Below are 72,089 nucleotides of genomic sequence, written 5' to 3'. Positions count from 1 at the left end.
TGTGTAAATGCCAGAGACATTTAGAAGACTGACCAGTAATCCTCATCTGTTAATTAGCTTATTGTCATTCAGATCAATCCTATTTGAACAAAGATAACCTGTGGTTGGGGGTGTTTAGTGGCAGAAATCACAGTATTGTATCAAACGGATTATAGCTGAACTTTTAGCACACATGTGAACACGTTGAATAAGAATGAGAAGAGAGGGCCTGGGCGGGGGGAGGGGAGCCTGTGGTTAGTGAGTCCTCAAGGACACAGTGTGCTGTGGAAGCCTGGCTGAGGTGTTGTAGTGAGACAGCGTGGATAAGAGGAGGAGGGGGGGTGATTGCTGACGCATGTAGGAGCTGGTGGAGGGGTGAGGAGGGGGGGCAGGGGGGTTGCTGACGTCTGGACAGCCATGCAAATCTAGGAAACCAAGGAGATGGCCATGGTCCAAATTGTGCCCGGTGAACCGTGGCGATTTCTGGCTGAAGATGAAATGAAGCAATAGGGAGGCTCGAACGAAAGTTTGGATTTCTTTCTCTCGCTGTTTGGCAGCGCTGCTCAGTGCTTCTCAGAGAGCGGTCCACTTAAGTGAAGAGCAGCATCTTGACAAGGGGAGGTTTGGACACAGATAACAGTAAACCATGCTTAGCTTTTCTAAAGCACAAAGACGGTAGCACAGTGTGCATTTTGTTTCCAGCACACGAACAAAACAGACAGAACAAGAAGTACCAGACCTAAAAGTACCTGAAGGCGATGCAAAGCTGTTAGCACTACTTCAAAGTCGCACGTGTAGTAACATTTGAGTTAGAAGATAAATGACTGAATACAAATGTAAAGGGTTTATATATTATTAAATTATATATATTGGTGTGCCTCCAGCTGATGGCGCCTTCAATGACCGCCAAGCTTGCTTGTGCCTAAAATGGCCCTGTCTGTCTGTGCATTGGAAAAGCAGAACAGATGCTCGTGTAAGTTCCAAATTAAACATCCTTGCACAGTGGGATGTGCTTCACCATACAAATGGTTATTGGCTTAAAAAGCGTCAGTGATATGTTTCAGATCATGTTAGTTTCACAGTGAACCAGAAGAACATCAGTCCAGTGCACCCAGCAATACAAAAACACCTGTCATGCCTTTCCTTTTGCTCATGAAACTGGGTTTCTAAAGTTGTCTCGAGAGACATTTTTCTCTCCAGAAATATATCAAAGTTGACATACTGTATGATGCTACATTTCCTGTAGTAATAGGCTACAGAGGTCACAGATGTTTGGTGCAGTGGTGGAGGAAGTACTGAATCTCAGTACTTAAGTAAAAGTAACCAGAGACATATTTACTTTAGTAAAAGTAGAAGTACCACAATGACAACCCTACTTAAGTAAAAGTAAAAAGTACCTTGTTTTAAATGTACTTTAAGTATTAAAAGTAAAAGTACTTGCGTAACGATTTATTTTCTTAATGTCTATATATTCTAATTATAAAAAAAAAACGTATGGGCCGTGGCATTGCAATTATGTTAGTTTTAGGTTAATTTAATTGTGCTTACCATCTGTGGTACATTCAGACTCACAATTCTGGTTATCTATCAGGGTGATCTGCATAAAGCTCGACTTTGCATTATTTCCCACGGGACAGTGAATGCTGCACACATTTATGTGGTGAGAACACATGGGCTTGGACAACAAATATGTGGCTTCACACAGCTGAGGAGGCCCGGGAGTGTTTTTAAGATAAATATATGGGTGGTATATTAACCCTATGTGAACGGATGCTTCACATATAACCAAGCAGAGTATCGGGAGCAGCGTTAGTACCGGGAGCGGTACGCACCTGGCCAATAAATGCTATTGAAGGGCGGGTCTAGGCGTGGCGGTGCAGGAGCCGCTGCTGAAGGCTTCCCTACGGACTGCAAACGTGTGACGATCAGAAAGACGTTTTGGCAGGGGGAAAATCTGATAAGAAAATGTAACAAAAATGTAACGGAACGTTGGAGAAATGTAGTGGAGTAGAAAGTATAGATAATTGCTGCAAAATGTAACAAAGTAAAAGTAAGAAAATATGCACTATTGATTCTACTTAAGTAAAGTACAGATACGTGAAAAATGTACTTAAGGACTGTAACGAAGTATTTGTACTTCATTACATTCCACCACTGGTTTGGTGATAATACAAACGTGTTTTACAGGTATAGTTCACATCCATTCTAAGAGACTAGATCACACTAAACATACTGTAAGGGTTAATACAGACAAAATTTACACACGCAGAGAATGTCCTGGAAAGAGTCCATTAATAATGTCTAGATAGTCAAATCACAGTCACGTGAACCTTCCCACCAGGATTCACATACAGCATAATGTGATGGTTGTCTTAAAGAATGTGAGTATATATTATATTTCAGACTTAATATTGATAGAAGATTGGGTGCTGAGTTACCATTGTGGCGTCAGAATATTCAAACCTGAAAGCCCTGCCAGCCTGCAGAAGCCTCACCATGTCAAATATTGACTTGTTTAACTATGCGTGTGAAAATGCTTCCCAAGTTCAAGGCTCATAGAACAAACAGTGCTTCTTCATTGCCTCTGACTGCAACTGGAGGACATAAATTATAGTCTGAATTTCCTATTCTCCATATACATTGCTCAGTGTTTATATCGGTTTTATATCAGTTCCATACTATCCATTATGTAAGGGTTAATGCCCAACGAGGTGTCCATTATTAGGAATTAATGGACGACGGCGAGCCCAGAACTGTCCGACGGCAGCGGTCCTCCGCTAAAGTCCATTACTTACGTCACAAGCAACACCTCGAAGGGCATTTACCCTTACATAATAGATAGTATGGAACTGATATAAACACCATGTAATGTGTATGAAGAACTGGAAATTCAGGCTATTAGTTTGTCTCCTCTAGTTTATTAACCATGGCGACAGACCAAATGACTTTTTAAGACCATTCATTTTTATTTTAATGCGTTTTACAAACAAAATCTAAAGTTTTGTCATTTGACTAATACCTGGAACAATCATTCCCATCTCATATGGTTTTTATGCAATGCAAATGTTGTTCCCTGCTCCAGTAGTCTATACGTACGACGCTCCACTTCCGGGATTGCTCCCGTGTCGGCATAAATTCGCCGAAAGTCCCTCATTTCGGCCGGATGTCCGTCCCCTTCCTCTTTCTTTCTTTTGGCGTTCTAACCTCTGGTGGATTTGTGAGGACTATGGTTAACTGCTCCTCAGATCTCTGCAGGGTAAATCCAGACAGCTAGCTAGACTATCTGTCCAATCTGAGTTTTCTGTTGCACGACTAAAACTACTTTTGAACGTAGTAAGTAAGTAAGTAAGTAAGTAAGTAAGTAAGTAAGTAAGTAGTAAGTAAGTAAGTAAGTAACTTGCTGGTTCTAGTGTTACTTACTTACTTACTTTTGAACGTACACATGTTCCACCAAAACAAGTTCCTTTCAGAGACTATTTTGCAGCAGCACCATTGCTCTGTCCGGCGCTTAGCAACGCCCAAGACAATTGTGATTGGTTTAAAGAAATGCCAATAAACCAATGTTATGTGGACTAGCCAGACCCTCCTCCGCAGTGCTGTGGAGGAAGGTCTGTCAATGCGAGACTACTGCTCCAGTAAATAGGACAGACCTTGTAGATACGACTTGTCAGTTTGACCGGAAGTCATTAGGTGTCAGTAGGTGTCCTATATCTCTCTTTTTTTTTGCGATCAATTTTTTTTTAGCACCTTCAGACATACAAAACAAATTCCACAATGCGTGACAGGCAATGTCAGATGACGCACATAACAGAGAAACACAAATTAAACAAGAACAAAAACCCTCTCCCACCCCCCCACCCTCTGCACTCGCGAGGAAAACAAAACAAACAAACAAACAGAAACCATGCCTTGCCTAATCACTCTCCTCAAGTTCTTGAGGTCATTAAGTCTGATATAGTCTCATATTTTTGCTGCTGTGCTTTCTCATAGGCTGGTAGTTGATAATTTGGCTTTGTTAATCCTTGGTATAGAGAGCTCAAGCATAACTATGTCTAGAAAATACGCCAACCACTGTTTTATACAAAGTGAGTGAGGGGGGAGCCAACGTTGAGCTATCATTTTCTTGGTTGCAGTTGAGCTGGCTAGCCAAATTTTCCTCTGTCTCACAAGCAGGTGTAATTTAGAGTCGTCATTAAGTAACAAAACAATCGGGTCAGTAGGAACTCGACATCCTATCACATCAGATATTATTGATGTTGTTTTATTCCAGAACTCATGAACCTGTTCACACTCCCAGACCATATGTAGGAAAGTTCCAGTTTGTTCAGGTTGACAGAACGTACAATAGGGAGTGGGAATGGCTTTGTAGACGTATCTCTTCTGAGGAGTCCAATATGTCCTATGACATATGTTGAAGTGGATATACTGGTGGTTCTTGGAACAGTGGAAAATGTTGCCCAAACTGTCTCCCAATTAATTGCGTTCCCCTCAGGGCCCTCGATGGTGTTTTAAGCCCCCAACGTCTCCTTCCAGGCAGTGCTGCGACTGCTGCTTCACGGCACCTAACCCTAACCATAACCCTAATATCTGGTCTTCTTTTAAACAGCTTTTATATAACCGAACCCGGCTTTTTAAGGAGGTGTTTAAGTGTTTTATTCACACCACTGGTCCCCACCATAACCATTGCCTTATCCTAGTGCCTTCCAGGCAGCGCTGCCTCGAAGGAGACGTTGCAGGCTTAAAACACCGATAAACCCTTAGGGCTCAGCTCTTGCTCCCATTTCTTCACTATTGGGAATCCTATGGATACTTGCATCAGTTTAGCATAACTCTTGGACACTAATCCTCTCATAGGAAAATCAACAAACCATTTAATGACTGGGTGCGCCTCAAGACTGTTTCCCCATGGCACTCCATAACATTTTAGGGCTGATCTTAAGCGGAGATAAAAGTAAAAAGATGTCAAAACTAGCTCTCAGGTTTTCAAAACTCAACATACCTTTCTCATTGAATAGCTGGTCTAAAGAATAAATACCTCTGTCAGTCCACTGCTTACAAGCAAAGTTTTTTTTTTTACCATACATTAAGTGTGCATTGTGCCATATTGGGGTACTCAAATGCCACTTATTGGTGTAGCGTAGGTGCTCCTCGACCTGTTTAAAGTTGGTCAATGTGTTGGTGATAATAGGGACATAGGTTAGCATACACTTTTTGATACACCCCTTCAAAGACAAGGTCTTGCAGTCTTAAACTTCCAGTAAAACTTTGCTTTATTTCTCTCCATGGGACTGTAGATGAGATGTCCATCCACACTCTGAGGGCCCGTAGCTGAAAGGCTTTGTGATACATTTTAAGGTTGGGGAGAGCCTAGGTTGTTTATTATTCCAAATATTACTGCCGAATTAAAGTATCAAGTTTCTTCCAGAAATGTATTGGTGGGGGTAAGGGGATCATTGAACTTAAGAAATTCACACGAGGAACTATGTTCATTTTAACAACAGCAATCCTGGACCGTAGTGATGTCGGCAGCTTAGACCAATTGGGGAGATCCCCTTTGAACATTACTTAATATAGTGGAAAGACAAAAAAGTCCAGGGTGCTCAGGAATTTTAGTCAGATTTTTGAAGGTGCTCTTTACTTTCATTACTTAATATAGTTTCATAGTTGTCCTGGACAACTCGCTGTAGTGATGCGTGTATGATGATGCCCAAATATGTAATTTTGTTTTGGGTTGGTATTGTAACACTAATGGCTGATGTCACATGTCTGTTGTTCAATAAAAGATTAGATTGGTTTGTTGGTGAAAAGTACCCATCTCTATGGCCAAGGTTAAAGTTTGTAAAATGATAGGTCCTAATATGTCAAAGTACTGTAGAAGAAGTTCTGATGGAATTCCATCCAACCCTAACAGTTTTTAATGCTGATTTAAGTTCCTCTAGTGTTATAGGTTGACCCAGTTCTTCTGCCTCCTCTGGGTCAAGAAGAGGCAGATTTAGCTTTTTTAGGAACTCCTGGCACTGTGTCAGATCTGGATTGAAGGAGGACTCATACAACTTTGAATAAAAGGATTGGAAAGTGGCGCTGATATCTTTAGGATTCGTTTAGATACCTCGGTCTGTCCGAATTGCTGGTTCTATTGCTATCGTGTGGAACATTGCATTAAGCTCACTAGAACACTAAATATAATCAATGCGGGAATGGGTGAGGTGACGTGCGGAAAAATAAGGTGTAATCCTTGCTAGTAGGATTGTGCATCCTCCATATCTCTGTAAAATGGTAGGATTACACAACAGCTCTAAACATGTCTGATGTGTGTTTTTGGGCCTTTGTGTGGTTGCCCCCTGATTTATCCTGATTTAAATCTAGCACTGCATTCATGTCTCCCCTTATAATTAGTGAATATTTATTGAGAGAGAGCAATTCATTGGTTAGATGTGGGAAAAAGCTTACATCAGATGTAGACGGTGCATATAACAAAACAAAGGCTATTTTCCTACTCCTTATTGTGGTGCATATATAATATATCCTGCCTGATATATCTTTACTACTTTTATCTACGGTAAGTGCGCATTTCCGCAGCAGTTACACAATGGAGCCCTTGGTTTTGGTGTCGTCACTAGATGAAGCCTCAATCTTGTAGTATTTATTTTGTAGGTGATTTACATCTCTTTTATGTAAATGTGACTCTTGTATAAGCACTACATCTATATTCATTATTCTTAAGTAGTCCAGGAATTTAGCTCGTTTGATCGGCCAGTTTAGCCTCCTGATGTTAACTGAAAGGATTGAAAGCTCAGCCATCTTCAAAATATACACGCATACATGTCTTGTGTACCCTAACGGAATTCACTGATACATTTGTCGCAAAGGGTGAACATCTAAGCAAAGTGTGGTAAAAACATACAAAATAAAATGACTCCCCTAACCCTCTGAGACCGCAGACCCCATCCCCTGTCTGTAAGATACGTGGCCACATCAAACGCAGCTCGCGCAAAACTCCAGCTCAAAACTGCACCTCCTGTCTAAAGTCACAGGTTAATCAAAACAGGTCTGGTGAACTCTTATATTAGATTTTTTATATTATATTATACATGAACAATGTTACAAAAACCTTAGAACTAGGTCTCAACCAGCTATTAAGTTCTGAAATAGGCTATGCGAAAAACACACCAGCCTAGTAGGAGTAGTAAACATAGATTATAAACTGAATAGTCCACATTCATCACGTTCTTTAAATCTAATTAAATGTTCCTTTAAAGCTTGGTTCCAAAACTTACATGTAGTGCCCTCAAGTCAAACTTGTACAGTAATCCAGATACCGCTAGTCCATATCTGCACCAGACGAGAAGTCCCATGCGCAGGAGTCCCGCCATCCTCTGGCTTCGTCAGCGGCATCGGGTCTAGCCGTGGAGCGGCCCGCGTGGCCCACGTTGTCCTCCATATCCAACTCCCGACAGAAAACGTCTGCATCCTTGGCTGTAGTAAAGGTGATCACTCGCCCTCTGTGTGTCACTCTCAGGGGTGGCCGGATTAATAAGGAAGTTTGAGACGCCTCTAGCATGTAGCTTACGCTGTGCTCCTTTAAATTCTTGACGCCGCTGGACAGTGAATGCGCTGTAGTCAGGCTTTAAGCGTAGTGTTGCTTTGGAATCACGAATCGGGCCTTTCTGCTGTATTTGTCTCGCCCCCTGGAGGTCTTGATATCTTAAACACCTGAAAATCTGAGTGCCGTTGTACCCTTGCAACGCTGCTCTGTCAATTTCGATGATAGCCCTGTTCTGTAAGGAGGGGATCCACACCGGTAACTGATTTTGCAGGAATCCAACTGGGTCATCCTTTTCTCTGCCCTCTTTTAGTCCAATGATGCATACGTCGTTGCGTCGGGATCTGTCTTCCATTTCGGCTAGCTTATACTCAAATTTCTTCTGGTCATCAACACAGGCACTCACAATGTTTCTCATCTGCCTGTTTTCCCCCTGCGTCTTGTCCATTCATTGCATCAGCTCACGTACCGTAGCTCCCTGCCTCTCAAGCTCTGTCCTGATGTGTTGCAGCGAGGTATCAATTTCTGCTAACGTTTTCCATGTTTAGGTCTGCACTAGCATCAGTAGCCCTGTTAGCCGCCGCCATGCTAGCAGATTTCTGTGTCTGGGTAGATGACAACGAGACCTGCTTTTTTGCGCCTGCAGGTATTTCACTGAGTCACTGTGGCAACAAATAAAACGATTGAAGAAGAAAGAATAGACCTGGTTTTTCAATGAAAATACAGAGATGGATGAGGAGCTCTAGCCATGAGCGACCACTGTGATTGTTGCTCATGTGACCTCCCTATATCTCTTTTTAATGTACACCCTGCAGCCAATCAGAATTGAGTATTCGCACAGACCATAGTATAAAAATCTGTAATAAACCACTTATTTCTATCATGTGACATTTTGAATTAATGTTGAACGTATTTACTGCAAAGTATCTGAAGACTTTCTATTAGGTGTTAGAGTGTGTGTGTGTGTGTGTGTGTGTGTGTGTGTGTGTGTGTGTGTGTGTGTGTGTGTGTGTGTGTGTGTGTGTGTGTGTGTGTGTGTGTGTGTGTGTGTGAGAGACTAAAATAAAGCCAGTGGAACAATTATTAGGAACATTTCACAACTGCAGTATACTTTTTCACACATTCCTTTCATCATACAGGGCTGCACTGGGTCACCTCAATAGCTGAGAACTTCCTGCTTCTTCATGGATAATAAATAAGCTTTACATGTTTTATACGTTCAGGTCAGAAATCATGTTATGAAATCAATGTGTGTATGGTATGATAAGAAATATTGTAGATCTAACAAACCATTCCAGATACCATGAGTCTTTGTTTTCTCTTTGTTCCATCAGCACAAACTCAGGGTAACAAGTACTTCAGTGATAACAGGGCCATTTTAATCAGTGTTTAGTTTACTCATCACAGGGAGTACTACACAATCTAGTTTCTGTGGATATAGAGGAAGCTTTCAAAAATCTGAAAAAATAAAAAACTCTGATGAGGTCGTAATGATTTCATCATGGTTGTATCTACTTGGGCAAGACATGGGTGTTTACCAAGCGCCAAGTCTAATGAGTTTCATCTGAGAAAGTAAACAGCTAGTTGTTAAAATCAAATGTAAAAAGCTTCCATTAAGTCATTTTTAGTCAAATACTGTATGCTAGATCAACTGAAAGTAGTAGATGGGCATTTATTTTAATATGAAATCACGTCTATAGTAATAAAGAGTTTGCTGCAGTGTGAGGAAACACTGTGATCTGTGTTGGCATGCAATCACACCACCTAACACAGATCCCATTTCCCCAAGCACCCAAACCATGTCTTGTTTCGACCAGATTAGCCCAGTCCACATTATTATTAGGACAATTGCAGCTTGTTGCTGCAGTCATTGTCTAAGTGACACCATTCTGCATGCAGATCTTTTTAAGCTGAAGAACTAAATATACATTGATGGAAAGACAAAAATTTAAACCATGTGATCAAAATACTATTCTTGTCATGGCACTTACTCATTATGTCCAAGTATCAGTTTCAAGTTTCGAACCGCAATTACATGTATGTGATTTTTTTGATGGCTTTGACAAGTTTGACATTCCAATTATTATGCCTTTCTCTTTCTTTTAATAGGAACAGCTTATTGTGTGACATATCAACCTACTCTTACTCCCAGCTCATCAAAAACAGCAGTGTGGTCAGTGGCCTTCAGCTTCAGATACCAACACAAAGGCACCCTTTAGCGCCTGTATGAGACGCACCGGGCTTTCAACTTCTCGTCCACGGCACTGTGAGATTACGTAGTATAAAGAGCGTGAACGTCCGCTTAGGGAGGAGGTAGAGGTGGATGGATGGGTCAAACAAACACAGGAGTTTCACTTTTCAGGTAGTCTCGCATTGCCAGACCTTCCTCTACAGTGCTGCAGAGGAGGGTCTGGCTAGTCTACACAGCACTCTGGGATGGGAGAAAAATGTGCTCTGGTTTATTAGCATTTCTTTGCACCAATCACAATCATCTTAGGCGGCACTACGCGCCTCTGCAAAATAGCCTCTGGAAGGAACTTGTTTTGGCGGAACATGTGTACGTTCAAAAGTTGTTTTAGTCGTGCAACAGAAAACTCAGATTGGACAGATAGTCTAGCTAGCTGTCTGGATTTACCCTGCAGAGATCTGAGAAGCAGTTAACCATAGTCCTCACAAATCCACCAGAGTTTAAAATGCCATCACAAAGAAATGAGGGGCATCCATCGGAATATCCGGCGGCACCTGAAAACTACACCTGAAAAGTAGTCTGTATCGCCGACGTATAATTTCCATCTAAATCGATGACATGAAAATTATACATCGTCGATATAGACTACTTTTCAGGAGACCGTTGTTCATGTCCTATGTGAAACCAAAAGTCAACGTTGACTTATTTTAATTTAGGTTATGTGCATTGCGTATGTAACTTATCTCACATAGGTTATGTACGTAACTCACTTAACTAAATGCATATACGTAAGTTATGTAACCAACATACTTATTTTAACCTGAACCACGATCTTTTTCCAAAACCAAGTAGTTTTGTTGCCTAAACCTAACCATTCCATGCAAGTTGAAAAATGACGCCAAAGGGTCCTGATCAAGCGTCTGTATGTGACGAGTTGGGAGTGAGAATGTGTTGGACATATACACCGCAGAAAATATGTACACATTGTGTCCCTACAATTCTCTGAAGCAGATGTTCCGAATCTTTGGGTTTTAATTCAATTTCACCTACCGGGACCAGATATTTTAAGTATTATGGAAAACGACTAATTTGGGATAAACAAACTGCAGCCATAGCCTGTCAATGAAGCATAATTTCCCCCAAAAGACCCCTCTTTGAGGCTAAACCTAGTGAAAGAGTAGCTTTACAAGTCACATATATGACACTCATTATAGGAAGTGAAATTAGTGAAACAAGTATTCTAACTTTGACTTTAAGAAGTAAGGGGATTTCCCAATCACTCCAATACAGATGTGTTTTCTTGGAGCCAGCAGCTGGTATTTAAATTCTTATTACAACTTGATTTTGTTTTATATTGCCTTCTTATATTGAGTCATATTCCTTACCCTAGACATTGTACTAAACAAGTTAATTGCTGAGATATTAAAATGCGAACACATAAAGAGGTCAGACAAAAAACACAAGCAGCCATCGATCAGACAGGTTATCCAAATTTATTTAGAAGAAATAAACTTTCGGCTCGTGTCAGATTGTGTTTCTTGCCACTTTGGAATTAGATGTAGCAATGTTGCTGTGATCCCAGATCTCAGCAACTGCTGATTACAATGTTATTATTACCACTAGAGATGATGGCCAGAACGTTAAATAAAGACCCAATTGGTACCCAGGATTATCCTGTTTAAGGTGCTTCCACTTCTTTAGCAATCAGCCATGCCAGGATTTCAATTTCACCATGTCATCAAGGACTTGTTTCTGAGGGACAATAGGCACATATAGAAGCCTTATCTCTAAGTTGTGTCTCTCTATTGGACAAGATACACCGGCCTATCATTGGCCTTCTGTGATCAGCGTGGTGTATTTTTTGCCACATCTTGAATCATATAGGGTGCTCTGTCTTTGGAAACCACCTGGAAATCCAGTTTTTCAGGCACAAAAGAACCCTTTGAGCATGTTTTTGACAGTTCTTTTTGCATGACTTCCATCCTTAATTAAAAAAATAAAGCAAAAACGTAGTGAATCACTATTTAATGGGTGCAGAAGCACAATGTAGGCACAGTATATGAATAAGCAGTGTTCCCCAACTGGAGACACTTATTAATCAGAGAACTGTGATCATGCTAACAAACTCACTGTGCCATTAATGTTGTTTCTTCCTGATTTAATTCTGACAATGGTGCAAGCACCTTCTCAAGTCTGTAATATTCACAACAGCACACATTGAACAGAACAGCAACATGCTGAATATTTGGCATTTCTTAAACTGGCAGAAAATTAAAACAAAATCCAAACTGGCATGTTCACAAACACAGACAATATGTTGGGTTTTGCGACCAAAAAGCAGTGCCACATTTGGCTACAATTGCTACATTGTGTGAAAATGACAGAATTTCCTCCAATGCATCACCACCTACAACTGGTTTAAAGCATTGTGTGATTAACTAAGCGTTGTATGCATGGCCTTGGGCATATACACACTGGGCGTTTTCAGTTTACCTCTTGTTTAGTCACACCATTCTCACCTTATTTTCTCCCTAGGTAAATGGGCTGATTGGATCACCAAGACAAATCAATTTATGGAGAAAATAATCCATCCTCAGCGGGTCCCTCGATGTGCAAAGATCTATTGTGTAATTTTCATTTTATTAGCTTCATTTTTACTTAAAATCTACAAAGCATTACAGTAGATTCACTGATGTGAAGGTATTTGTTTGAGTTCCAGTTTAGGTATAATGATCAGACAATACCTTCAGGTGATACAAATGTGTGCAAAAACCTGCAATTATGTTTGTGTCTGAGTCATGGCTTCACCTGAATGGGCAGGGAGTTATTAAAGAAGAAGAACATAAGATTGTCTGTCCTGCCGTGGACAGACAGATCTTCAGTCACAGCAAGTGACTGTATAAAATCCTTTGGGAACATGACTAATTCAATTTTATTAGGAGTATTTTTTAGAAGAGAAAAGGTTCGGAGTGCTCATAAGTTCAAACAGATAATGGAAGGTAACACATAAGTTCAAAAAAGAAGAAAGGTCCAAGGCAGTCTTCTGGCAAAAAGTTAAAAAAAAACTTTATTTAGATTGTCATTTAATATTGAAATTGTTAGAACATTAATAGAGCTGAGTAACATGAGATACCGATTCTGATACCTGTACTTGTGTATCGGGTGATACCGATAACCAATCCAATATGAGTGTGTTAAAAAATACATATTTTATTATGTTTTAACAGCTGTATACTACTTACCCCGTACATATGTGATAGGATTGCTATCATTGTTGTATGTGCATAAAAATGTTGTTAAATGTGCATAAACTCCAGTACTAATACCGTCATTTTATGCAGTGTAGGAGGCTTTTCCGATACTGGTATTGGTACATCTCTAGTAACAACCCACGCGTGGCAGCACAAACAGCTTTCTTCAGGGTGTAGCCCTCGACACACAGTTTCCCCATTTGTAGATACAAGATGATTGCAAACACCTGAGCAAGCATACATCACAACAACTACAACTGGGTAAGCTGTGGCCTATAGAAGGTGTCTCTCTGCAATCATAATTTTAGTTGCTCACTACCCTGAATGTTCTTTTTGATGGTTTCTAGGCCTTCAACCATACGGCTGTCAGGATAACTATTGTGCACTTTAAAAAAGTACTTAGCCAAAGGGTAATCAAATGTGCTTTTCTAATTGCATGTTTCTACTCAGAGACTCTGTCTTTCAGTCGTCTCTTTGTCCAGCCTATGTAAAAACAACCACAGCTACAAGATAAACGGTACACAACTAACGTGGTGTTAAGAAAGTTTTGCACACCAATGTTTTTCTTATCTTGTTTCTTTCTTTCTTCTACATATTTTGTAGAGCGAGTGCCTTGGACCTTTCTTCTTTTTATTAGGAACATATTGGGGCCCCGTAGAAACGTAGCTCTAGTTGGGCCATCAATGTAAAGTTTGTCCTGGGGGTGATGCTAGAGAAGGCGTTTGTCTTTAAGATGAAAAGGTTTTATCCCTTAAGTGCCTCAGTGAGCTCAAGGGGTACAATTCTCTGGCAGTTTGCCCTCTGAGTTATGGCCTTTCGATATTATGTAATGATTTTTCTAGTCATGGCAGTGTTAGTTGGTCAGTCCGCCACTATGGTCCAGACTGAAATCTCTCAACAAATATTAACTGGAATGCCATGAAATATGGTACAGGTATTCAAGGTCTCCAGAGGATGAATCGTGATGAATTTGGTCATTCCCCTGATGTTTCATCTAGCGCCACCAGCAGGTCAAAGTTGTCTCTCATCCTGTAAAATACAAACTTTGCTACAGCCATTTGTGGTTCCCAGATGATGTATCTTAATGACATGATCCTCTATCTCTTCATTACTATAATCAGGTTGACATATTCACTCTGAAATGTCTCAACAAAAAGTTGATATGGGTATTTGGTCATAACCTAAAATGGCATTAACCTTTAGCTGTACTTTGTGTTTAGTGCTAATTAGCAAAGGTTAGCATGCTAACATGGTAAACCAAGTCAGTAACCATGGGGAAAATGTTATTCATGATGTTAACATTGGTAGCATGTTAGCAGCCAGCAGGAAGTACAACCTCACAGGACTAGTCACAGGACTAGTCCCCCTGTGAGGTTGTACTTCTAGTACAACTAGTCTAAAGAAAAGATCAGGAAATCATCTCTTAGGATTCTTCCTTTAGAAAGGAGAGTAGTTATGACAACTTGGCCCAGAGTAGCAAAATATGAAAGGTCACGGGTCTTTAAAACTATCAAGGATCATAATAATATGACAATTTGGCCAGTGATTGTCGACATATTTTGCTTAGGACCAAAGCCCTATATGAACCAATAGATCACCTAACTGAGAGACTGACTTACCAAACAATGACCATTTGTATTGGGGCAAAAAAGCCTGTAAATGGATCTTAAAAGACAGGGTTTCAAGTCTCCATATAAAACTTGAACACTTTCTAATGTGGTTTGACACTGCACATTAATCTTGTTGCACATACCTTGGATACTTGTGCATCATCACTTTCCTTTTGTCTTTAACCCAGTGCCCTTTTCACTAGAATGCAGAGGTGCGTCATCTGGTGAGCAAGAGTGCAAGGTAATGACGATGAGGCCAACTTTCTCAGATGGCGAGACTCAGCCATAGGACTGGAGTGAAAAACAGACGTGAACAAACAGGAGGGAATCACTGAGTTGGACACTTGTATGCGTCACTCTTGCTTTAGGGCAAGAGAGAAACGAATGATATCTACCTGACTGTCAAAAGTGTTTACAGGGAAATGTGCAGCTGATGATGACATCGGAGCTTGGGAAAGGGCGAGGTTCATTCTCTGGTATTCTTGTCTTGTACTGTCCTTTACAAACAGTGACATCTTGGATTTTATTTTGAACTTGTTCTTTTAGCAGTTTAGTATCACTGGGGAACAAAACGTTTAAAGATGTCACACCAAACTATCATTAATCTGCAGAAAGCTGTGTTTAAGAGCTAATGTCCTCTGCTAAACCCCATATTTAACCGGTGGTTATGAAAGGAGACACTGGGCTAAAGCAAACAGTGTCACATGATTAGGATTAACATATTGTTTGACCTTGTTCCATCAGTGTTTGCACATAAACGTTGCTTCCAGGGGGGGTTCACCAGATGGAACTATTTCTTGGAATACAATCGTTTATCTAACTGCCTATAGCACTCAGCGTCTCTAGTAGGGTTGCCAGTCAGTGATCATTAGAGGCTTGAGTAAAGGTAGAGGCAAGATGGTACCAAACCTGGAAAGCTCACTGTGATGACAAGACTGCAGTCATTTAGCCCCAGGGTTCGCCAAGAAAAAGTTCTCACACTAGCTCTTTATGAAACCACAATTTGTCATCTTTTAATTTTCTGTTTCAATATGGATACAGGCAAGCTACTACAAGTTAATAAGTGAAAACTTTGGATAGAGCCAGGCTAACTGTTTCTCTCTGCCTCCAGTCTTTATGCTAAGCTAGGCTAATCATGTCAATTCAATTCCATTTTATTTATAGTATAAAATCATAACAAGAGTTATCTCAAGACACTTTACAGCTAGAGTAGGTCTAGACCACACTCTTTAATTTAAAATGACCCAACAATTCCAGTAATTCCCCCAGGAGCAAGCATTCAGTGCGACAGTGGCGAGGAAAAACTCCCTTTTAGGGAGAAACCTCGTGTGGTGAGGAAAACTTCCTTTTAGGGAGAAACCTCGGACAGACCCAGGCTCTTGGTAGGCGGTGTCTGACGGTGCTGGTTGGGGGTGTCCTGACTTCAGCTCTGTACCTAACACCCACTATGAGAGTGGTATCTATCTTCTCATCTAAGTCTTGAAAGCCAATAAGTGTATTTCCCGAGACGTTGACATTAAAAATGTAACATAAACATAAATATACTTAAATGTCCATTATTCCTGTGGTGATAGTGTAATTAGAATAAACTTGTACCAGTGGTGCCGTTAGCCTGTATGTAAATTGTTTTCTGTGAGACATGCAAGGCATCTAAAGATAATAATGTGTAAATGTGCACAGGAGCAGCAGCCGACAGCAGCTCGTTTCTGCTCTCTGCTCTGTTCACAGTAATCATTTTCTCATTAATTATACCTTATTTCACCAACAACCCATCCACTATTAATCAGAATGTTCATTTTTATGACTCGATCCGTAGACAAACTGGTTGATATGGACGCCGAGTATCACTAAACCCACGGATGGAGCTAGCATTGTGTGTGAATCATGTGTGTTAACATGGAAATGGACATGGATATTGAGGTTATGAAGCTTATCCCGTTTTTGATCATATTCGGGATATGATGTTTACATGGCACACAGAGAAATCATGTTATTCATATCTCTGTACAGGCTAGCTGACATCTGTCTGAGCGCATCCACCTCTCTCGCTCTCTCTCTCTCTCTCTGTCTCTCTCTCTGTCTCTCTCTCTCTCTCTCTCTCTCTCTCTGTCTCTCTCTCTGTCTCTCTCTCTCTCTCTCTCTCTCTCTCTCTCTCTCTCTCTCTCTCTCTCTCTCTCTTACAAAACGCTTCAGTCAAATATTTTCATGATCTGGTCATTATGATGTGATAAAAGTACGCTAGGAGCACACTCTCATACACATTAAATATTATAAGAACAGCTGATTTCTGCCACAGTAAACCGCTTCAGCGGGCGGGCGGTTGTTGAACTATGAAATAGAATCCTGACTTGTACTATACCTTTTTCAAAACAATAACCATTGCACGACAAAAATAAATCACCCAAGGACCATTGCTAGCTTGTTGCCCCTGAGCTTTTAACTGCACCACGAGTAAGTAGACCTTTCTGTTTTTTGTGAAAACGTCACTACTAGTGGTGGGCAGATCGATCCAAATACCTGACCGCTGCTTTCAAATGCCGCTCCTGTCACAGGAGCAGGTACACTTGGCTCCTCCATCCCCCACTTCTGATTTGATGTCACATGACTCAGCGGCGCCAGGCAAACAAGCAAGCAAGCAGCCAGGCCCTGGCGGCGGCCAGCAGCACACACACACACACACACACACACACACACACACACACACACACACACACACACACACACACACACACACACACACACACACAAGCAGGATGGAGACGGTGCAGAAGAATGGCAGAAAGGAAGAGGAGCGCCGTGTGGCTATATTTTCAGGCTGAAATTGAAACAACGGCAAGCTGTATAATTTGTAAAAAGGCTGTAAGATACAATGGTAACACAACAAATGTATTCAAGCATATGAAAACTATGGCCTGGGTTTAAAGTAAGCAAAAGATTTAGCAATTTGATGATGAATCCACCTTAATTATTAAAAAGTATTGGTATCGTATCAGTATTGGCGATACTGGCCATGTATTTACTTGGTATCGGAATGATTCCAAATATCGCACACCACTAGTTACTACTAAACTACTGTTCCCACAACCTGATCTCACAGAATTCCGTGAAATGAACGCGGCCCCTTAAGTTAAGGAACAGGTCGTGGGTGGGCTTACGTATCCATGACACGCGGGAAAACAACAGAACGGTTGGGTTTAGGAAATGTGCAGAGGTGGGTAGAGTAGCCAAAAATTTTACTCAAGTAAAAGTAAAAAGTAGTCATCCAAATAATTACTTGAGTAAGAGTAAAAAAGTACTTGGTGAAAAAACTACTAAAGTACTGAGTAACTGTTGAGTAACGTCTAAAAATACTAAATAATCATCTTTAGGCAAATTATAGTTCATCCAATCAATAAAATAAATTAAAATTAATTAAATTAAAATAATCCAGGTAAATTCAAGTACTTAAAAAATAAAATTAATAAAATAATAATAAATAAAAAATAAATAAGCACAAGTAACACAAATTTCCAAACCTTTATACTTTTTTATCAGGCTCTGCAGGCAGAACTAGAACAAGGTCATGGAGCTGCTGTTTGACACTTTTACTAATACTGTATATATATATATATATATATATATATATATATATATATATATATAAGGTAAACATGCTTTCAATATGAGGCCAGGGGTGTTCCTCCTCGTCTGTGTCTGCATTGCCGACGGTTTATTCTGACATTTTTGTTTTGCTACGACTGTAAAGCTAACCCGTCCCGCCGCTGAGATTGAGTATGGTCACGTGACGAGACTGCACAACTACGTCTGATTGGTGAAACACAGTCACATGGTAGAGCCTTTAGCGGAAGTCTCTCTCTCTGTCAAAATAAAACACTAAAATGAGGCGTATGTGGGGGGGATAAAAACAATGACGCGTAAAATACCAAAGAGGTAAGAAGAAAAGTAACGAGCTCATTGTAGCCTAATGTAGCGGAGTAAGAGTACAGTTTCTTCTTCACAAATCTACTCAAGTAAAAGTAAAAAGTACAGTGATTTAAAACTACTCCTAGAAGTATAATGCTTTCAAAAACTTACTCAATTAAATGTTACGGAGTAAATGTAACTCGTTACTACCCACCTCTGGAAACGTGACACGTGTGACACCATCCCCGGTCTCCTGGGTGATAGTCCTGTTGATGACCCATCCACCACCCCAAACAAACCTCCCTATGCGGATTTTCGAGTTTTCATACTACTCTCTACCGTAGTCGCTCCTAATGCTACGTCATCTTCTCATTGACTTTCACACATTCGTGCCACCACCACGTAATGCGGTGTGAACAGTTCGTGATCATTTCACGGTATTCTGTGAGACCAGGCTGGGTTCCCATGGTCCACAATAAACATTCACACTCAATATGCCGCCCTTTACTCCGTGTCATCCCCTCTCTCTACTCCCCCCCACCCTTTCCTGTCTATCTATCACTATCTAATAATATAAAAATAAAACCCAAAAAATAATCTTAAAAAAAACGATACTTATAGTAATACTACTTTCAAAAATGTTAAATCCTTTATTAATCCCACAATGGGGAAATTCACATAATACTTCAATTGCATGTTGGTGTATTCTTCCTTAGTACACAAGCAAACAAAACATGGTAATCCTGGACACGCCTGGGCTTGTCGCTGTGTGCTTGTTGCAAAGGCCAGACTGACTGTTGTGTAAATTATCTCTGTGACGTTATCCTTAAATCAGTCTGACTTTTATGACTCACAGAACCTATTCTCACATTTAAAAAAGCATTTATTAAAACAGACTCTGTCGTACCCGGCCATTACATCAGCATCTTGTGTTGTGGGTCTGTCAGCAGTGCTTTAAAGTATTACCATGTCAGAGCAGATGTGGCCTGCAGAGCCACCCTGCTGTCCCACCAGGTGGACTTGGCAGTGCCAGGCCCGCTCTGTGTCCTGGATTAGACTTGGCTGGCAGACATAACAAAGAGATTGGAGCTAAAAGATAGTTGCAAATGCAGAAGCAGTTGACAGTAACGCTGTACTGTTTGAAGTAAACCAGTTTGTTCGGAAGACAGAAAGGGACAGAATGATATTTTACAAAACACAGTCAGGGAACATATGGCACATTCCTGTGTACACTGTCCACAGGAAGGTGTGACTCTTTGGTTTGTGGATTTCTCTTTTACTTCATGGTGAACAGTGTGACCAGTTTAAAGAGAAACAAAGAAACAGAGAAAGAAAGCATTATTGGTCAATCAACCTTTTTTTTTTTTTATTAAGGCAGTTGAAATGTATCTCTTTGCATATTCCTCCTAGATACTACACCACACACATGCAGTTTTTCAGAGGGGTCATCGCGCAGGGTCAGCCGTAGTAGGTTACGGCTCCCCTGGAGTAGTTTGGGGGTTCGGTGCCTTGCTCAAGGGCACCTCAGCAGTGCCCTAGAGGCGAACTGGCACCTAGCTACCAGGCCACACTCCATACTTGGTCCGTACAGGGACTTGAACCAGCCACCCTCCGGTTCCCAAGCCTACTCCCCATGAACTGAGCTACTGAGTTCAACATTTTGGGAAATGATTTAATGATTCATCGACTCAGAAAAATATGAAATATCATAAACACGTCAAAAAACACTGGAGATAGCCTAAGGAGGCACAGAGGAGATTGGCAGCAAGGTATCAGACGAGCTTTGCGAAGAAGGGTTATATGGCTGAAAGCACTTAGGGCCCTATTTTAACGATCTGAGCGCACGGCGTGAAGCGCCTGGCGCAGGTGCGTTTAAGGCGTGTCCAAATCCACTTTTGCTAGTTTGACGGCGGAAAAAATGGGTCTGTGCGGCGGGCGCATGGTTCAAAAGGTATGTACTCAGTGTCTTCATTAATCATAGGTGTGTTTTGGGCGTAACATGCGATAAACCAATCAGAGATCATCTCCCATTCCCTTTAAAAGCCAGGCGCTTTTGGACCTTGATGCATTGCTATTTTGATGGCGGATTAGCACCGTAGTATTTTTATTTGTAATCTTCTGCATGTGTGTGTGCTGCTGTGCGTCCCTGTGTGTATAACAAGCATAGTGTGCACGTGCTGTGCACGAGCCTAGGAGCATTTTACTAATGCTCTGTTAAAATAACAATGAAATGCTGCGTTATTGACTTTAGACCAGGTTTTTGTTGGTCAATGGTGCGATCACTTCCCGCTGCCTCAAGATAGTAATACGCCCAGAATGCACCTGAACACACCTCCCTGTAAGACCAGCATGCCCATGGGCACAAAGATGGGCGCAGGTGCATTTGCTATCGACATGGGCGCTGGACGGGAAATTGACAACTGCGTCGGTCTTAAACTAGCAAAGACATTTGCGTCGGGCTTTGCGCTGTGCAAGATAGGGCCCTGTATTGGAAGTCGCTTTGGAAAAAAAGCATCAGCTAAACAACATGTCATGTAATGTAATGAAGATAAGGAATAAGTGAGCTCATACAGTTCCAGGTTATGCATTTTCAGAAAAACATCTGAAAAGGATTCAGTACATTTCATCCACATGGACTGGGCTTTGAGTCATCGATTTTTGGTTGTACCTAAAATTAATTTAAAAGAAAATATTTCAATTGCTCAGCCTAATTATTGGAGAAAAAAAGTCACCATTGACTGTGCTCTTGATTTCATGGGCTGACCTGAGTAGGCCTTTGAGCTACCATATGAGACCCAGCAGGCTCTCATGTTTGGTATGCTTATAGCCAGAAGAGTGGATATCAACCTCCCTGCCTTGCTTTAGGAAGTGGCCAATGCTACAGTTTCCTGTTTATATTTAAGCTTATCTTGGGCTTGCGCTCAAACTAAAGTTTGTACAGATTTGTGGAGCTCTTACAGACAACAGCAGAAACAAGATGACAGTGGTGTCATCTATCTGGGTGTGTGTGAAACACATTTAACTCTATACAGTTTTCTACAGAAGAAATAACTCATCGTTCCTTGAACAAATGAAATGTTGACTTACTAAGCAGCAAAAAGCACCATTGCTCAATTGAACGCCTACTGGTTTTGCTGATACAGCCTTACTTGGTCTGGTGTGAACCAGAGATTGTGGTCATATCTTTGTAACTGACATTACAGTCAGCTTGTCATACTCAATATACGCTGTTATGGTATCAGCCCCGGGTTTGGCTAATCAGGAGCACCGGGACATGTTGTTTTAGCTTAACCCTTATTACCACATTATTAGGCTTTTAAATCAAAACAGCCATAACAATGTATGTAAAAAATACTTAACAGATGATATATACATAATTTATGGTTCACATTTGCCATTTACCCCTGTGAGATCACATTTATGATCATATGATCATTTTTGTTTTTTGTGAGAAAACAAGGAAATTCAATTATAAAAAAGGTAGAAAAATAGAAACAAGATTTTTGATCATTATTGGTGCTTATTTCTTAGAACTTAATCAGAACAGGTGAAAGTTCTAAGTGTAACAATTTTGTAACTTTGTGTGGGAATAGCAGGTGCAGAAAGACAACATTCAGAAAGACACATAGACATAGACCAGACACACACACACACACACACACACACACACACACACACACACACACACACACACACACAGCAGGCCCAGTTAGGAGGAGGACACAGTTAAGTTTCATAGCACCTACAATCAGTACACAATTATTACCAATTTTTTTTTTATTACTTTCCAACACAAAATGAGCAGCAAGTGAAATTCTCATACCATAAGATGTAAAAATGTCAATTGTCTTTGGTTAATGCTAGTCACCTATCATCCCTCAATATAGCATATGCATATTCTAATGGCTGAATGTGGACTTTATGTTTATGTGAGCAATGAGCCAATCCCCACAAACCTTGCCAGTAGGAAGCAGATTATATAATGTGTCCACTCTTTAATTGTGTTGTTCTGACATGGCGATCAGCAACGCAGGTGGCTTTCTGAGGTAGTTTGCATATTCTCTTTGTGTTTGTGTAGGTTTCCTTTGGGTGCTCCCAATTTCCTCCTCAGAGTTTGAGAGTGACTCGTCAAATGACGACGATGAGACGGGTAAGCTATGCTGTAGAAGTTACGAGCAGTGCAAGATGGATTGTTTTAAATGGACTCTTTTTTTATATCTGTTTTTTTTTGTCTTAACGACTACTCCTATTTTAATATAGTCAGTCATCAAGTAAAGTGGGTCTAAGGCCCACTGAGTCCCACTACGGCCCTGTATGGTATTCTACTATTTTATCATTTGCCATTATTCCAAAATTGTTACTCTTGGCCCCAGTGGCCATTGTTCAGAAAACAATCGGCTAACTACCAAAACCCTTATATTTATCCTAAGCCTATTTCACATATGAACTCCCGTTTCAAACATGTAGCACACAACCGGAGATTGTCTGTGTCAGACACATTCTCATTTACTGGAAATACTCCGTTTGGTGGAGCCTGGGTAGAGCGTGCACCGTGTTTACGGAGCCGGATCGTCATTTTGACGTTTCCGTTGCCATCTTCATGTAAATGACCCTTCTTCTTCACTCTTGAGTGTTTTTCTTCTACCGGTTATGCTTGAGTCGATAGTAACGTCATCAATTGTGAATTCTCACAATTTGGGCTCAATGAGACATTACACAGACTTTGCAGAAGGGAGCTCGGAGGGTAAAGAGTGTTTGATGTTTGCCTTCTCTTATACCGCTCTGTTAGGTAATGTCTAAATAGTTTCAGATTTGAAGTGCATTGGTGAAAGGGGCTCTAGTACGCTGCACCACTGCAAGTTGCACTGAAGTTGCAAGTGGTGATACAGTAAGTGGTGCATTCTACTCACAGCAGGAAACAGGTGTGCGACGCCATAGTAGCACTCACGGAAAATGGCACATAGGAATCACATTTAGATGAATAGCACACTTTTTCATTATTTCTTTACCTCTAACTATTTTCAATTTTTTTTCTCTCACTTTTTTCTCATTACTTATTTTATACATATTTCTTCTTTCTGCATTTCATTTGATTTGATTTCACATGTTCCTCCTTTTACTTGTCATATATTGCTTAAAAAACCAAACATGTATTTGCATTAACGCACACAAGTGGTTACAGGTGTAATGAAGGTGCACAAACTCTCATGTGTGTGATTGAAGTCTGTGTTTACTAGTCTGGGTTTCATTAGTGTGTGACTTTTTGGCCCTTAGGAACACCTGTGTGGGGTTGATTTAGGTCTTGTTTTAATCGTGTAGCCAATATAAAAATGGTTTCTTTTACATGTTTGTTTAAAAAAGGAGGAGGGGGGGGGGGCACACCATTTTGGCTACGGCTTAGCCAAAATACACGCACACACACACACACACACACACACACACACACACACACACACCAACTGTGTTCTGCTGCAGGTTTGCTCTCCTGATTGTCTATGTCACAGACTCGGATACAGACTTTTCGAAAAAATCCATTAAAAACTGCTCAAGGACAAAATGCTGCCTTGACTCATGTCATGTAGAGCAGCATGAGTATTTCAGGTCTCCTTAATGTGACTTTACTGCACAGCTAATTAGAATTTTAATGAGACCGCTTTCATATTTTCCCCAATAAATCCCCACAGAAATGTTCTTCTAACGGTAAAACTAAACTCCTAGCTGGCTGTGGTGGAAGAAGTATTCAGATCCTTTACTCAAGTAAAAGTACTAATACCACACGATAAAAATACTCTGTTACAAGAAAAAGTCCTGCATTGGAAATGTTTAAGTAAAAGTAAGCATCATCAGGAAAATGTACTTCCAAGTATTAAAGGGGTGATAGAATGCAAAACGACATAGAAGCTCAAAATCCCATTGACACCCCTTTACTATGAAAATCTCATATTTTGAAACTGCCGCTGAGAACGGGCGAATCTCAACAAAGCTGGAAGTTAACGTCAACCTCCCAAGACCTGTAACTTTGTCACGCCCATCGGTGTATTAAGAGAACGGTCACGTCCCAACATTTACATAGGCTACACAATTGACCTGAGATCAGGTAGTCTTCTGAATCTAGGTCACGCAGATCTCTGCTATTCCATTACAAAATTCACTCTGAAACTTTTTTATGCGAGAAATCAACTATGTAAATCTCAAATATGGGCCGCTTTACGAAAATGGATGGCTAATTGAGTTATTTAAACAAACGATCAATCTATCTCTATCAATTAGAGCTAGCTAGCCTCCTCTTAGAATTCCTCTGAAATTCACAAACATTCATTAACTTGAAATCGGACACCGTTGTTAGCTGTATAAGACATTTTGTTAGAAGTTGTAATTCAAACTGTAAATATACTCGAATTACGCCGGAAATGAAGATAGCTATCTGTGATTTGTAGCTACACAGGTAGCTAGGATTGAAGGGACAGTTGCAGCTAACGAAAGCCCTAATCTTCACAAATATTCATTAATTTGAAATCGGACACCGTTGTTAGCTTTATAAGACATTTAGCTAGATGTTGTATACGTGGCGTGATGAAATTCAAACTGTAAATATACTCGAATTACGCCGAAATTATACTACATGTAGCTACAAATCACGGGCTACATCCAGCCGCAGGCTCTATCAATGAGACTCGCGGACAAGCGGCGTTTATTTCCCCAATCGTTTGTTTAAATAACTCAACACATTATAATTACACACATTAAAAGATTAACTGGAACTGTGGTAAGAGATTGCTGGTGTAAGAAGCTCGCTGACCGCGCTCTCGCTCACATACACGGGCCATTTAGCTTGCAGGAAGAGGGGAGTTGCAGGCCCTGGAGCTCTGTCAGGGCAGCAGCGTTTGGTTGTCCATTAGCCCAAAAGGCAGTGACATATTCATGAGCATACCATATTTGGAAGAAAAGCTCTTGTTCCAAATAGAGCCATATTCAAAAGGGTAGTTAAGGGCCTAATAAAATATCATTCGGGCAATTTGCAGCCCAACCAATGTTACATACCCTATTAGGAGACCTTAAGGAACAGTGTAAAATACCCTATATAATCATTCTATCACCCCTTTAAAAGTAAAAGGACAAAAATCATCCCATTGTAGAAAGTGTAAAGGATCCAACCAGTTGTGTGTTTAATGGGCTAATCAGCTCAGCTGGACTTGTAGCTGTTATATTGTCGGCTAGTTTACTTTAGAATCAAACATCAGATTTTATAAACTACATGTGTTTTGTGTGCAGGAATCTTAATGTGTAAGGTAACTAGTAACTAAAGCTGTAACAGATGAATGTAATGGAGTAAAAAGTACAATATTTCTCTCTGAAATGTAGCGGAGTAGGAGTAGAAAGTGGCATGAAAATAAAAGACTCAAGTAAAGTACAAGTAAATGTACTTAGTTACATCCCACCACTGCTAGCTGGAGATGCGCAGTGAGCTCTTACATCCAGTAAGATGACGGCACTGTATGGTCTTAGAAGAAAAAAAGACATGTCATTTCAAATGATTGATTACTTTCGTCAGTTAACTGCTTGGAATAGATTTTTGAAAACCAGCGTCCCTAAACAAGACAGTAGGCAGATATTGTACATGTGTTTCATCACAGTAAATACTTAAAAAAAAATGAGAATACAGCCGCTGTTATTGGTAACTAATCAGCACGTGACTTCACTGCTGTCACTTTGTAATGTTTTTCAAAGGTCAAATTTTCTATTTATAATACACACAACGAACTTCAAAACATGTTTGTGGGTCCAGCGTTGTGTTGACAGAGTGCTGACTCACTGACTGTTTAGGATAAGAAGTTTGTACTTTGCTCTTGTGTTTGCTCTTCGCTTCTTTTGGGAGTCGAGAAGTGTCTACAAGCAACGAGAGAATAAAACTCAAATCGGATGAATGGACAGCATGTTGAGGCCTCGGTGGTTCAGACTGCTAACACGAGTAGAAAGCAACATTATAGTATGATCCATGTCTCATGTCCTGAGAGGGAGGACTCGAGGGGCTATTCTCTGGACTCGTGACTCGACTCGGACTCGCGCACTGATGACTTGGACTCGAACTCGAGGAGTTATGAAATCGGACTGGAGCATTGATGTAATAGGACTCGGAAGTTAGATGAAGTTTCTGACTACTTGTATGTGTTTTATGCAGCGATAAAGTACTTGAGTCCTGGACTCGGACTCCAGTTGCTATTCTTTGGACTCGTGACTCGACTCGGGACACAAAAGGTAATGGTGACTCGATTTGGTGTCGACTGACTCTTCTTTGGTGACTCGTCCTTGGACTCGGACTGGAACCCAAAAGGACTCCAGACTTGACTGGGACTCGATAGTCGGCGACTCGACTACAACGCTGCAACGTATCACGTTGTGCTCTTTATGACGGCTAATCACTGTACGTACAAAGAAAGCATTTCTTTAAATAAATATTTTATTTGAAAATAAATACATTTTCTTAAAATAGAATCAATAACATTACAAAAGCTTTGGGGGAAGTGGGAAAGAAGTAGGGGGGGTTGAATAAGGGGGTTTACCCAAATGAATGATGTGTAATTTGGAACAAGAAGTACAATCTCACACGTTTATCTACCATTTTAAGAAAGTTCCCACAATGTGTTGGACTGGACTGTACATTCTCAGCTGCTTTGTGGGAAAGTGGTGGCGTCCCTTCGTGCTTGCTTTAACATGCAGTCTACTTGGTCTTAAAGCTTCAGGCCCCGCACCCAAAAACCACTGGTGTACTCGTACTGTATCTACACACTCGTTTGTAAAAAATAAAATAAAATAAATGCAGGATATAATCTCTTGTCAACACATCAAAATCAGCCACTGATTTACATTTACATCTGACAATGTTTCTCAGAAAAGTACCTTAAATGTGTCTAGATCAACTTCACCTCTAGTCTACAGTACAAAGATACAATACACAAGAAGGCTGCGCTTATTGATATAGCAGTAATGAGAGGCCAGAAGTATGTTTCACTTCAACAGTGAGCTCATGAGTTTGTCCGGCAAGAAGTGAAACGGAGCGTGAGCTCGGTGGCAAAATCTCTGCCTTTTACAGCAGCGTTTTCGATGCCCGTTGTTTGAGTCGAGAGCTCGGGAGGTGGCAGATCTCCAGAGAGACAGTCAGGGACAGCAGCACCGTTGTACTGGAACAGATTAACACGGTGCACTCGCGCAGCCCTGACCCCTCATGACAGCTCCACAAATAGCATTACGAGTGCAGGAAGTTCTCTCTCAACCAGCCCGCAGCGGCAAAACAGCCACCTTGACAAAAACCTAATTACCAACCGCGCAAAACAAAAACAAACGCCACAGAACATGTCCGTTTTTATAATTATTGAGTCACTGGAGAATGTGCAAGCATACCTCAATTAAGACTAGCGTGTGAGAACATGTAATTTAAATCTAATCAGTAGAAAAGCAGCAGAGTAAGCTGATCTATGGCAAAAACAACAACTTTGCACGCTTCATGCTGCTCGCTCCTCCTGCTGAGTGAAATCAATGCCACAGGTAGCAGATTTAAATAATGATTAAACTAAGTGCTGCCGGGGAGTGCTGTGTCCACACATCAGAATCTCCTCCCCCCCCCCGCTCAGCCTCCAATCATGTTCAGCACACAGGGCCACGGTCGGTAGGGAGGAGGAGCCCATTCAATGGGTTTTAAATGCCTCACTGCACTGACCACACACAGACGTACACAAACAACACACAGATGCAAATTCTGCAATCGCGCACTTCTTTTTTATTTAAACCAATCCTGTTTGAGAAAAAACTCCCACCTCAGATTTGTCACCAACACCTTCACCCTCTGATGGCTGTTTTTTTTTTTTTTTGGCTTTTCTTGGATCTTGCAACAGGCCAGAGTCATGGCGTTTCTCATCAATACTATCACGTTTCTCCCTCCCTACGCAATTCTACGAAGCAGCAACCCAAAATGTGCTTGCAATGAGCATCTAGCTCTCTCGGAGCACAGAGACTTCCGAGTCATTTTCTACGGGTAAATGCTTTGTTTAAGCCGATGCTCTAAGCAATGTGCTACTTTGGCAATGATTCAATCACAGTTAACTAGAGGGGGGAACAGATGCGATACATTTAATGATTGCAGATTTAAATCGGAGTCAGGTAAGTGACACTGAAAGCTGAAGAATCAATGTAGCACATTTCCCCCCCGACCAAACCGAGGTAAACCCCATCACGCCACCCAGGAATGCTGCACAACCTCACTCTCCTGCTCTTCAAGGAAATGTGTAAATTTTTTTTGTAGGAACTCAGTTTTGAAGAGCCAGCCTTCAATATGCATGTCGGAAAGACAACAACTTGTTCTTAATACCTTCATCCTCGTATAAACAAATTCAGAGGACTACCTTTTATAAATTTGTAAAACGCCTGCTACTTAAAAAGATTTTGGGATGCCACAGAATCTAGCAGACCCAGATGGATAGTCTTTCCAGGCCTTCCCCCATTGTGTTTGTTAAGTTTACAATTATCCCAAAGCCTTGACAATGCAGGCACATGTGCTGAGGGCCAGATGGGTACAGACAGAGCCCGCTGCATCAGGATGCCTCCATTTGACCAAAGACGACAGATCCGGCTCAAAGAAAGGAAACCTGGTGCTTTTGGTGCGTTTTCTCTCTTCACAATTCTTTATCAACTCACAGGTAGGTCAGTGTGAAGGTGTACTAGCCACTGTCAAATACACAGAAACACCCAAACAGAACAGAGAGATTGTCTCCTCTCGCTGTGCTACTGTGACCGCTCAGTCATTCTTTGGGGGGGGTGATGTCCAGTCCAAACAAAGCCGAAAGCCTTCCGGACGCTTCACTCAACAGCTCACCGTGCTCGGCTGCTGTTTGCACACAAAGTCCGATATGAAGTCAAACTCATTCTGTCCCAGGAAGAGCTCGGGCAGCTCCTGAATGCGATCCAACCCGAGCTCCAGCACTAGTGAAGTCAGAACCTCCTCGTCGATCAGATCCATGTCCATGCCGTTTAGTCCCAAAGGGCCGCCGATGTGCTGCATGCCTGATAGCTGGGCCGGACCTACCCGATACTGAGCACCATTGGGCATATGGTGGCCGTTGGCTGAGACCAGCGGGTGTCCGTGATACTGAGTGTTGAGTTTCTGCAGGTGCATACTGGCCATAAGCTGCTGAGAGGTGAGGTTACCAGGGAGATACTGCTGTGGGTGTCCACCCTGCTGCTGCTGCTGCTGCTGCTGATGATGATGCTGCTGCTGCTGCTGCTGCTGGGGGTGCATGTGGTGGTGCTGGTGCTGCTGCTGCGGACCCTGGCCATTGTACATCATGTTTCCAGACATCATCTGGTGGTGGTGGTTGGCCATGGGAACTCCGTTCACGGGGCCGGCCATCCCGCCGGGTCCCACCATGCCCTGCCTCTGTCTCATGGCAGCCTCCATGCTGTTCTGAGGGTTCCTGCCGTAGTGCATCACCTGGCCGTTGGGCAGAGTGCGCATGCCGGGCTGGCCGTTGTGCTGCGGAGGTCCGTTCATGCCCATCCTGAAGCCGTGGGTCATGGGCATCATCATGTGTTCAGCCATGGCCTCTATCACCCTGAAAAACATATGTGGGAACATATAGCACATCAAATGAGATGCTCTTTTATACGACCCTTTGTCATTACAACCTAAATACACTTCAAATAAATAAAATAACTGTGTATAAGACAGTTAAGCAAGAATAATAAAGACATGCAGCACCTGCAAGGCTGTTATTGTTATACATATAGTACAAGTTGCTTTAACTAAGTAGAGAATCCACTTTAATTAAATTAATTACTTTGCTCCTGTTGTTTGTGTTTGTTGAGAGAGCATGAGCCTGATATTTACAGCTACCCAGCAGCTAGACAAACTGAACTGAGTAGAATCTGCACACTTTTGCAATCTCATAAATGCAGGGTTAGATTCAGATAGCAGAGCCAGCTAGCCACCTACAGCAGTGGTTCACAAACTTTTTGGTCCAGGGTCCCCCCACAGCCCTGTCAGATGAACACCCCTTCATCGATTCCCAATGTACGTTCCAAATGTATTGTATGTACGTAACATTAATTATTATATAAAAGTGGATATTGTTATTTTTTATACAATTGAACCGTCAATATTAACGTTGGTTTGGTTAGCAATTGTACTACTACTAGTCTAGGCTAGGCTACTGCTACTTAGAGTAAAGCTGAATGTTTCAACCATTTATCCATTCACGTTACTTTTAGCTAACTATTTTTTGTAATTATTTTCAAATAATTATTTGAACAGTTTAATCCTTACTTTTAACTATTCTACCATGTATTCATTACTTTTAGCTACCTGTACTTCTGTGCTCGCTTGCTAACTACATTTCACACACTCTTACATAACTGCATCACGTAGTGTTCAGGTGTTACCATTGACTTAATGTTAATACGTGGATATATTCTTTTAATCAAATGATAATTTATCTTTTTTTTTTTTTTTTTTTTTTCCCCCCCCCCCCGGGCCCCGGGCACCCCCCCCTTTTTTTTTTTTTTTTTTGCATTTCGCCTCCCTCCCCCACCCCCCCCCCCCCCCGTTTCCTTTTTAGTGCATGTTTAATGATTCCATTTCCATGATTTAGACTTAAAAAATACAAAATTGAATGAATCTAATTAATTCTATATATCGCCTAGCCCTACCCTGATGGTTTGTCTCGGATTGGGCTTTTTTTTTAATGGGTGTTATTTTATACAAAATCTTCATTACTAACTGGATTTGTGGGATTGACAGATGTGAGCATTTAGGAAGCAGGGACGGTCTAACCAAAGAAATTATCCAGTTGCATTATAGGAAATGTAGGATCCAGTGTTTTGGGGATTTTGACCCATTATTGAGACTAAAAGTCATGATATCTCAGTCTCTGCTTCCATAAAGACTCTTGTGAGTCCACTTCATTTTATAGCAGTGCAATACTAAATTGCTGTAGTAACCCTTTGAAACAATCGCATGAGAACAAGCCCTGTCTCTCTGTTGAAACTCTCCTTCCTCCTCCAGTTTCTCTTTCTTTATTTGAACGCTCCCAGTCACATCGGAAGTGTCCATCTCAAAGCTCCAAAATGACACCATCCGAGACTTCCCTCTGGATATCTCACCGACGAGGGAGGGCAGCAATACCCTTGCAGCCAAAAGGACGCAGAGGAATGCTTCTCCAGACCACACACACCTCTCCCCCCTCAACACACAGCACACTGCCTCTTTCTTCACACAGTCATTACAAAAGACCATCAACTAAAAGATAACCTTCACATGATAAACAGACCCCATCCAAGCTGAAACTGTAATTTGCTGTCAACGTGATTGGCTTGTTAAAATTGATGGCAATGGCATTATTTTATCCGCTAATGGGATTATCATGAAAAGACATCCAGCTAGAGCGAGCAATCGAATAAATGTCTCCTTGTGTCTGTGAAAAACAAAGACAGTTGAGGCTTTTGAATCCCCCAAAATTGAACTCTGGTGGTGCCCCTGGTTGCTCATGGCAATTCAAGCCTTTTTAGTGCTGATAAAACAAGACACTTTACCCAATAGCCTAAATCCTCCTTCAAATCCTTCTCTTGTGTTACCTAATTATACTCAGTAATAATCTGTGGAGCTTCTGTGCAGATCTGGATAACCATTCAGCCAAATGCCACTTTGTAAATAGATAGTCTGAGAGAGGATAATAACTGCTGACATTATTACACAAGCATGAAACCTCTTTTTTTTATCCTGGGGGATTGACATTCGATGCCACAAATATAACAGGCAATAACGCTGCAAGTAAGCAATGTGACAAGGTGAAATCGGATAATGTAATCAGCGTTTTTTTATTTATTTATTACGTAAAGGAATATTAAATAATCAGCAGTACAAAGGGAAAGTGCAGCCTCTCTACCTGTTTAGTGAGTAACAGAAGACGACACCTACCCGATGGATTAATGTCGAGTCCGTCCGTACGGAGAAGTTGGATCAATGCCGGGGTTGTTTCTCCAGCTGATGCTCCGGCTACATGCAGCCCTGCGGCGGATACAAACTCTGCGGCGTCTCGGCAGTCGGAGGAGTTTGTTTTCTGGGTCAATTCAGGGATTATATGCATCTATAAAGCACAGGGAGAGAGGGAGAGAGAGAGAGATAGCGAGAGGAGGAGCTACCGTCCTTTCCGTCTCCTTTGTTGCCATTGGTCCTCCCCCTTAATCACTGTGCAAAGAAACATTCACTAACTACCTCCGCTGATCCACCCGAGCAGCAGAGCCCCGCTCAGCCGAGCCGCGCTCTGTGTGTCCCGGGAAGATTTCACCGCCGGCAGCCTTCATCACCCTTACACTATTATCCGTAATGATCCACACTCTCTTAACTGAAAGCTTCGCTGTTTAAAGTGCAGATGGGAAGGATTTTTCAGGCTGCAGGCAAATCATATATTCACGTCATATTATTTTAACCAGCTGGATGAATCTGTAGGCCCCTAATCGGTTTGTTTTGGTCTTAGTCGACTAAGATTTCTTTAGACACTTAGTCATTTTTATGTATTTTTTTTTCATGCTGAATTAATAAAAAAAACAAAAACTATGAGCCCATCTGTGGTAAAAACACAATTTAATCGATTAGTCGACAAAATCATATGAGTGTTAGTGGACTAAGAATTTCTTTAATTGTAGGATGAAAAAAATGGATGTCCGTCACCTTTCTCTTCCTTTGTGTTGGCGTTCCGGTGGATTTGTGAGGACTATGGTTAACTGCTCCTCAGATCTCTGCAGGGTAAATCCAGACAGCTAGCTAGACTATCTGTCCAATCAGAGTTTTCTGTTGCACGACTAAAACTACTTTTGAACGTCCACATGTTCCACCAAAACAAGTTCCTTCATGAGACTATTTTCCAGCGGCTCTGTGGCTCTGTCCTGCGTTTAGTGACACCCAAGACGATTGTGATTGGTTTAAAGAATTGCCAATAAACCAGAGCATGCTTTTATACCATCCCAGAATGCTGTGTGGACTAGCCAGAACCTCCTTCGCAGCTCTGTGGAGGAAGGTCTGGCAATGCCAGACTAAGAGTTTGGTGATAATTCTCTTTGGGTTTGTCACTATGAACGACTCCTTTCACATTACACGCAGTCATGTGATCCAATGTTATAATATAATATTGATAAGTAGTTAGTTTAAGTAGTACTTTGACGCTTAATATAGTAAACATCTTCATATCTTTGTCCCTGAACACACTGTAAAGAAACGCGGTCTCTATAAAGTATTCATTGCGCCAATAAAATATTATGTGTAAACAAACAAACGTGTCCCAGCCAATAATAACGGCAGCTAGTTGTCAACTGACAGGAACTGACAAGAAGGAGCTCCTTCTTGTCTGTTATTGGCTGGAACACTGTTTGTTATGTTTGGTGGTGCAGGTTGGCACAGTTAGTTTTTGTTGCCGTTTGTGGAGCCTGGGCTGTTTTTTTTTACAGTGTGTTCAGGGGACAGGCAGCTAGCAGATAGTGAGGAGATGTTTGCTGTATGTGACAAAAAATGTTGTAGCCTAAAAAACGTGTCACATCACTTAGAGCACCTTTAACCAAAATGTTTTTGTAGCCTACGACTGGAATTATGGATCTCCAATGATGCTTCTTTGCAGGTCTACGGAAAGAAGGGTGTTATTAGTAAGCGTATGGCTGCAGAGAGAGAGAGGCGTTGGCTTCAATTGAAGTGAATGGGAGATGGATCGAATACTCGTCGGGTGGAAGTGTAATGTACAAAAAAGAATCCATACAGGTATAAAAGAAACAACCTCATGGATTGGAAAAAAACAATTGCCAGTGAACATAATCCATTTAGCAATTACACTCCCCTCAACATGTATAGGCAAAACCACTTGGTGTTGTAGCGTATTATGTTGTTTTTAGAAGCCAGGATTGCACAAGCCTACTAGGAGCCAAAACCAAAAATGTGATGACATCAGTATTCCCAACAAATCAAACCCAAGTGACAGAATGGTATGATATTACCCAAGAGGACATCCTGGATATGTCCTGGGGATTTTTACAGAAATTGCAATTTACAACAGCTCTTGATTACATACTTTAATAATATAAATAACATATTATGGGGTTTTTCTAAATAGTACCAACATGTTTTGTTAGCTTAGATCATTTCCAGGGGTGTAAAGCAATACTATGTTATAGTGCTCCCATTCTGCCTTTCACTCTGCTGCCCACCTACATTGAGAACACTTGATCTTTGTTAGTTTGTTTCGAGATGGAAGAAGCAGAAACACCACCTTCAACACCTTCAACTTTCAAGTGATCGTGGCGGTGAGGGTGAGGAAGGAGACCACCCCTGGCCCTACTTAGAGTCCATGTTTTCATTTGTCGAAGTGAAAGACAATTCATATAGAATGAAGTGCCTACTCTGCCTCCCGAAAGATTGCGAAATAATGGCCTTCAAAAATTCACCGTTGAATTTGAAGAAACATATCAAGGTAAGTTACAAATATAATACACAAATGGCACACCAGCTTGAGCTATCAGTAAGCGCTAGCTAGCTAACTAGCTACCCGCGGTTCATGACAGCTGCTACAGCCAAAGGAATTGTGAGTGTCCTTTAGGCTAAACATTTGAAATAATATAAACAATATGATTTGATCTGACTTTTGACTGCTTTCTTTAATAACTACATAACACAATACTTGTACTTTTACTTTCAGTACTTGAGTAGTACATTTTAAAATAAACTACTTGCAATACTTAAATACAAACATTTTTGAATACTTTAGTACTCTCACTTAAGTGTGGTGCTTAAAGAACACTTCAACTTCTACTCAAGTCACGTTTTTGCGTTAGGGGCCAGTTCTCATTAATATTCAATGAGCTAAGCTGCTTGAATCTGATTGGCTAACAGCTAGCCAATGAGAGCCTGGCTATCAGCATCCTTTACCCAGCCCAACTGGGCGAGCTCATGAATAGTAATGAGCTCAGGCAACATGATGTCAGACTGACCAGCTTTTGTAATTGGCCTGATTTCTCTGCTTATTTCTTTTCAGTGGCTAGAGCTGACAGAGGAGGTAGCCGTTCATTTTCACATTCACAACATAACACAAACCCATATGGACCTAACAGATTTCAAAAAATGCAAGTAAAAATGGTTTTGTGTGGCAGGGCACCTTTAAGGCTACATTAGCTGCTACTAGCATAACACCCACATTCTCTGATCGAACTGCTACTGTGGGTAATGTAAGCACCAGGTTTTTACTAGAAAGAAGAATGCAGAAAAACAAAATGACAATATCTTTGGTTCTGCTGATCAATTTAGTTTTTGCCAGTCACAGATGCTGCTGCAGCAGTCGAAGTTGAACAGAGTGGATACACTCCGATCAGGATCTCCACACCCAGCCTGGTGCTACTGGCCTTTAACACTAGTTTACAACCGAGTAACAAGAGGCCATGCAAGGCTGTAATCCACACAGTAATCTGCAACATCAACAACATATCTTTAGTAACAAGGAGTGCTATTTTACTCTGTTTTTTACTCTATTTGACAGTATTAAAACATCAACAGCTAATCCTTTAAACTGAGATTAGCAGCACAGTTTTGCAGTCATAAACCCATCACACTAAACTAGTTTATCTCTTACTCTCACAAACAAAAAGAAATGCACACAACAATATCTTTTTCTTTACCTAGCTTTGTGTTTTTCTCTCTTAAACTCCAAGAAAATGTATTGTATAGATCCTCAAACAACAAACTAAATACAAGCTAATGTCCATCTTTAGATGTCCATGGTTCTGTTTCATGCTGGCTAACATGCCAGTGACTCTAGTAATTGTAGAAGAAGAAAAGATTCCCAAAAGAAAAAGCATCTCTGCCTTAACACGTCAAGGTGGTGTGCACCAGACTTTTGTTCTCATTCCATTTAGCAGAAGCGTAGCCCTGTACACTGTAGCACAATGGAGCCAACCATACCTAAAAACATCCTGTCAGCGCTAATTCAAATGTCAAATATATTCTGAAATGTATGTAACAGACTCATTTATGTCAAACTAAATCAATTATAAAATCTGTCTACTGACCAAAGGTCAAAGGTCAGGTGCCCCTTCAAGGGGTACCAGACAGACAGCACTGTAGGAACACCAGTACAGGAAAACGGCAGGTGCATAGCCCAAGCCCGCAGCAATATATATATATATACATATGTATATATTTTGTTTTTCTTCTGCCCTGCCGAATACAGTAGTGAGTAAAGCAGTAAAAAAAACGGTGAGATTTAAATTTGTGGTTAACAAAAATGGGAAAGAAAGTATGGAATTAATTTATGGGCTCCTTAATGGGGCACCTTGATGAGTCTGGGCTCTGGGTCCTCTGTCCATATGTGTGATAAAATATAATGTAATACTGTATGCATGTATTCTGTAATTACCAACAGTAACTGCTGTTTAGCAAAAGTGACATAGCTCGTTTTGGGATAACAGGTAGTTACAGTCATTTAGTCAAGATAGAGGTAAAGTTCTCCTCCTGGTTTTACTGTAAAAACATGAGTCCATAATGTCCACACTTTTCAGATGAAAAACAAGACATTTATTTTTAGTATGAATTTCCCAGTCAATGTTTTTTTTTTTTTATTTACTAATGTTTGTATTTATTGATCCTCTTTGACCTTGTTTGCATTGGTCAAAACTACAAGGTACAATTTGACAATCTTTCAATGCAAAAGCTACAGTACACTCCACTGAAGCATGTGTTCTAAACATTATGCCTTGTTCTTTGCAGCACGATGAAATCAAACCACCTCCATCCAGCTCTGGAGCGAGCACAAACCAGCCAGTCCTTTTGTTTTGGCCTCCCTCCCTGTGTGGAGAAAGTCAAACCCCCTCAGCAGGAGCTTGGTATGTATTCCTGTTGACATACACACACACACTCACACACCCTCTGCTGCAGAGGAATGTGTCCTATTTTTGGGCCCCTAAAGTCAGCCAGACTTCCAGGCTCGTTCTAATGCGCGATACACTTGACCATTGTGTTTTTTGGTTGTTCTCTTTTGGGGCAATGCTGTGTGTTTTGATCTGCGGCAACAGCCTCATTCATTTATTTGCAATGAGCAGTTGTTCTCAGCAGTGCTTGGGTCAGGCTCATGTTGTTTGTTCTGCCAAATACAGCTGGACTTTGAATTTGTGGTTTTTCAGTCAGTGATGCGCCCTGCTGTGCCTCTGATTGGCTGACCTGATATTCTTACCCTAACCTTAACCAATCTCACTCCTCATGCCTTAAACCTAACTAGTCTCACATTGCCGGTCCTATCTCCACAGCGCTGTGGAGTAAGGTCTGGCTACAAGACTGATACATTCTAGGATAGGAGAAAAGAAACACTCTGGGTTTATTGGCATTTCTTTGAAGAAATCACAATCGTCTTGGGCGGCGCTAGGTTCCGGACGGAGCGACGGTGGCTCTGCTAAATAGTCTCAGTAAGGAACTTGTTTTGGTGGAACATTAGCACCCCGCAAAAGAAAATGCCACAAAAAAACCCAAATGAAGTTAACTGTTTACACAATACAGTAATGTGAGCAATTTAAATTAGCTGATACATGGTTAAACCTCATTAGCTTTACCAGTGTATCACCGTGTTGTACTTGGTCCACAGCAATCCCACCAATCGGTTCCAAAACGTCCCAGTTAGAGAGGAAATGCCCGAAACATATTCTTTGTAAATCCTTACAATCATTCCCTGAAATAACCAGGGATCGCCTCATTGCACAATACACATTTTCTTCAAAACTTGCCATTTTCAGCATGTAGCTTGCTAGCTCAAAGTTTATTGTTGTTTCCCGTAGCGAAGCGTTATAAGAACGGCGGCGCAGAGAGAGCAAAAGGTGAGGGTCGAAGCCTGACATCTCACTCGCCGGATGTCAGGCTTTAACCTTCCGTTGATCAAGACCAAAACCTAACCAGCTGATCAACCAACCAGAGGCGGGTCATGCCTTCGCCCGTCCCTCCGGACCATCCATTCTAGCATCAACCTTTGGATAGAGTCGTAGCTAGCTGCTTCCACCTGTTTCAAGTCCTTGTGCTAAGCTAAGCTAGCCTGCTGCTCGTGGTAAGAAAGCGAGTAGGCATATTTCTCAAAATGTCGAACTTGTCCTTTAGGTGTAATTTTTAAATGCATGCTTCTACATGTAATATAACATGTCTGTTCCTAGATTCTACAGGACAACACATCAGTCATCTCTGTACTGCTTTGTTGAACGCTGTCCAGTGCTGTCAGACATGGCTGTGTGTAATAATGTGACAACCCTTCAGACTACTCTGCTTATTTGACCTCATTTGCTTGTCTGAGAGTTACTTGCTGGTCCGAGAGAGATAGAAAATGTGTTCTGACAGTTAACCAATGCAACTGTTTCTCTTGGTTATTGATCATTACTCATGACTCGGTGGTCCTACATACTAATCTTTCTCTGCCTTGAGCCAGCACATGCTGTCAAGGGAATATCATCGGGTGTTTTGGACTGCGTGCCACATTATGTAATGACCACAGCTTCTATGCAAAGGTAGGAGGACGGCTTGGATGTCATTTGTTTATGTGCAACTGCTAGAACAAAGACAACAACAGCACTAATTCTCTCTTTCTATGAAGCCTACTCGTTTACTTGTTGTACCTCCGCACACCGTATACATCTAGGTTTCATATTACTCACTGCTTCTTGTTCCCCGTTCTTCCCGCCCCCGCAGTCCACCCCGCTCCATTTACGCTGTCTCTACTTTGAATGCTTATTCCAATAAGGGCTTTATGTATTGTCACAACATGATTAATGCAGTTTTTGCAAAAGGCAATTATTGCCAGTAGAAGGGCAAAGCCACACACGAGGTAATCACAACAGACCAGTGCACGAGCTGCAGCCCCCGCTCTGCCACTTGCCCTCATCCAGACAGAGAGCGCCGCGAAATAGATTTGTAAAAAGGTCATTGGAATAAATTGCCTCTTAGGTACAGTAAAATGTGTTTCTATGTGTCCTCCGGCGACTCAAACTGCCTCTCACAAGTCATTGAGCTGTATGAGTGGCATATTCATTAGACAGTCTGTGTATGATATTTATGATCAATATGAAGATTACAGGTGTTTTCACATTTGTCTCTGCAATGGGAACTTCTTCAGTACATCAGTCGGGATATATTTTATTATTCTATTCTGTAACAACACAACAGTGAAAGTTGCTTGGCGGTAGTTAGCTGGTGTGTCGACTTGGGTTTTATGATATTTACATAGGATATTTGTGGAAAACAGGAGGCTGAAATCCTGCTTAATTTAATGTTATAGGATGCTACTTAAAAAAAGAAATGTTTTTTAATAATTCTGAAAAAAGAAACAACTACAACTCAAAAAATCAATGCCTGATGCCCAAATCCTACGGCATGTTCACATTATATGTTGTCTGGATCAACGGCAGATCATTTACCTGATTATCGGCCTAATATCCGGCGCTGCCTGCCTCTATGACGTGACGTTAAACAGCCAATCAGCTGCATTATTAGATCTCGGTAAAGCATGCTGCTCGCTGACGCTGATGAGATTTACTCCTTAGGGTATTGAAATTGGGTATTAAATGACGACAACATTTTCGATACTTTAGAGGCAATTCGGTCGGTGCCTAAAAAGTGTTGAATTCGGTACCCAGCCCTACAAAACACTCTAAAAAAGCCATTACTGAGCTCACTTAAACAAGTGGCTCTGCGAAATAAAATATTTAGACACTAAACCTCCACTGCTGACACATGATTCAACCCCTAATAATGTAGCATATATTTAACCCAATTAAAAAGATTTGGAATTGAAAAATGTACGTGCATTCCAGCCATCACATCAACAGAGGACAAAAATCACAATATGAGCCTTTATCCGTCTAACCACAGTCTTCACTTCCTTGTTGAGTATCCAACAATAGAGGGGGGGCCTCCTCTCTTCTTCCCTTTCCCTCCTCCTGCTATCCTCAGTAAGGAGGGGCGTCCCACCTGCTGCTCCAGGTAGTAGAAACAGGAGCATATGTTGTTTTATTAGTCGGTGTTTGTGTGTGTGCGACCACGTGCGTTCATGCATGGGTGCTGGAGGTGCTGTTTCTCCCCTAATGTCTGTTTGCATGGGAGGGGGAGGGCCGGCTCTCAGATTCCTGGTTCTCTTGGTGTGAGCTGTGTTGTGCTCCAGTGGTTCCATTTGGCCAACAACACCCCCACCCCATCCCCACACACCAACCCCTAACCCCCATTAGACAACCTTTACAAGCCCTGCCTGCCAAGATCAGGTCTGATCCTATTAACTTTCCTTATCTAACTAAAATGGATGGAGTCTCTTTCGGTCTGTCCTGCGAATTTCTCAGCAACCGTTCAAGCTCTTGAGATCGACGCAACCTATTTATTAGTAGTGTGTTATGTACACGCTGTGTAGTGTATTCAGAGGGGACCCCTATTAACTGTTAGACCACCGAACGACATGTAGTAAAGCTTGCACTTCATCACACGCTTCATTACATTCAAGATCAGATGCAAAAAGAGAGACCGGAGACGTCAAATTGTAGCAAATTCAAACATTTCAAGCATCAGCAAGGCAACTTTCGGAAATTCTAGAACTTCCAGAAATAGCCTGGACCAAAATAGCTAGCTGCTAAATGACGACTGGATTTTCTTCGGTTTCGTCGTGTGGGTTCATTTTTGGAAAGGACCTGTTGAGCGTGATCACATCCCTACTGGCGCTTGTATTTTCACTTAAATCGAGAAAAATAACACTGATACATTGATAAGTGCCTGTGGCTCTGTTGACATGCCTTCACTGCTTCCGTCTGATTCTTTTGGATGACCGTTCAAATCTATTCTAGGACACAACTCATATTTGATACCAATAGGAACTGACAGCAAGGTCCAACAGACCTTGTTTAAAAAAAAAAGTCGTTGGTTACAAGTATTGACTGATTTAAAGTGTTAGCCCACATACCAATCATACAACTGTCTGTCTGTCTTTCCATCATTAGGGCCCGAGTGTCGACAGCGGCGAAGGACCTATTGAAACTGAAGGAATTATTATTACGCTTTATTATTACGCGCAATGACTTGCCTTTTTGAGGGACTTAACATACTCAAAAACTCACCAAAATTGGCGTTCGCATCAGGCCTGGTGAAAATTTTATATTTTAATGGTTTTGTAAATAGTTGTTCAAAAATGGCTCGCTAGCGCCCCCTACAGACATTAAAGAATTGAGCCCATGCACGTACACTTACAAAATCTGGTATACAAATGTATTGTATCAAGAAGTACAAAAAACGTCATTGGAACCATACCCTTAACGCAACAGGAAGTCCGCCATTTTCGAAAGTTTGAAATTAGTGCGTATTTGCCCATTTCCACGTGTCGTACTTAACAAACTCCTCCTAGAGATTTCGTCTGATCGACTTCAAATTTGGTATGTACCATCTTAAGACCTTAAAAATGAAAAGTTATTAACAGAAAAACTTTTCATCATGAGGGCCTAGGCTTGGCGGGGCGGCCATTTTGTGCGTTTCACCATTGAAACAGGAAGTGGCTGTAACTTGAGTGTTCATTGTCCGATTGGCTCAAAACTTTTCAGGATTCATACGAGTCTAACCTTGAAAACATTTACAGGCCGATATTTACTTAAAGTCATAGCCATGGTCATAGTGGCAACAGGAAGTAGGCCTAAAAGTCAAGGTGCTATACTTTACACCTTGACTTGACTTTACAAACTACTTGGAGAGATTTTATCCTATCGACTTCAAATTAGTTTTGTCCCATCTCAAGACCTCAACAATGATCAGTTTTTAAAAGCTTGAGTTTTCGTCCAACGGTGTGGGCGTGCCATGGCAGCCATTTTGAGCATTTATCGATGAATGAAGAAGCGACCCCTGCTGGCAACAGGTAATCAGCCTTATATGACAAACATCATCCGATTTACATGAAACTTATAATGTGCGGTCCACATGTGATACTGAGCCGCCCCCTATAATTTAACCACGCCCATTTACTCAGACCACGCCCCCTTTATGAATTCCCCCTGTGTTTAAGCCACGCCCCCTTCCATAACTAGTCACACGTTTATCGTAGACTCTTGAGTGAGGTATCATTGAACTCAGCAGAGAGTTGCTTTTTCATTCATGATGGTTTTCCCCGCCCCCTAAATTTGGTACAACATTTGCAATACACCATCTCAAACGGCGATATATGGAATATTTGGAAAATAAAGGTCGGGATATTACAGGGAAAATAAACTCAGAATATATTGAATAAAAAAAAAAATAAGTTGGAATATTTGCACACCTGTGTCCGACGGTTGCGCAAATGCACAGCCGCGTGGAACAGCGTCCGCCAGTAACCCTGATGTGCAAGGAGGTGTGAGGGCCAGCCAACGCTGCTTGCAGCTTTAACTGGATTTGGTACACTTCCGTGCTGATGCAGGCTCAGCAAAAGTGCCAAAGTGTGAAATACTTTCAAATACAAGTAGCTTGCCTCTGGATGCTTTTGCACTCCACATTCTTGTAGACCAGACCGGAATTGACAAATGTGACTATGCAGATAATAAAAAATATAAAGTGTAAGTGTATAAACTGGTCCAGTTAGTTTTAAGCTTGGTGACTCATGCTGTTTTTCCACTGCATGGTACGGCTAGACAGGACTCGCTTTTTTGGGGGGTTTTCTATTGACAAAAGTTTTTGATAGTAACCAGTACTCATTTTGGTACCACCTCAGTCGAGGTTCCGAGCGAGCTGAGCCGATACTAGAAGGTGGAGTTAAAATACTGCAGGCCACTGATTGGTCAGAGGAAAATGTCACTAATGCGACACAGGACATCATAAATCCGCCATTTTTTAAATAGCCAAGCTACCGTCAATAGAAACTGCAGTTGATTGAATTCACTCAACCCAGAAACACTGGTGGATTTCTGAGGACTATGGTTAACTGCTCCTCAGATCTCTGCAGGGTAAATCCAGACAGCTAGCTAGACTATCTGTCCAATCGGAGTTTTCTGTTGCACGACTAAAACTACTTTTGAACGTACACATGTTCCACCAAAACAAGTTACTTCCAGAGGCTATTTTGCAGAGGCCAAAAAAAGCAAGTCGTTTTTCTCTCTGCTATTCTGTTTACTCCCCCTGGATTTTTAAATATATACAGTGCTCAGCATAAGTGAATACACCCATGCTAAAGTTTACTAAAAAGAGGAATACAAAATCATCTACTGGAATGCCTTAATTAAAAAATGAGGAAAAATCCAACCTTTAAGGATACCAATTTTCTTTGTGAATGAATTATATATCGTAAATAAATAAATGTTCTTCCTAATAACTGGTTTGATTTGCATTGAGAGATGATCTTATGGAAAGTACCCCATGCCAATCTCTGGTATGGTGAAGGGTGAAGGGTATGTGATGATGTGGGGGGGGGGGGTATTTTAATTCCAAAGGCCAAGGGAACTTTATCAGGATGCATAGTATCCTAGATCCATGAAATAACTGGCCTTTACAAATAAACATAGGGGTGTACTGACTTATGCCCCCTGTATTTTAAGGAAGAACATTTATTTATTTACAATACATTATTCATTCACAAAGAAAGTTGGTGTCCTTAAAGGTTGGATTTTTCCTCATTTCTTTTAATTAAGGCATTAAGATCAAAAGATGATTTTTTTATTCCTCTTTTTAGTCAACTTTAGCATGGGTGAATTCACTTATGCTGAGCACTGTATTCATATTCAGTTAGCAAACAAACTAGCTGTTTTGGGGTAGTTAATACACTGACAGAAAAGTTAATGGGGCAACACAGCTACGACAGCCTCATCCATTTTGAACTCTCTAGCTCTTCATCCACTTAATGGTCAGCACTGTCAAGATGGCATGTGATTGGTGACAGTACGGATTTTAGTGTCTGAGATCGAAAAAAGGAATGCAGTTTACTGCAATTTACTTTACCTTTTTTTTTTTTTTAGCAAATCCACAAATCAGTGCAATTCCACTGGAATTAATTGAATTTGCCGTAAAAAAATGTATCATTTTAAAAGCTGGTGTGATCAGGCCTTAACACAACAGGGAAAACAGGAAGTGGGTTTTTGGCAGTTTCAGTGTAAATACAGACTGAATTACTTGCTCAGATGGGATTTTTTTTTTTACAGTGTTAATAATAGTGGCACAATGTGTCTGTTTATCTCAAGACTGTCTGTTCATACTGAGTTGTGTTAATGCCCTATGAGTCACTGCTGCATGGTCTCCTCTGTTGAAATACGTTTCCAAGAGAATGGCGATGACGCTGTTAGAAGACAGACATAATGTACGACGTCTGTCTAATAAATGTTGGTTATGCTTGTGTCTGACTCATTCATATGACACTACTGTCACAGGTTAACCTCCTGTGTCGTCATTGTTCACAGAGACTCCAGTCTGCAATTGTAGTTTCATACTGCAAAACCATAGAATTGCACAGAATGACGTTACATAAGCAAATACAGTCTAAGGCTTTTGCTTTCTCTCGTCGCCTACAGCGTGATTTATGGTTGTGCGCAGGCTCCACGCAGAGCTTTCGCCGTAGCCTACGTAAGGCCTGAAGTTTGGTGTGTGCGTCAATCTCTTTAAGAGAATAGCAGGGCCAGCATGTGTGTGTGTGTTTGGGGAGTGTGTGGTAGAGCGAGTGAGAGAGTGATGGTGATTATCTTCAGAGTGAGTAGTGACTCTAGAGTCTCTAGTGAGAGAAACAAAGTGTCTCCCTGTTCTTTCTGACCACGGTGAGAAATCTGGAGCAGGAGAAGTTAACCCTCTCCTTGATTTCATGTTGTTGATGGAGAAGGAGAACCAGGAAATGAGTCGGGGGAAATGCAACACTACCAAGCCACGGCCGACCGATGTGTAGTTACATTTTTCGTGAGGTGCACAACAGTCTATGGCGTAGGGTCTGGCGTAGGGTCCGTGTCTCTGTGTAGCCACGGTGTAGATTTAACGCAGAAGAATCAATCACGCTTAACTCTGCACTCTCTCGCTCTTTCTCTTGTCTTTTTTTTTAAGATAAATCTTGTAGTTGGTTACATGTTTACATGTCAGTAACATTCAATTCAAATTCCCTTCCCTAATGAAAACAATTAGATAATGGACAGAAAGGCTGAGGTGTGTGAAGGGCTGAGAACAACTCTGTAACAAAATACATCAAATACATTAGATACAGGAGAAATCTGTATGTGCTTCTTTTATTGGGGTTTATCTTGTTTCCAATGTAGCACATACACAAACCCAGCATAAAACATATGTATTTTACCATTGATTTGCCAATAATAAAGAATGAAAAGCTAATAAAAAACAAAGTTGATTCTTTCTTCACAGTTGTAGTCCAGCTTATAAAGCAGCTCTGTCCACCTTAGGAATTTTCTTTATATTCGACGAAGAGGAGAGGGGCTCCATGTAGATAACGTTTCTTTCCGTTATCAACGGTGACCAAAATACGCACTTTTGCAGCTTTGTGCAGGTTGTGGAAGTCCCAGATACGTCGGTTAACCGAACACTGTCGTCTCTGGGTTCATTAAATCATCCAGAGGCGCACACAGCTCGGTGAATTTCACGGCCCACAGACAGCTACAATATTTATTTCCTCTATCTATTGAGTGCGTTGGTGAAAAATTCACTTCATGTTCAGTGTGGACAAAGCATTAGGTGGTGCGTGGCAGTGCACACGTAAGATGTATGACACTGCATGGAAAAGAAAACTGATTAACCTATTATGCAATTAATCTTTTTTAGCTTTTGCCTTTTTTTGATCAAAGTGCAGGGGATGCAGTTTTCCAGATCCAGCAAGTCAATAAAGCTCAGCACAGACACTTCTGCTGCCAGAATCACTCCTTACAGGCTCAGCGCAGTCACTTCCTTTGATGAACGTCCCTCCCTGTGTGGACGATAAATCAATGTAGATGGTATACGGAAGATCTCTTCTTCTTTTATCTAGTTTAACTTTCACCTCTAGTAGCTGTTAAATTTTTTAAAATGCCAACACAATTACTGCTAGAAGCACTGTTTTACTCGCAGATTACTATATGATGTAAGAAATTTCTACATGTATTAAAATGTAATTTCCAGTGATTAATGAGCCATTGCTCTGGTGTTATGGCCTGCAATTTAAAGGTCCCAAATGATGTGAATATTAAGGTTCATACTTGTATTTGGGGTTTCTACTAGAACACTAGTTTACACACTTTAATGTTCAAACACATTACACACAACACATTATTTTCCTCATGCTGTCTGTCTGAATATATCTGTATTCCCCCTTTGTCTGAAATGCTCTGTTTTAGCGCCTGTCTCTTTAAGCCCCTCCTTCCTAAAAAGCCCAGTCTGCTCTGATTGGTCAGCGTTTTAGGATCTTCTGCATCTGTGCTCCATGAGTCCCTGCACCGTCATTGCAGCCGGGTAATGACTATACAACATTGCAGCGGAACTTCCTACCTATATATAGTATAGTTGTGACATCACAACTGTACGGAAGTCCTAATGGCTCGTTTAAAGGCACAGTTTCTGACTACGTGATGTGTGCGTTTCTCTGTGGATTCAGCATTTTAATACTTTCATAGTATATATAGCACCTGCTTTATAATAAAAAAAGAAAAATCTAACTTTTTACAAACCCTAACCCCATAACCCTAACCTTTAAAACTTAAAATCCAACCGGGCTTTAACTTTTATTGGCACCTTTAAATGAGCTTGGTCTGGAGCTTCAGTTACAAAAGTCCATAGCTCAGCATACATGTCAACCTGGCAAAGTTTTGGCAAAGTAATAAGACTCACTTTGCTTGTTGTTGCCTAAGACTAGTTGTGAACTTAGTGCCGAGAGCACAGGGTCCAGTTTGCTATTCTTAGCACTCTTGGAATGCTGTTTCTCCGCCCTGTTATTTAGATTGCGCTCTCATCACTTTGGTCATGTTAGGAAACTTGTGTTTGGCCTGGTTGCTCTTAGCCAGGATAACAACCAGCCCCCGAGGCCTGTGACGTGCTGTTGAACTGTTGTGGAGAAGAAGAGTCACGATAAGGTGAATAACAAGCTGCCGGGTGGTTACTTTTTAAAGGAAGTCCCTGGATATTATTAAGACTACATGTAATTCATTGTGTCCTCTTTAAACTTTAAACATTTGCTCACGAAAAGGTCCAGTTTTTTTTAGGATATAATTGATATAATTTCCTAAATTCTGCTAAATAGTAAATATTCGTATAGTATAATTTGAATATGGCCTGACACTACAGAACAAAACAACTTACATAATACTTGTAAGTTCTTGAAACAACACTCGTCAACAACCTTTTTGAATCAACTCAAATTCTCCGATAGAGAAGGCCATTTCATTTGCATTTCAATAGTTTTATTTAAAACAGCTGGCAGTGGCACATTTACATGTTAACATCAACATGTTATCTATTGCGTGTCTTGATAAGCTATCCATAGTCAGACAAGGTTCTTGGCTTTGGGAACTTAGCAAAATAGTCTTTACAGCAAGTGAAACCATTGGTCCTTAAAGGGAATACAGTCAACAGTGTCTCATTCACTTCTGTAATATTTAGTGTATATATTTATATTTAGCTATGTCTCAAATCCATAAATTTCAGCATGCACTCTTTGATTTTGAGTGTGCTGTTGATGTACACTGTTCTCCCTCAATTCAATGCCCAAGGAAAAGGAGAAACTGCTCACAGCCATAAAAAATTTAAAATCAATTATTGATGGTGGTGAAGCAGTTCCAGGAAAACCAAGTGTAATAAACATTTTGCTGTCTCTGTGTTAACTATAACTGACAGCACCATAAAGTTGTGCTTTGATTTGGTTTGCACTGTGCAGGTGAGTATGTTGATTTACTGTATACTCCCTGCAAAGAAACAGTATACTTTATAAGTTACTATATTTTCCATGATACAGAGAGGTGTTTCTGCTATTTAGCCTAACCTCATTGATATAAATGGGGTAGACTAAATAATAGAAACACCTTTTGCTATAGCATAATACAATTCACACCACTAAAAAAACATTTATGCATGACATGACCATTGTGCGAAGCACTGCTACTCTCTGCTACTTGGGCGGCGTGATTTGCTCGCAGCACCTGAGAAGTCCCGTGGTGAGGAGCAGAGACTAACAAAAGTGCTTTTCAGGTGTTGCGCTAATCACTCCGCCCAAGTAGCAGTGCTTCGCCTTCTGAGAATATAGTCCCCAGTATGTATACGGTTAGGAGATGGCTGTGTCTCATGTGACCTTGTTATTTGTACACGCTGTGACTATACAAATCACAACATGGAAATAGGAACATGTTGGCGTTATTTTGTCACTTATTGGGAGCAGTAGGCTAAGTGGAGCCGGTTACCACCAGGATCTGTGCTAAACTAGGCTAGCGGTGGTTGCGTCAGACAGAGTTACGACACGCACGGAGATGAGAAGGGTATGTATGGACTTATCTAACTCTGGGGGATACGGTGAATAAGACAAAGTCCCAATAAGTCAGCGTGTTCCTTTAAGGTCTTTTCAGACCATACGTGAATAAATCACACCCATCCCAGAATGCTGTGTGGACTTGCCAGACCCTCCTCCACAGGGCTGTGGAGGAAGGTCTGGCAATGTTAAAATATTTATATATTAATTAGCATTTCTTGGTAATATAGCCCACTTCAAATGTATTGTTTATGCATTTCATTACATACGACATACATTACAAAAATCAGTTTGCACATAAATGTATAATTAGTTAATATGGTAAATTTGGTTAATAAAAACTGTATGCATCATCATCAAATTGTACGATATAATATAGCATATATGCTAAAACAAAACCAACTGAAACTATATCAGAAATAATACCAAGGCAGGTCCATAATGTATAGCTCCAATGATGGAGTACATTGTGTCAAATCAACATAAACTGTGTATGACTGGAAACTTAAATGTCTTCCTTAATCTATAATCTATCCACAGACAGCGCTGTGGAGTAAGGTCTGGCGACACCACACATACATTCTGGGATAGGAGAAAAAAAAAAAACTTTAGGGTCTTTGCATTTTTTTTTTTAAATCAATCCCAATGGTCCTGGGAGGCGCTAAGCTCCGGACGCAGCGACGAGGCTCTGCTAAATAGTCTCGGAAAGGAACTTGTTAGTGAAACATTTGCACCCCACAAAAGAAAACGCTGCATTAAATGTTAAATGTTAACTGGTCACACAATACAGTAACGTGAGCTTTTTAAATTCCCAATGATTTAAAAGTGAATTAATTTAAAAAAGGCGTTTTCTTTAGTTCCTTCCCGCCATTAGTGGCACATACAGCAGTATTCCAATCTTGTTGAGTGGCTATTTCTTGCACCTTGGGAGATGTTGTTCAATGCTCACCTTACGTTTTTACATTGTTATGAAAGAAGCACTTTCTTATGCAATTGTGAATTTTTTGTTCACCCAAAATAGCTTCTTCCTCTTCGCAATTCTATAAGTGAAAACCCTTCTCTGCTGTTAGAGCTCAGTCTGGACCAAAGTGATGGACCAACCGACCTACCAACATTGCCAACCCGAGAGCACCGCCCCAACAGTGGCTAAATAACTATTCAGTCAATTAAGTCATAAAACAATATCAGGGTCACACTATGCAGGTGTGGCTTGCCCTTATATCCTGTCCTGTGTGCAGTACTGTTCAAGATTTATTTACCCACGTACAATCTTTTATTATTTATATAAAAAAAACAGTTTGAAATGCAAACTAAACTGTTGATGTGAACTGAGTTGTAAATTGAGTTGCATCTTGCAGCTCAACAGTGGCACCTTTTCAAGGCCGAGGGAAATGTGGTAGTGTACGCTACGTAGTGTACTCAAGTATATCATTTGAGAATGATTCCTGTTAAGTGTAACCAGTGACTTTAGTCAGAGTCTACATGTTCTCAGGTCGCACAGAATGTCCTCATAGTCGGCCGGTTGAGTCAGATTGTTTTCCTTGTTCCTTCTCTTCCTCCTCCTCCTCTTCCAAAACACTGGCTGCCTGGAGTTCTTGGTATCCAGCAGAGTGATCACATGTCTCCCAGGCTTGAGGAAATCACACAACACAGAGCAAGATGGGCTGAACAAAGGAAAGAGGCTGATAGTGAGAGAGGTGGTAAGAGGGGGGCAGGGTGGCACAGAGCACGTGTTTGAAGTAGCCCTGCTCATACCCATCCAGATGAGCGAGAGCACGTGGACGGGGGAGGAGGGAGCACAGGGGAAGACTGAAGGGAGGGGAGGGGAGGGGAGGGAGGCTGTCCGAGGGGAAAACAGGCACCTCTGCAACAGCAGCACTACACCCATGTGACAGCTCCATTGTTGTTGCAAATAACTTCACGTTCATGGTGAATGATAAGTAATGGCGTCTGTTAGAAAAGCAGAGGCCAGTATTTTCTGTCATTATAACTGAGATCTGGCTCATAGTAACAGTTTTTTTGGTTCATTTAATTTTTGGTCTCATTTATATAGTTTTGTCCATTATTCCTATCTGTAATAACAACACTGTATGTAGTTAATTGCTGAGATACAAGTGACACCGTTTGGATGAAACCACCAGGTTAGCTCAACTTATTAAGAAGAGACAACAACAAGTTAAACTGTAAAGTTATTACCCAAACTGTCCATTGTAGACATCCATAGCAGTTTATGGATTTACTTCCCAGGTTCAGCTTTGACCTGCTGCAGGGCCGTAGCCACGATTTTCGAGATACAGAGGTCAAATCTAAATCCCCCCAATGCAGCCCCCTAAACACCAAAAATATAGTCACTAAAAATGCTGTTTCAAAGCTGTTTCTACTCCACCAGGAGTAGAATACCTTTTATTGGTCTTAAAGTAGCTACATTTGAATATATCTAGTCTAAAACTAATGCTAACACCACCAAATTTACAGAAGAAATACAGAGGACATGACCCAAATGTCAGAACCCATTGGCTCTGATGACGATTTAGCTTCTGGGGGCAACGGCCAATATTTCTTGGGTTCCGGTGTTGCCAGCGGATATCCGGGCTGACTTCCTCTTCCATAAGGTTGTTGTTGATACTTTTTTTAAGTGTTTAAGGTCCAGACAACGTTCTGTCAGCCAATAGCCAATGGGTTCCGAGATTGCTTTTCGGTCATTACAGACTGTTTACCTATGTATGCAACCAAAGCCCGCTCAAACTGGATTGGTCAATACTACTTGGGCTACAAATGAAAATCCGAACGCTTAGTAGTAGTTTTGCGCTGTGCAACCCTGTAGTTGCCATTTTCTGATCCCCTAGTGGCTTTTCTATTAGCATTTGTTTTTGTGACATATGGACAAAGTACTGGGATTGTTCACAAATTTAAAAATCACTTTAATTAAAGAAAACTTAAAGTAGTACTTTTTATATACTGTGGTGCCATTTTATTTGTTTTTAATCCATTGTTTTCCGTTCTTGTTCCTAATGTGATGTAACAGGTTTGACAGCTGACTATGCAGCCCGGCGCCCTACAGTAACACAGTAAGATGAAGTGAAACTTGAATTGAAAATCATATTAGAGTAGCATTCTGGACCAATTTCCCCTCTAAGCTGATAGTTGTGCAACCTCAGTTTAACCAGTTGTCACACTGACAAATGTTCGATCATTTATATGAGCGAGTGTAGAATTTGGATGGCAGCAAATGATATTAGATGCTGGGACTCTGCCAAAGCTTAGGGCTGAGGGAATGAACAGCTCCGTGATAAATCAACATCACTGTAACCTTGTTGGGAATTCACTGTATGTTTTTTATTCATGCAGAGGCTCCAGTGTGTTCGGCACAGAGCCATGCTGACACATTACATGCTGCCGGAGCACACCTGCTGGGTTTTGGTCTCCTTCTCCCTTTCCTCCTCCTCCTCCTCCTCCTACTGCCTCCACTCCTCCTCGGCTCCCCTCCCCCCTCTATCTAAAACCCAACCCGGTTTCCTGGCAATGTGGTGAGTGAGCCGTTGGGCTGCGTCTTTGTTTGCGTTCCCTCGGCTTCCTCTTTTTTACTGTGTGCTTCAGCAGAGCACAGATAGTTTGAGCGGTGCTCCCCTCCCCCCACCCCCTGCCGGTATCCACGCCTCAGCATGGTGCTACATGCCAAGCGTCCTGAGACGCTCCCTGACTCACAGTTCAATCCAGTGACTTTTATTGGCGTGACTGTTTATCACAAACACTGTGGCCAAAGCACGTAGCATGTCACTTTATGCATTCAAACCAAAATGAGGTGGTGAGTTGTTTAGGATTGATAGATAAATAATGAATTATCCTTCCAGATTCATAACATACTACCATCATTAGTATAGTTTGAGAGCATGGATTCTATTACTTTGTGTTGGTGTCTGCATGTTTAGACAACATTTAAACTGACATTCTTTAAATTCTCTCTTCCTGGTTGGATTTTCTAGGCTTTTAAATGCCTGTTGTTGGATCAGATGGTGCTGTGTCTGGTGGGAGTAATTTTGTTGTGCCAAATTTTGGACCTTTTTTCCATTTTTTCTTCAAAACATAACAAAGCAATCCCTGACATTGCACCTGAGAGAAAATTAGAAGATAAAATCAATACAAATACATTAATAACCATTAAACTAAATTAAGCCAAACAAATTACATTTTATTTGTTCCAAATTTTGATTTGAATAAATGAACAAAACCCCCCCCAAAAAACTCGTAAACTAATGGACAGGGATTGTATTTCAAGGAGCCGCCCCAGCATGCATTGGGTGACAGGTAGGGAAATACCTGATCTATTCCACCTGTGGGAAATTTTCAGTCTCCATTTAACTTGACCTGTATGTGTTTGTATCGTGAGAGGAAATGGGAGCGCCCAAAGGAAACCTACACAAACACAGAGAGAATATGCAAACTACATCAGAAAGCCACCTGCGTCGCTGATCCCCATGTCAGAACAACACAATTAAAGAGTGGACACATTATATAATCTGCTTCCTACTGGCAAGGTTTGTGGAGATTGGCTCATTAATCACAGAAACATAAAGTCCACATTCAGCCATTAGAATATGCATATGCTATATTGAGGGATGATAGGTAACTAGCATTAACCAAAGACAATTGACATTTTTACATCTTATGGTATGACAATTTCACTTGCTGCCACTTTTGTTTTTATGTTGGAAATGGTTTAACTAAAGGTGTGGCAGTTGAAGCAGTAACTTACATTACCAGATTACATATTAATTGTGGTTCTGTGAGCACAGCTGCAGCCCTCCATATGCCTCTGGGTGCTCAACATTCTTCAGAGCACGAACATTCATATATGTACAGGTTTCTGCCAAAAATAACCATCTTAAGCTAAAACAACACGTATTTACTATACACAGTGCCTGAAATGGTCTGGTACTCACCAGTACTGAGTACTGCCACTTACCTGTAATTGTTATGAACAGTATTATTAATAGGCTAATATTTATACCAAAATAGGTTATATATCATGATTTATTGGGGGGGAAAAAACAAGCAATTCTATGTAAAAACAGACACCCCCATATCGGCTGAATAGAATGATCCTTTGTTTCATAACCACATGTGCCGAACACAGACTCATATATTATGCGCTTATATGCATATTCGCTTTCTTGCAGAGAATTAGATCAGAATATCAAAATAAATATGAAGCTACAGCTAGCAGCGTTAGGGGACCTCAGCCCTTTGTTCCCTCAGCCCTAAACCTAGATGATCAGTATTACTGCAGAAATCAATACAAGGTCACATATCCAAAACATAAAATACGACGAAATGAGGGAACACAGGGCCTAATTGGGGAGGGGGGGGGGATTCCTTGAGCGAACATAGGGCTGTGGGGAACATAGGGATGACCCAGGTGTTAGCTTAGCTTGTACAGTTTCTAGAGTCTTGTTCCCCTGTAAAAATATGACATGTCATTTTATACTTTGTTTTTCTGTACTGAAAAAGTACATTAGGCACGACATGTTAATTAGTTAGCTGTAGAGGTGCTGGCAGATTCTGTTACCTTTAGACAGAACCCGCCTAGCTCTTTCCCCCTGTATCCAGCGTTTGTGCTAAGCTAAGCTAACTGGCTTCTGACAGTGGCTTCATATTTACTGTACAGACACGAGAGTTGTGTCTTCTCATCTAACTCTCGGCAAGATTGAAAATAAATTGGCATGATAGCAAAACTAGGGAAATAAGGCCTGTGTTGACGTTTGCATGATGAATTATTTTTTCAACACACGACAAGTATCTGTATATGAGTGGATAGAAAAGAGTGGCCAGTGTTTCAGGGATATGATAACCATGTTGTTGGAACATTCAGATCCTTAGTGATGTCAAAAAAATGTATTGGTAGTGTAAGTAACAAAAGAAAAGTTATGTTTTCATGGTCTCCTAATTTTTTCATAAATATGTTATGAGTTGAGAACTGCAGTTCCTCTCATGCTTTAAGAGACAGTAAACACAGTTAGTCTACATCCACGACATTCCACTTCCTGGATTGCTCCGTTACCGTCGAAAATTCCGCCGGATTTCACTCTTTTCAGCTGGATGTCCGTTACGTTCCGTTTTCTTTGTGTTGGAATTTTAAACTCCGGTGGATTTATGAGGACTATGGAGCAGTTGCTCCTCAGATCTCTGCAGGGTAAATCCAGACAGCTAGCTAGACTATCTGTCCAATCTGAGTTTTCTGTTGCACGACTAAAACTACTTTTGAACGTACACATGTTCCACCAAAACAAGTTCCTTCCCGAGGCTATTTAGCAGAGGCACCGCAGCTTTTAGAATCTGAATACTGCAATAGCTGATAGAAGTTCCTGTTTGCACTGTAACCGTGGATGTACAGACAACAACCACTGGGTTACTCTTGACCCTGAAGAAAACTATCTTAAGGTCTTTTCAGACCATACGCAAGTAACTCGTGTGAATAAATCACATATTACCATCATCGGCATTCATTCTAGGGACAAATGACTGCAGTTTTCACAGGTATTAATCAGCTCCAGCTCCGATCCAAATTAGTCGGCATCGAGTTTAAAATAGAGACTGAATAAGAAACAAATTTTAAAAAATGAGTAACCACTGTAACATTGTCACGCGCCTCCATGCTGTGTTCTACTATTTAGTTCCTGTTTTCTGGCACGTTTTTGACATTGAACTTGACATACCAGAAAAAAAATAACTTGGGTAAGGAATCTAACGTGGGTTTACCCGGGTTTAAAAAACCTGCTTATATGCACAAATTTTGGTGGGGAAGGGGTATAACAGTCCTCTTGGACATTCTTGTTTTCACACCACGCCTCAAACACATCAACAGTGTTGAGAAAATTCCCCTTGCGCTCCTTTGCTGTCTTTGTTCCACACTTAGTGTGTGAATGAATCATCCTGAAGGGCTTATTTTCATGACGCTGTTGCTGCTCTTGTTTTCACCGGGGTGATAATGATGAGGAACAGGAGTTATTAATACACACATTTCCTTTGGGGGCTCAGTCTCACACAGTCAAAACGGAAGTTGACAGTGCTCTGGGAGTTTTTCCACAAGCTGCCCACTATTACTTTGGTTGCTTTGTTTTTGCTCAATTACAGTAGATGATGCATGGTTGTAATGGTTGGGATCACTAGGTGTTTAGAGTCTAGCCTTGTTATTTTAAATTCATTTCAACAAAATACAAATCATGAATGTCAGATGGGTGTTGTATTCTGAGGCCTAAGTGAGTCCAAATTGAATCTCGTGGCTTTTATGATTATAAACAAGAGCAAAGATCACACAGCAAGTGCTGAAATCCAATTTAAACCTAACAATCACATCAGGGAGTGTTCAGGAACACAGTTCCCTCTAAACTGACTAACAGACACTACATCTAATAGTACACAATTTAATAGACAGTAATGTGTTATCCCCAGACATTATGATTTGGAAAAGTTGTCAGATTAAAGAGGCAGAGTTTGACTGTTTGCTGAATAAAGTCCCCTTTTTTTATTTATTCTTATTACAGTGACTGATGAGGAAACATCCCAGAGTAAACACGTCCATTTGGCTGAAGGATCCCTGCTGTTGTTCTTCTAAACAACCCCACCTCCTCCCTCCTGTCTCCTATTTTCCAGTGCATTGTGGGATGACAAATAAACAGGTCCAGGCGGAGGAGGAGTCCAATGTTCAGCCTCCACACCAGGCATCTGTGGCTGTTTTCTCAAAGCCAGCTGAAGCACCAGAGCTGACTCACTGTGACTGCGAATCAGCCCGCACACACAACAAGAGGACATGTCATTCAGAACACATCTGTGTGTCCAAGCAACGTACCTCACAACAATACATCCATATACAGTACTGTACACACTTAAAGACAATATGTCATTGTTTGATCTCTGGCTGTAGGAACAGATAGTTCCCTAACAAAAGCAAGAAATAGGGAATATAAATAAAAATAGATTAACTGTAGACATAATAATGTTGTCCAGAGTCACAGCACTACTATCTGTGTTAATGAAAAATAACCACAACATGAATTTTTTTTTAAAATGACATAGTTGAAGTAAGCAATGAGTGAGGATAGACATTTTAACAATACTAAGAACAGACAAACAGCAAATTTTAAAGTCCTTAACACCTATTTGACTGTTATTATCCGGCCTAAACAATGAAGTTAAAAGATCCGTCAATCTGTACGTACCATATATGAAAAATGGACGTAGCATTGGTGAAGTCGTCCATTCATTTGTGGACTGCCGTTTTGAAGCCAGGAGTTGGCATTTTGGCCGTCACCATCTTGGTATTTTGGAGCCAGAAGTGACCATATTTGCACAAAAGGGCAGAGCTGGGGAGGATGATGGTGTATGGTTTCAATGGCACTGTGCTAAGCTAAACGCTAAAGAGGGAAAGTTGCCGATTTTCAACTCTTCTGAAATTGTGGTGGAATTTCTAGCTTACGGACTCATGCTATGTATGCCTTGCTTGTCTGTCAAAGCACTTTGCAAACTTTGTTTTTAAAGGTGCTTTAGAAATAAAGGTATTATTATGTAAGTTGAGATAGAGGTACCACAGGTGTCATTCAGGTCGGTGTCCAACATAACCTCATAACCTTTCACAGCCGAGGAGTACTTCAACTTTGTGTGTCCATAGATTCAGGGAATCTAGGCAGCTGCGTGATAAGGAAATGTTTTATTTCAGGACTGTCTCCTTTTGGAGGTCACTGGGCCTGCCACAGAGATATAGGCTGGACTAGGCTTTAGCATCTGGGTTTCAGGCGCCTGCAATATCTTTGTTTATATTGATGATTCAGCTAAACGTAACGCCTCCAGCATGAGTTTAAATACTCCTTCAGGAAGACAGGAACAGTAACAGCACAGTAACACATTGTGGTTAAACTTTACTGTCTACCTTAATTGTGTCCTCAATTAAGAATTTATTAAATGCTCCTGTGTGATTCATTAAAGTCTCCAGAACTTTCTTTACATATGTGAAATGAGTTGTGCTGCTACTGAGTTTTTCCGTTACATCACCAGCAGAGTTTTACAGGTGGGTAAACGAAGACCTCTGGTACCGGTGCCGTTCATCAGCATGTACTCCAGTACACAGAGCTGGTTAAGAATCGGCAGACTTTCTCTTAAACCAGCTAGTGCTAGCCAGCTAGCTTGGTTGGCAGAACGCTGAACAAGACTTTTTTTTATGCAACCAAAGGGTTCCAATTAACTTTGATGAATTCTTAATCTATCATGACTGACAGGTCAGCGTGTAGCCACGCCCCCTAAAGCATAATCTGCTTTATCGTCTATTAAAAAAACAAACAAAATGAACATCATGCTGTGTTGAAGAAGACATGAAACTAGCGATTGAGGCCATAATTTCACCTATTGAGGTGATAAATAAAGGCAGAAGTAATGTAATTTCCCCATAGACTATGGAAACAGACTTCTTTTTGAAGCCAGTGGAGTCACCCCCTGCTGGAAATTAGATAGAATGCAGGTTTAAGGAGCTTCCGTATTGGCTTCTCTTTACAGAGTTGCCACTTGGCACGTACGCTTCTTTGTGTCAATTTGCACTGTCCTGGGGCGAATTAGCTCGTAATTGAGTCTTTCCTTTGTCTTTGTATGCACTCTTACCAACTTAACTTAAATTGGCTTTGTGTTCTATCTGAACCATAGACTGTATACAAATAGTGGACCCAGACACTGTGACGTCACCCACTTGTTTGTTGGCTACTGTTTTGAAGCCAGAGAATCTCCAAAGTTGACCAAACATGAATCTTGTATTAAAGTTCATGGCAGTATATTCAATAGTTGTTGAGATATTTCAATAAAAACTATGAATGTCTGGGCACCCCCATAGCTTAGGGGCAAAGCTGCTGACCATCAACCGCCACATGCCTGGCTCCAGTCCGTTATGAAGGTAAGCGATCTTAAAATGCTAAAATACAACTGTATGCATGCCTTAGTGTACATAACAATGAGAAGAATACTGAAATATAAAGACACACATGAATTGATATCATAAAAACGTATGGCATATTCACATTAACAAGCCCATGCACTTGGGAATTTACATAGATCACAATTGATTTTGTCCGACATATTCCATTTGCAGACAGTGTTGCCTATTTTGTGTTATATCTCAAATGAGGGCCTTAGTAGATCTTACACGTAGATAATAAAGCTAACTTTAAATTCCCAGTGCTGTGAGAGTATGGCCCGCTGCTTCAGCACACTGTCACCATGGCGATCCCTGGGGAAAGGTCATAAGCCGCCCGGCTGGGATGTTTGAAGGTCTTCACATTGGCTATTGATGCTGATGACACGAGACTTGCTGGCACACACTGGTCATCCTTCAGCTGGCTCATTTTCAAACTTTGCTCTTTCAGAGGATCATTTTCACAACGCTCCTCAGCCCCCTGCTTGGTGCTGTGCACAATACAGCTTTGTCAGATTAATGTTTCTAAGGGGTTGATAGCTCATGTTTTTTTGGAACAAAGCTGCTAACAGCGGATATTCAGTATCTTTAAATTGACAATTCTATGTCAAAAAATGATGAATATTGAAACCCTCCACTGAAGTTCATCCTCATAAAATTCTATTAGGGGAGTTATCAGCTCCTCTAGCAATTTTAGTTTGGCAATCCAGTCAGTGAAGAGCACTCCTAGTCCATTTAAAAGCAGTAAAAACATTACCCAATTTTTACAAGTGTTTAGTTAACAAGACACATCTGCCCACTTAGCACTTGCTAATTTATTTCTGTCCAGAGTGAACATCTCACTTCCAACTATGAAGCGAAGTGAATGTGAAAAACCTTCATTTCTGACATTCATTCATTAATTTATTCATTGGTTTTTGATTTTTCTATCAAATTTACACTGATTATCTCTGGTAACAGATCTCTGTATTTATTGCAGTGTACACACATGGGACAACTACATTATTCAGGCTTTAAAAACACTAGTTTTCCATATGAAGGCTGGGCAGAGAGACTAATCATGTTTGAGAGGGGGAAATTAGTTAAGTTAATGTAAATGAACTGTATTTATATAGCGCTTTTCTATCTTAACGACTACTCAAAGCGCTTTTACATAGTACAGGAACCATTCACCATTCACACGCATTCATGCACTGTGGCCGAGGCTGCCATACATGGTGCCACCTGCTCATCAGATAAACACTCACACACATTTACACTCCGATGGCGCAGCATCGGGGGCAACTCTGGGTTCAGTGTCTTGCCCAAGGACACTTCGGCATGGGACTGCAGGGCCAGGGATCGAACCACCAACCTTCCGATTGGCAGCCACCCCATTAAGTGTCATTGGAATCCTTTTGAAGTCCTTTAGCCGGTTAAAATATATAGTTACAAAATCTAAAAAGTGTATTGTAAAAATATGGCCCAAGGGGGCCATGCAGAACGAAAAATACGGGTTTTATTTAGACACACAAAATAGCAACGCAAGCGGTTTACAAACTAAAATGAAGAATAAGTTTGGTTAAGAGTTCAACTAAACAGAACGTCAACAAACTCAACATACAACTGAACTAACAAAGAAGAAACCGAGGGGACGTACAGTATTTACTTGTTGATCAGACCAGTTTCTGACACACAGGGGAAACTAACAATAAAACACTACAAATAACATAAACAAAACAAACCACTTATTTAAAAAAAAAAAAAAATCTCCCACTTAACATTAATCAAAACAAAAATACGTATACAATGTAAATCAAGTGACAAGATATCTACCGAAAGAATGAAGCTCCCCCATGACTTGACTAGGCATGGGCCGGTATGAGATTCTGACGGTATGATAACCTTGAGCAAAAATATCACGGTTTCACAGTTTTACAGTATTGCAATGACAGCTATACATTTATTATTTTTCAAATGTCTGGGTAAAAAACAAACAACTTTTTTTCCATTGAACACAATGTATTTTTTTAAACACACTGCATACTGGCAGGGAGAGGGATTTCTAAACTGCACTTTCTATCCATGACAACTCATGAAAAACAGCTCATACCTTAGGAACGGTATGACCGAAAATTTTAGTGGTTTTGAAACCGTGACTTTTTGAAACCTCGGCATACAACAGGCCGATGCCTAGACTTGACGAGCAGTGGTATAGTCCAATTAGGCCACCCTTTGCAGCTCTGGCTCCAGGTGCCACCATTTTGTCCAGCATGGCACCATCCCAGAAGGTAGAACCTCCAACACTGGTGAGCTCGAAGAAATAAAGGTTGTAAGAAAGAAGCCAACAATACAAAAGTAACTAAATGTGTCCCCTACAAAATATACTTTGGCACTGTCAACTAAATTAATTAAGTATATGCATATGAAATGAAAACCACGTGTCCTGTAAATTATTTGTAATTAGTAAATGTTTGAAACAAAAGTATGTATGTACTGTGTAATGTGTTTAAGAAAATATATGAAACAATCTTAAGAAAAAAAGAACTGCATAAGCCACAGAAAATAAAGTGTGAGGGAACGAGGTTACAACTTTTTAAGATGGCTGTGTGGCCAAAACTGTGGCCATCACAACAACTCAACAAAATATCTGGGTCTAGTCGTTTTTAGCCATTTTAAAGCGTAAATGTTAGGGATGTCCTGATCACAGTATCGGATCGGATCCAATTCAGGCCTTTTTTTAACTGATTGGGGATTATCATTCACCCCGTTTTCTTTTCTCCGATCGTGTACATCAGCTTGTAGCGGGAACTACCTTTAATCACACACACCCTGCGCCACAAACGCACCGCCAGACTTCCTGGATGCCGCCACTTTCAAACCAAGATTGCGTGACCACTCGGCAACAAGTAAAAAAGTCTTTCTTAGTTACCCGTTTTATACAGAAGCAGATTACTCTAATTCTCCGCACTTCTTCTCTGATTCCACCAGGAAACCACGCTTTCAGACCGTTATTCCCTGGAGCTGACATTGGTTAACATGAGAAGACAATCAAAGATTGACTATTAAGCGTCACAAAGTTTAGTTTCCGTTGTCCAGCGGGGAACTTGACACTGTATATGTTTTGGTTGGGGGTTAGCTGGGATCCTAAAGAGAACTGTTCTGGTGTTGACAGAAAAGATTAATTTGCTGCACTAAGTTAAATGTATTAAGCTTAAAGTGCTCATATTATGCTTTTTGGCTTTGCCTTTGTTGTGTTATATTTTTTTTTTTGTGCACGTTATAGGTTTACAAGTGAAAAAGCCCAAAGTCCCCCCCAAAGGAACTTACCATCTCCAACAGAAAACCCTGTTCACAAACTGCTCCAAACAGCTCTATTGTAGTCCAGCCTTTACTTCAGAGACAAACATGTGTCACTTTGTAACACACGTTATAATGCTCGCCTAGCTGCTAGCGTGGCACGCCCTCATACTCTGCTTCTGACTGGCTAGTAGTCCTTACCTAGGTACTGTCAGGGCACGCCCTCATACTCTGCTTCTGACTGGCTAGTAGTCCTTACCTAGGTACTGTCAGGGCACAGCCTCATACTCTGCTTCTGACTGGCTAGTAGTCCTTATCTAGATACTGTCAGGGCACGCCCTCATACTCTGCTTCTGACTGGCTAGTAGTCCTTACCTAGGTACTGTCAGGGCACGCCCTCATACTCTGCTTCTGACTGGCTAGTAGTCCTTACCTAGGTACTGAGCATGTGCGACTCCCAACAAAGATGGAGCAGAAGTGAGATGTCTCACTCTGTAGCTAAAACAGAGAGCTCAACACACGGGGAAAAGAGGAGCTGCAGCAATGTGCAGTACAACAAATATATGGTGTTTTTTGAAAATTAAACCATGTAAACCTATTCTGATATAACCTAAATACAATTATGAACCTGAAAGTGAGCATAATATGAGCACTTTAAGACATATTTTGGTTACTTTGGTTACTTAAAAAAACGGCTTGCAGCTCTATTATCTGATCAAAATACAAAAGTATTGGATCGAGGCTCGGTATTGGCAGATATATTGATTGTTTAAAAGATCGGATCAGGGGTCAAAAAAGCTGATCAGGAAATCCCTAGTAAATGTTACATATTATACCGTTTGAGTCTTGAAGAACCGTATCAGTAAATAGTTTTTGCCCTGTTCTTGTTTAGGTAGCTAGCAGGAAGTCACCCAGCACCACCTGTTTCACCAAGGACGTGGATCAACTTCACAGTAGCACCTTCTGGCCTGACCGAGCACTCAAGGTAAGTTTATAAAGCACAACCCATTCAACATATATTAAAATATAGATTATAAATGATATAAAGGCTACATATTATATAATTACTAAAAGAAATGTCAAATATTCACACGGACTGTTCGCATGTCCTGTAGCAGAACATAAAAATGTCAGATTCACAGAAGTGATGCTGACAGTAATAAAGCTAAGGTTTGTTTGCATATAATCACAGCCGAGAAAATCAACTTGACTTCTACATACACTCTGCTCACCGTCGTTATCCGACAGAGGCAGAGCAGTCGCCTCTCATTAGACATGCACTTATCACACACAACAAAAATATGTAGATCGCAGCAGGGAGTTCAACGCTCAGGGTTTTTATATTGATTGCAGTGAAGTTGAAGCTATAGGTCTGGCTGTGTTGTGTTTGGGAGCTGAAAGCTGAGGGTTGTGTAAGTAAGCTGTTTCTTGTCAAAATAACATTTTGCTGTATGGGAGCCGATATTTCCAGTTCCTGTTTATTATAGCAAATAAAACGTACCAGCCATCATGCCAATGGTTAAGTTAAGTACAGCCAAAGGGCATTGCCAACTAGTTAAAGGGTATTGTTTTTTTTCAACGCTCTAATCGTCAGCTGCTAAAACAGGCTGCAGTGTAATCCTATAGGGCAATGTGCATTTCTATCCACTAAAACTTCCAGTTTTTTCCATTGACAGGCTCAGATTATTTTAAGTGTCTGACAACATTATGGAAATGACTCCTTCAGAGATAGACCTTTTTGTTAAAGAGTAAGCTCCTTTTTGTTTAACCAGAAAGAGCTCCGAGAGCATCACTAAACCCATCACATTTAAATGAACAATACTTAAAGTGTACATAGATCCAGCATATTTCCACATTTAAATGTGCTGTTGATAGGATTGCGAAGATCCAGGACTTTTAGCATCAACAACTTCTCAGTCCCCCCTTTCTGCTAAAGCCCAAAACGGTCTCCTAAGCCCCTCCACCCACAAGGGAGAATGAGCAGTGATTGACATGCAGTTAGACACTTCCCCCCCTGGCCCTGATTGGTGCATCTGAACGGTGGATTTTTGCAAATCACACTACAGGCTGTAGGTGGAGCCAGAGGAGCTGGATTATTTTTATTTTTTTATTACCTGCTTCATGTAGTTCTACTGGAACATAGGGTCAGTTTCAGCAAATATGACAGAAAGTTAGTTTTATAAGTACTTACCTACTGAACCTTTAAATCTGAGTTTGAGTCTAGTTTATTTATGAAAAAATTAATAAAACACATGATTTCCCATGGTTTAAAAAAGCCAGAATTAGCCAAAAGGCTATTTTTCATCTGTAGTCCCCTGCCTTCGATGTTAAAAAAGCTTTTTAAAATACAAAGAACAAAAAGACAACACAAGCAAAACAAATCAGAGAAACAGAAAACAACAAAACAAAGAATAACACAGAATTTAGCACAAGACAAGACACAACACAGAAGCAGAAAGATATACGACAAAGCAAAGCAACAGAGTATCAAGTGAAGAAATTAAAATTAGAACAGACACAGCCGCTAAGGACAATAAAAGCTGTATTAAACTAGGAGGAAACAATAAGTCAAATTCATGTATGTTGACTCAAACTAACAGAATATGTATTATAAATAGTGTTAGTGCTGACATGTATATGTATTGACCATCCAGTGTTTTAGCTGCAAAGTAAAAGACATATATGTGTTTAACTGTCTGATGTGGTTCAGGATTGAATTCCACTCTCTTGACCAAGCCCCCAGGAAGAGCGCCATTTCTAAAAGCCACCATGGGCTTAGCGGATAACGGTGGTACTGCACCCCATGGCCCAGAAAGAATTTTCACATAGACATTGCATGGCGAAAGAAACGTCTATATTTCAGCGGATAATTTGTTTCGGGGTATATCAACCTACCTGCCCGAACACTGAAAGGGTCCTTGTTTAAAACGTTACGTTTTTAACATTTTTAACATTCACTAGAAGCGAATCCAGAATTATTAAATTTGGAATGATGAACATGCATTATGGACGGGAGCAGACCCACGGGACTGCGCACGCCCGCTCACATAGCTAGCTGTAATAATGGATATAGCTAATGGTTGTAATTCACGTGTTCTATTAATACGTCCATGGTATTATCTTATGAAGTTATGATACATCCGAGGGATGTATGTATGCTGTAAAGCTTGTAACATGGATGAAGGATTAAGCCATGGATGAGCTCTGTTCACAAAACTGCAGGCTAACTGCTAGCGCTAGCTAGTAGCTAGCTAGCTAGTAGCACAACATAATTATTAAATCTCAAAATTCACCACAAACAGAGAAGAAGAGCATAGTCATATCACTTCCCATCATAACATGACCATCATTCATGGACTATAATAACTTTCACCACTGTTCATTTTATAAAGGCCGCAGCCTTTGTTTACATTGTATAATGTGCTGTTGGATTGCTTTTTATTTTGCAATTCTGTCTGCCATCGGACATGATTGCAGTGCGTGCTAACGTTAGCGCGCTAACATTAGCTCTGCTAGCTAACATTAGCTCTGCTAGCTAACATTGGCAGTCAAAAAAACATCAATGATCCAATATCTTTTTGATAATCTAGTTGTCTACTTCCACTCTATAAACAGATAGCCATAGCAGCTAACGTTAAGGTTACGTCGCTGCTGGAGCGGTCAGCTACTTTAGCGATGTTTAACGTTAGCTACATAACGTTAGCAATATATCTTGTGTAGGATCCAGAGGGAAGGGTCAGGGAGCAGAGACAAAGTATTTAGATGAAGTGAGCTGGTTTGACCATGGAGATGGGATATGCTCGCTTAGCTTCAATGCAGTTGTGTGTGTCAGTGGCCACGGGTAAGAGAGGGTGTAAAAGAGGTCGAGGGGTGTGGCGATGACATCATTGATACGAACGTATGCGGTTTCGCCTTCCAAACAAAGCCAAAAGAGAGCCGTTTTTCAAAAAAGTGCGTTTTCAGGCAGCGCGTTTACAGGATCTATTTGGACGACCGGCCCAAACGATGCAAAACGTGTGCGTTTGCATCAAAAAGCGTCTCCGTGCGGATGGCCCCTAAAAGAACTTTTCCGCATCGGAATAACACAGTCTCCTCTTGAGGATCCTCTTGTGACTCGAACAGTATCTGATCTTCTGTTGATATAGGCAACAAGTGGCGGTGGAGCTAGGTTGTGAGTGACTTTATATACCAAACATACGTTTACATATTTCATTAAGTCTTTCCAGCTTAAAAGCTGGTACTTTTTTTTCTAAAGTTTTTATGGCTTGTTTGTATAGTGATTTAAGTGGTTTCAGTGTGCTGTGGTTGTGGCCTGGGACCAGCTTGTCAAACAATAATTCAGATGGGTGAAAATCATAGAATGTAAAAACATTTAGGCAGCCTCTGTAGACATGTGATTTCTGATGGATGATCTATAATGTGTTTATTTAAACCAAACCAGAGTGGTGATTGTTGGAACAGTGGATAGACGAACCAAGGCGGTCTTTTATTTTGCCTCTGTCGACTTTGAATGAAGTGTGTTTTTTATTACTGTACCTTTAAATGGAATCTGGGGGGTTCGGGGATAGAGATTTCGGGGGCTGTTTCATGTTAAACAAAAGGTCAACCTCTGGTAAACAAAGATCTTACTCTTTAACAAAAAGGTCAGCCTCTGTAGGGATCCTTTCCATAATGTTGTCAGAAATTCATAAACTTGGAATAATAATAACAAGCACTTTTAGTGGACGTAAATTAAAGGTGCGCAATTGCCCAATAACATTACATTGTATCTTGTTTCCCCACTGCTGGCTGCATCGGTCTTGCTTAATACTGCACCAATTTCAGAGACTGTTGTTCCCATCAGTCACTTGATGTTGAAAAAAAAAAACGAAGGTACCCTTTAACAGGATTTTTTTTGTTGTTGTTTAATATGACAGTTCTTTTTTTTAATTTTGGAAACAGAAGGTGACATGACTCATACAGTCCCCATCAGGAGATTGAGTTTGCTTATTCTCAAACCACGTAATCATGGTCAGGTGTTCATCTTGGGTACATGTCACAAACTGTTTGTCATGCTTTGTGATTGTTTATGCCAAAGGTTTTGCAAACATATTATTCAAAGGTCCTCATCGGGTTTTTATTTAAGGTCAGAGGTCTGGATAATAAATAAAATGTATTCAACTTATTTATAACTGTTGAGCAGCATACATTCACGATGACCGGTCAACTTTTGTACAGCTACCAGTACCTACACAGTACTTTTTTTTTTTACCCCCAGTAGGCTACTTTCTCTCTGTAAAAAACAAAAATTAAGTCCAAACCTATTTATCTCTACTATTTTTTGAGTAGGTTTTCAGTTTTTATATATAATATATCTTTTTTTTTATCTTATTTTTTTTCTAATATATTTCTTGAATTTTCTGTATGTGTGTCCTTGTAAGTTGCTGCTGTAACACAGTAATTTCCCAATTATCTATCTATCTATCTATCTATCTATCTATCTATCTATCTATCTATCTATCTATCTATCTATCTATCTAGATATATATCTGTCTCATAACGTATTGTATTCATAAGGTATGGTCTGGCTCTGGATTGACTTACCGTTCGATCCGTATGCGGACTTTGAGAAGCCCTGGTTGATGCTATCACCTGATCTTATAGCACAACAGATTCTCATTCCCATCGTGTAAAGTACGGACGCTTGGTCAGGTGCCTTTGGCGTTGTTATTGACACTAAAAGTCTCCTTTAGAGTCACACCTAAACACATTTTATCTAAACGTGCTTGGTCGGGACTATTGGCATCACTTTTGACGCAGTTAGGTTAAGGAAAAGGTTGTGGGTGGGCTTACTTTTCCATGACACATTGGAAGAACGGGATAGTTGGGTTAGTGAAAGAAGAACGGGACGGTTGGGTTTAGTAAAAAAAGAAAGTGGCGGTTGGGTTTAGGAAACGTGACACGCGGGACACGATCCCCGGTCTCCTGGGTGAAAGTCCAGTGTTGTTTGACCCATCCACCCCCCCAACCAACCTCCCTATGCAGATTTTTGGGCTTTCATACTACTCGCTACCATAGTCGCTCTTAATGCTACGTCATCTTCAAAGCCCGTGTAGCTGCTGCTCTCCCTGATGCGTTCTACAAACACGCTGAAGGTCACATTTTTTGTCACTTCAGAAAAAAAGTGAAAGCCACTGTCCAAACATCCGTATTTTACGAGTTCGTAGTGAGAACGGGTTGTATAGCACATACTAGCTGTTGTTGATGGGATGGTCATGTGACATGATATAAACAGTTTGACAACATTTTAATAATTCCATTTCACAGTTATGCTGTAGTGACCTAGAACATTTCTGTCATTTGCAGGTAGTGATTCAACTTTGATTGATTCACAGTTTTCAGCCATGCTAGACGTGGCTGGTTGGTCAGTCCACTACTTTTGTCTGCTCATTTTCATCCATTGGTAACTAAATCTTCAGAAACACATACACTACGAAGTCACATTTTCCACCTTTACTAGCATACACATTATAGGAAATGAAATATGATTTATCGCATTTCACTGCCCCCTGCCCCTCCCCCTATTTCCAATTTTATTCCTGTTTTCCTGATGCTCACATTCACACATAATATTGGTTTTTACACATTCCAGGCATTGCATTGCATATTGCATATTTTTGCACGTTTTTGTAGCTATGGTAACCAGTACTCATTCACATTAAGCTATTCAGCACACATGCATGCACGCACACACACACACACACACAATTGCTGAAGCTACAACAATAGAAATATTGTTGTCTTACCAGGCAGAGAGTAAATAAATGGCTGTTATCAGTAAGTTCGGTAGAGCATGCTTCCACAAGGGTTAAATAGCAAATAATTTAGAAGGAGATGCACACTGTTTGATTAATTGCTTTCCACAGCAATGCGCTGTCTTGATTATCCACAGGCAGCGTCCCTGCTCGCTGTTTGTGTTGTGACCCACTTCTACCTCCAATTTCAAAACACTTAGGCAATGTAGGGCAGCAGTTATGCAGCACCAAACAATGACACACAGGAACACTGTGTTGTCGGGCAGTACTTTATCTAAGCAGACTGATTTGTTCCAGCAGGTACTGAGCCTGCGGGGACTAAAACAGATGGAGATTCAGAGAGGCGACAGTTGCTGTGGAGTTAGCAGAGCAACGTTTGGCAGCGTGAAGGTGATAAAGATCAGAAGTCACAATGAAAAAAGACCAAACAAACCTTTACATTGTATTAAGCTGGGCCCTTGTCTGTGCATTATCCATTCAGAATGATATTCTCCATCTACGCAGTACACATTCACAGAGCTAATCAAATCATTTTATTTCAGAATTCAGAAAATGATTTTTGTTTTTACCTGAATGTGCACAAAGAAGGATATCGTTTTACGTTTAGCTTACAGCAGCCAGACACCAGCCTGAGCCCTAAATTTCACCAGACGCATCTGTGCTGCGTTTTGGTTTTAAAGATCGTTTGTTACCAGCCGGCCGCCATTCTGTGTCAAGACGGGCCAGCTCGACGTGTTCGTATTACATCACCCACATGTAGCACCAATACACAAATGTTTGTGCTACAAAGCAGTCAACCTTTGGGGAATGGTACACTGCTGAGTTTGTATGCTAGTTAAAGCAAGCTTATTAGCTAATCAGCTAGTGTAGTGTATTTAACAGCTTAAAATGTGGTAGGTTTACCTGATCTCTTCATGTCCAGTTACTGATATATCCCAAAGACCTTTCTCCATTTAGAAATACTGGATGGATAGATGGATAGTACAGCAGCAAGGCATAATGCACACAGCACCCATACAGAATATAAAAGAAATATAATACAATATAAAATAATAAATAAATATTAGCAATTAACTTTCAAATATTTATCAAATTTTTTCCGCATAAAAAAAATATCCACTACACTAAATAAAATAACTAGCATTAGTTATGACTGTTACGTAGGGAATTTTAGGTAAGAAAGTTAAGTGGCGTAATTTTTTAAAAGTCAACGTTGACTTTTGGTTTCACACGGGACACAGACAGTGTTCTCCTGGGTGAAAGTACGTGTTTGTTTGACCCATCCATCCACCCTGACCTCCTCCCCACGTGGACCTTGGTCTTTATATGGAGTCAGTGTCTGTAACGCGGATAGTTAGTTGAAAGCCTGGTGCGTTTTATACAGAGGTTCAAGAATTGGGTCATATATGGGTCAATAGAGACCACTGATATAAAGTGTACAGTATTAACCAAAAGCATCTATTAAAATTGTGATTTAATAGTGATTAGTCAATGTGTAGGAGATTTCTGTATTCCAATCTACATTGCCTTTTGAAGAAGTGCGAAAGGTAATATCCAATTTACAGCAGCCAGCTGAGCATTAGGTCATCAATTTCACACGGATGCGTTGTGACAGAATTTCACAGGCCAGGTTAATAGATTAGAGCTAAATCGGTGAATTAGACAGACAGAGGCAATGTGCTGCTGCAATGACAAATACTTAATGTACCACTGAGGGCAATATGAGCACTCAAGTCATCATAAATGCAGTTAACATGTTTGGATAAGACATAGGATTAGTTTACACATGGATAGGTGGGCTGTATCGGGCAGCCATGACAACAATCTGCTAAATCTGCAGTGCTATTCTGGAATATCTAGCTGTTGGTAACACAAATCCACATAGTGTCCACATTTGTGTAGTTTTCTTTTTTTTTAGTCTGACAACTATTTTCCTTACACCCTATAATGCATATACAAATTTTTTTACATGGACGCATTTCCACACTGGCCTTGAAAATTAATTAACTGTCAGCATTGTTACATTTAATAGCATGCACTCCTAGTTGTACGGTCATGAAACATTTCTCATAATCCTCAGTTTTCAAATAATATATATTTTTTATTTTCAGTGTGAAATATTTTAGTACTCACTATTTTAAAGCTGTATTGATTAATTTTTTTCTTTGGCCAATTGAGGGTAGTGGAGGAAACTGTAAACACAACATGTTAATAGCAATTAGCAAACGATCATTTACTCATAATTAGGGTTGGGCATCGTTTTGATATTACCAATTCTGATTCCAATTCAGATTCTTCCTTTCGATTCTGGTTCTCATCGATTTTCGATGCCGATTCCTGGAGGGGTGGCGTTGAACCATTTTTGGTGATTTACAGTTTTACCGAGCTTTTTCAACATAAAATAAAGCCACACTTTAGAGCACTGCTTACTGTGCTCCATGGCTGCAACACAACCAGAGCCTAGAACTACGGTGGCCAATACGGAAACCAAAGTTTGCACGTGTTCAATTTGGAACCGATCGGATTTGAAACGATTCCAATAAAGTGGAATCGTAAATTTTGAAACAATTCCAAGTTGGAACCGGATTTTGCCCAATCGTACTTATCCAGCAGATACAGAGTAACATTAGTATTCAATTGGAGTCGTGTTTTCTCATCCTTGTATAATATTCACTCTCCTTTAAGCTCTGTTTTGGTCTCCACCATCTCTTGAGAACAATATCTGTCCTTGCTAAATGCTCCACTATGTTCACCAGCTAGTTGCTTACGTTGTCTGTCTGCTGTGTGGCGCTGGGCAGAGGATTTTCTGCTGAAAGCAGATGCATGCCGTGACTGGAACCCGGGATAAGGAGAGTGGTGAGAGTGAACTAACGTTGTGGACTGTAAAACCAAAACAAGATGCTAAAATGCTACCTAGAGCTAAGGGCAATTGCAGATTTGTGTCACAATTCTTGTTTGTCACTGAGAGCGACGCTTTTCATATTAAACACATCACATCATTTGATTCATTGTTATATAGTGTACATTTATCAGTGCAGCTTTAAGTCTAATTGTGTGAAGTCTTTAATTTTTTTCTCCATATTCACATGTCCAAAGGTCCTTGGCTTACATTTCTCTACTTTTTTTTAACTGATCTCTACAACT

General features: G+C 40.8%; 1 protein-coding gene and 1 long non-coding RNA gene across 2 annotated transcripts; one reads left to right on the top strand and one right to left on the bottom strand.

Moving 5' to 3' along the window:
* Positions 1-28,306: 28,306 nt before the first annotated feature.
* Positions 28,307-32,718, bottom strand: LOC120571676 (cbp/p300-interacting transactivator 3-like). The gene is made up of 2 exons (XM_039820737.1): positions 32,438-32,718; positions 28,307-30,077 (listed from the first exon to the last, which is right to left on the bottom strand). The coding sequence occupies exon 2, from the start codon at positions 30,062-30,064 to the stop codon at positions 29,330-29,332; it is 735 nt and encodes a 244-aa protein (XP_039676671.1). The 5' UTR covers positions 30,065-30,077; positions 32,438-32,718; the 3' UTR covers positions 28,307-29,329.
* Positions 32,719-34,070: 1,352 nt separating this feature from the next.
* LOC120570856 lies at positions 34,071-57,890 on the top strand. The gene is made up of 3 exons (XR_005641150.1): positions 34,071-34,973; positions 37,259-37,374; positions 56,465-57,890. It is a non-coding gene; the product is annotated as an uncharacterized LOC120570856 (long non-coding RNA).
* The last annotated feature ends 14,199 nt before the right edge of the window (positions 57,891-72,089 follow it).

This window comes from Perca fluviatilis, chromosome 13 (genome assembly GCF_010015445.1).
Source record: "Perca fluviatilis chromosome 13, GENO_Pfluv_1.0, whole genome shotgun sequence".
Taxonomy (NCBI): Eukaryota; Metazoa; Chordata; class Actinopteri; order Perciformes; family Percidae; genus Perca; species Perca fluviatilis.
Note: the sequence above shows the minus strand (reverse complement) of the source record. Positions and strands in the feature narration are given on the sequence as shown.

Excerpts from the sequence above, each read along its gene's own strand:
- LOC120571676 (XM_039820737.1), bottom strand. The coding sequence starts at position 30,064 with ATGGCTGAACACATGATGATGCCCATGACCCACGGCTTCAGGATGGGC.